Consider the following 72089-nt stretch of genomic DNA (forward strand, 5'->3'; position numbering starts at 1 on the left):
TGAAGTCCGCGAATGTGCTCTTTAATTTTTGGAAACAGCTGAATATCGGATGGGGCCAAGTTGTGACTCTCAGGAGGATGATGGACGATTGTCAACCCAAGGCGTAGGATTGTGGCAGACGTTGCTGCAGCGCTCGTGTGTGGTCTGGCGTTGTCTTCCTGAAGGAGGAACTGCTCCAGGCTTTGTCGAACTCTTCGAATTCGTACTTTCAGTTTCCTGACGGTCTCTCACTCACTGACATATTTACGTTACACACCGCCACGTTACATTCTACAATTCGGAGCCTTCTAATCTCAGACTGTTGTTACTTGCGTCATGGAGTGGGAAAGTCCACTGAGTTATACTCATGACGTGTAATACCTCAACCGATATAAAGCAGAAGAAACAATTTGGAGGGATTATTGTTCGGCACGGCCTCGTACACTGCTGTATTTCTGTCTTTTTCTAATCTTTCCTTCTTTCGTAGTCACTCGAAATGTTCTTTCCGTTAATTGAGTTTTATTCGCTGTTACCTTCTTTGTACCTGTATTAGACCTGATAATCAAGGGAAGGCAGGATTCGGATACGATTGTTGACGTGGCCGTAATCAGTTACTATTGGTTGCCATTTACAGTTACACACAATTTATTTTAAACTAGTAATTCCATACTTAACAATAAATGAAATACCACACGTTATTAATGAAGGAATAAACAACTGTGCAAATAATAGTGTTTTCAGTGAACTGCAATTTAGCAAATCACCATTAAATACCGATACAACAGATAATGTTTTAAAAACAAGCCACTGTGATCTGGGCAGAAGGCCGTACAAGCCAGGAATGACAATAAATTAAGAATTGTTAAGAACTCACTGCAATTTACAGCTTACAGGTAAGTCACCACAAACACAGCGAAACTTATCAGACGCCAGGAATGGCAGTAAATAAGGTTTTTAAAGCTTACTGCCGAAATATAAATACCAAATTAGAATTTTAAGGCAAATGAACACAATCACGGCAGGAACGGCAATAATAAAAAAAATTTAGGAACCTGATGTAAAACAGCTAATACAATAGCAAAGGTTAATTAAAAAACATGCAACCGATCACCGTACAGGTGAAATAAGATGATGGTAAGCTTTGTAACACAAGGGTCCACAGATGGTGCTCGAGCAATCGACCTCTGAGAAGGTCCAGCAACCAACTTTTTTGCAAGCGATGAGATAGGCAGCCAAGAGTTGCATTCACTTCTCAAGATGGTAAATCAGACTAGTGGCAGTCTAATGAATGACTATTGATAATCTTGCTGAAGCTACCTGACGTCCGATAAACCAAATCCAACGATGGAACAATACGCCAAAGCCGGGAACTGGCGGTCTGCACTACGTCCCCAGAATACTGTGTTTAGAACGCGCGGAACCAGAAAGGAACCACTACGACCAGAGTGGAAAGCACTCCACTCGCTGTTCTTCGCCTCGGCCACATTACGAACAGCAACACAAATCCAAGTCACAGGAGAATCGCTAGATATCACAATGGTGGAGGTTTCTATTCCTAGATTGAAATGCACTCACCTTAAGGCTTGCTGGATCCGGTTTACGGCGAGGTCGTGCACCCTCGTGACAACAGTCCTTCCACCTGGCAGTCCATGCACGCCACCAGCGGTCCTGGCGTGTTCCCGCACTGCGCGAACCTGGCTGCTCCTGAGTCCGCAACCGAACTGGCACACTCACACGATTCTGAAAAACAACGACGTCGCCCAAAATAGGGCAACAGTTACGACATAACGATAACCGCCACTGCTGCCACTAGCGGACAGGCAACGCTTGCGAAACCGAGTAGCATCAGTCACGACGAGAAGAACCCACAAACCGCAACCATGCCAACTAAACATTGCTGTCTGGCCTCCAACAGAGGGCGGAAACCTACAAACAGCACCAACGCTAGCCGCAGCACGGCTCACTATACTTGTTCACTTAATGTCAGTAATTGCTCTTTTTAAATACTCCCTTTTCTCTTCCAGTGACACTCATGCAGTTGTACTCATTAACACAGTATCTGCAGCCTGAGAGAACTCTAAACACATATCCTTATTCTTCAGTAGTTCAACGTCTTCTTGCTTTTCACACTGGTTCTTCGGACTATTCTCTTGAACTTCAGACGACATCTCATCATCAGTAAATTGTGAACTGAGACTATATCTTCCACCATCTCTGACGCAATCATTACCTGTTGAAGCTGGTACATTCCCGTGTCTCCAGGCCGTCTACTCCACTTGCGATTTTTGCTCTGTGTATTCACTACAACCGTCTGAAATTTACGGCAGACTTCAACTACTTTTTTTCCTTCTCTTATTCCTATTAGTGAGCCTGTATTGTTTCGTAAGTCCGCATTCTGTTCTCTCGTCTACTAAAACATTCCTTTTCTCCATGATTATTAGATTCACATCTCCCTTTACATACCGAATTGCCAGTCCAGTATTCTTACATACTTTGTCTCTCTCTTCATCTTCTAATTTTGACGTCAGGGTGTATATTGGAAATATAGATGGTGTAGTTGGTTTTCTGTCACTTATGATGAAAATAATCCGAAAACTATTAAGACGACCTCTCTCTCTCCCCTACTTTCTCACTGACAGCGAATCCTACTCCGCTGCTTTTGATGTTCCCCTAAGCCATCTGTCAGAATCTTTGTCTTTTTTCCACTTCACTTCAATAACACCACTATATATAGATTGAACTTTTGCGTGCGTTTTCCCGTTTTTCATCTGCCCTACAGCATTCAGTCTTGTGACACTTGACACTCCGATTTGTAGAATATTTTCCTTTCGTTCGTTATTCAACCTTTTCTCATCGTCACCTCCCGCTCGGCAATCCTCGTCATCTCCGGAGACTTGGATGGGTTTAATGCGTATTCTTTTGTTGTTATCATCATGCCCTGTGGATGCACACTGTCTGAATTTAATGCTATGTTTTCAATTGCCTTCAGCATCCTCAAGCCATTGATCATTGTTTCTTATTTTGCTTTTTTAGGCCTACGCGACTTTGCGTTTCTAAAATCATTCGGGAATTCAATATTCCGACATCCGCAGTGTCAAGTGTGTGCCGAGACGACCAAATTTCAGCATCCTCAAGCCATTGATCATTGCTACTTATTTAGCTTTTTAGGAATAGTTTTCCGCTCAAAGGGCAAGACGGTGACCGAAGTCACTGTCTCGTCCTCCAGCTTCTTTCTATAAGGTCGTTGCCAGAACGAGCGTGACTCTTTACATGGAAGGCTTCGGCCACTACTGTTGACTTCATTTATTCCAAATTTAAGAAGTGGCTATGATCGAATCCTGGACACAGAACGTTTTCATTTCCAGTCAAAGACGATACCCCTAATCAAATGTAGCCAAGAGTGTTACAAATTACCTTGAGTAACTATACACTGAGGTGACACAAGTCATGAGGTAGCGTTATACATACGTGTATATATATATATATATATATATATATATATATATATATATATATATATAGATGGCAGCAGTATCGCCTACACAAGGTATAAAAGAGCAGTGCATGGACGGAGCTGTCATTCGCACCCAGTTGATTCATGTGAAATGGTTTCGGACATGATTGTGGCCAACGCGGGAATGGTAGTACGAGCTAGGCCTACGCGATTTTGCGTTTCTAAAATCGTTTGGGAATTCAATATTCCGACATCCGCAGTGTCAAGTGTGTGCCGAGACTACCAGATTTCAGTTATTACCTCTCACCACGGACAAAGCAGTTGGGCGACGGCCTTAGCTTAACGAACGGGAGCAGCGGCGTTTGCATATAGTTGTCAGTGCTACCAGACAAGCGACAGCGCTGGAAATAAAAGCCGAAATCAGTGTGGGACGTATGATGGACATTTCCATTACGACAATGCGGCGAAATTTGGCTTTAATGGTCTCTGGCGGCAGACGACAGACTCGCTTGCCTTTACTGGCATGGCCAGCAGCACCTCTATTGGGCTTGTGACCGTATTGTTTGGTCCCTATGTGGTGTCAACGCCAGACACCACACTTACTAGGTGGTAGCCTTTAAATCGGCCGTGGTCCGTAAGTATACGTCGGACCCGTGTGTCGCCACTATCAGTGATTGCAGACCGAGCGCCGCCACACGGCAGGTCTACTCTAGAGAGACTCCCTAGCACTCACCCCATTTGTACAGCCGACTTCGCTAGCGATGGTTCACTGTCTTCATACGCTCTCATTTGCAGAGACTACAGTTTAGCATAGCCTTCAGCTACGTCATTTACTACGACCTAGCAAGGTGCCATATTCAGTTACTATAACTACTTCAAGAATGTATTCTGAACAGATAATATTGTGAATCATGTACCGTCAAGAGCGACGTTCATCATTAATGGATTAAAGTTAAGTATCAAACTAATTAGTCCCTTTCTGAATTCTCATGCCTTGTCATGTTCCAGACTTCACGTCAGTATAGTTGTTCCCTCCTCACGCCAGCCTGCGGGAGCCAAAATGCGTGCATTTCAGCCTCCACTCGTAACACGGTGTTGGCTCTTCTGCTAACACAAAACCCTAGACGACTGTTATATCGTATTCTGGTCAAATGAGTCCCGGTTTCACTTGGTAAGAGCTAATGGTAGGGTTCGAAAGTGGTGCAGACCCCACGAAGCTGTGGACCCAAGTTGTCAACCAAGGTACTCTGCATGCTGGTGGTGGCCTCATAACGATTAGGGCCGTGATTACACGGAATGGTCTCGATCGTCTGGTCCAACCAAACCGGTCATTGATGGACTTCATATTCCCAAACAACGATGGAAGTTGTACGGCTGACAATCCGCAATGACACCGGGCCACAATTGTCTGGGATTGGTGTGAGGAACATTCAGAGCAGTTCCAGTGAATGATTCGGCCACATAGATCACCCGACACGAATCCCAACGAACATTAATGGGACATAATCAAGAGTTCAGTTCGTGTACAATATTCGGAAACACTTCTGGAATTATGGACTGCTATAGAGGCTGCAGGGATCAATATATCTGCAGGTTACTTCCAACGACTTGTTGAGTCCATCCACGTTGAGTTGCTACACTTACCAGGGCAAAAGGAGGTCACACACTATTGGGAGGTATCCAATGACTTTTGTTACCTCAGTACGTAATAGCGATTTGTTCCATGAACAAGTAGCTAGCCTTATAGTAAGAACCCTTCCCATTGTGTTGCGGGATATACTTTGTCCTCCTTTGAGGTTTCGATCGTTACAATTTTTCAACAATGTTACATACTCTGGAAAATCACGAAAGCTGTGTCCATGGTTTAATCCCATTTTCCGACCTGATACGTGTCCTTTTTATTTGAGCAGTATCCAATTGTTGAACGTTAGTTGTGTCTGGTATATATTCTCCGCCTCCACATATTGTTGCTTCCAAATGCTGTTATGCCGTTACTGGCTGTAATTGTGACACACTAATTCTGCAGTCATTGGACATCATTCTTTGTTTCGTAAAGTACCCAAATGAGAATATCTCTACATGAAATGATAGATTCCAGTGTTTACATTAAGTTGATATTTAGTCGAGCTCCAACAAGACATTTTTGTAATTTTTACTGAATTTCCGTATAAATAACTGCATTGGGAGCGCAAACAGTGATGCTGCAACTAATACTATTCGCTACAACATGAATTTATAACATAAATATCGCCTGTCTGTAAATGAGAAGATATACATAATTTTGAATGACAGCTTGCACTGGTGGGGATGTTTTGTTGACTCGTGTAAAACATGACAAGCGGTGCGCTGTATTGTCAGCAGCATTAGGGCACCTACATATCTGCTGGTAAAATACCTACGGAAATAGTAGGCCCTCATGTGGGCAAATGTCCTCTTCACATCCACAATTCTTAGGGTTTTGTAAAAGGCTTCGACAGCTTCAGGAGAAAAACTCAGATATGCTGGTGAGTTTTGACGTCGTTTCGTTATTCACCAGGTTGCCTCTGCGAGAGTGACTAGAGCTTCTTGGTCAGAGATTTTACGAGAAGACCAGCGACCTTTTCAGGCATATCCTGACCTCCACGTATTTTCTGTTTAATGGAGAATACTATGAACAAGCGGAAGGAGTCGCAATGAACAGCCCACTCCCGCCTGTGGCCGCAAATTTGTACCTAGAGTACTTTGAGGAGGAATACCTGGAGTCATCCATATGGTACCCAAGTGTTTTTCCGTTATGTCGGTGTCACGTTCGTCATGTGGTCCCACGTAAAGGACAAACTACTTGACTTCCTTCCACATTTGAACTACATACATCTCAACATCAAATTCAATACGGAGATCGAAACTGAACGATGATTACCATGGCAGGACTTTACTGCCAAGAGAGGAGCTGATGGTATAGGCCACGGTATGTATCGGAAGAAAACGCACACTGACCTGTATTTGCAATTAGACAGCTGCTACCACCCTTCGCGGATAAATGGGGTACTGAAAACACTAGTACACAGGGAGCGCACCATCTAGGACGCAGAGAGTCGGCCCCACGAGCTGGAACACCTCAGAACTGTATTCCGAAAAAACAGGTACCCAGAATGGTAGAACAGGCACGCTCTTTGCCCCACTACAGCAGTATAGCCTGCGAAGACGGAAAAAGTTCAAATGGTTCAAATGGCTCTGAGCACTAAGGGACTCAACATCTTAGGTCATAAGTCCCCTAGAACTTAGAACTACTTAAACCTAACTAACCTAAGGACATCACACACACCCATGCCCAAGGCAGGACTCGAACCTGCGACCGTAGCAGTCCCGCGGTTCCGGACTGCAGCGCCAGTACCACTAGACCACCGCGGCCGGCACGGAAAAAGTCACGGGGGAAGAAGCAGCCACTGCCCTTATACCGTACAAGGCGACTGATGACCTCAGAAGTAAAAGCTGTCTATTGCCAGCCAACAAACCACGAGCATTATTGGTTTGCTGAAGGCAGGCTTATACCAGATTCCGTGTTAATGTGGAAAGCGGTCGCAGAGCACTATTTGTCGTAGAATCTAGCGGTGAAATACGAACGTACCAGGATCTTGCCACAGACCACCAAATCTTGTTAGACAGTGTCGATAGAGAGGTCACAGAAATTCGCAACAGGGACGATCTCATCAACCGGGATTGCGGTTATAATCTGTGTAAGGCTTTCGAACCAGCAGTGAATTTAGCAGTTAACAAGATTCTCAACAAATAAAATGATCTGGCGACCAGGGTGGACAGATCACCTACATCAACGTTACCACAGATGACGACTCCGGGACCGCCGACGCACGGTCAAAGCGCGAACCGCGTTTGAAATGGCTGGCGGTGAAGGAGATACAAACTGATGAGCCAAAGCACTATGACCATTGCCAATGGTGAGACTGAATGCCTCTTGGTGGTGTTGCGTGCACATGACGCAGTAAGAAAAGAATGTAAGCGAAACAGAGAGGAATGGGCAGTCATTACAGCTAAGATACGGATCGCAAATGCGGAAATCCACTGATATAAGATGTATAGACAAAGGGCTGATCGATGAGGCTTGTGGTTGGAAGCGAGAATCTCTGAAACGGTGAAGCTGGTTATCTGTTGGCGTGTTACTGTCACGATTACCTATGGATAGTGTTTGCAGGATGGTTAAACCTCGAGTAGGCCTATTTGTATTGGACGACCACGTCTCTTGACGAAACGTAGAGGTCAAAGGATCCCCCAACTTGTATACAGGGATAGAGTGAGATCTCTAGCAGATATGACGATCTGTACAATGCTGGTGTTCACACTGTTCAAAGGCCGTTATTGAACATGGAGCTCCACATCACAGGAGCCCTACGTGTTCCTGTGCTGACTCAACGACATCTTTAGTTGAGATTTCAGTGGGCACAGCAACACTGAGTTTTCCCGGCGGGGTCAGGGATTTTCTCTGCCTCGTGATGACTGAGTGTTGTGTGATGCCCTTAGGTTAGTTAGGTTTAAGTAGTTCTAAGTTCTAGGGGACTGATGACCATAGATGTTAAGTCCCATAGTGCTCAGAGCCAACACTGAGTTTTCACCGCGGAGCAATAGAAGCATGTCGCCTTTCGAATGAATCGCATTTCTTGTTACAGTAGGTCGATGGTTGGGTACCTACATGTCATCATGCAGGCGAATGGCTGCACGAAACATGCACTGCGCCACAGACGCAAACCCCGAGGGCAGAATTAAGCTAAGGAGTATACTGAGTTGGGGTTTCACGGGATCTTTGGTACCAGTCGAAGGCGTCATGACAGAAGCGAAGTCTGTGAACATTATTGTGGACCACGTGAATCGCTTCATTTTTTAAGTCTCCCTCTATGACCTTTATATCGTCCAGCTAGATAACTGCCCGTGTTGCAATGTGATAATCGCGCTACAGTGGTGTGAGGGGCATTATAGTGAACTCACGTTGATGTCTTGGCCAGAAAATGTGCCTAATCAGTGCCCATTGGAACACACATATGGAGCCAGTTGCGTGCCCGTAAACCACCTTTGTGTCATTTTCGTGGAGCAACACGCTATTAAACAAGTGGTCATAATTTTTTGGTTCATCGCCCTCAGGCGCTGAATTCATCAGCGCACCTGACGATGGCGGGGAGTCTGATCGTCGAAATATTGGGCCCGTTGGATACGATGAACTGCCAGCAGAACTGTGGACTCTTCTATCAACAAATACGGAGGTAGAAACTGGAGAATCACTTCATATATTTCGAACAACTGTTGGTGACAATGAATGCAAGTCTGTCTCAACCTACTTACAAGCAAACATTGCTAAGGCAAGTACATACAATGCACACTTACCCAGTAATCTTGAAGAATTCCATAGCTCATATCGGCACGTAACGTTGGCGTCTTAAATGGCCCTAGAGCGTAGAGACTGGACAAAAGTTGCCTGTAGGCATGAACTGTAGTCTGGCGAATCGCCATTCTCTTTATGCAAAGGATCGAGTGCACAGATGGCCCAGTGAGCCGTTTAACGCTTAAGGTTTGGAAGGTGTAGTTGTGGCTGGAGTTGGGTCCTTAATGTTTTGGAAATGTTTCTCATGCCATAATTTTGGCCAACTCATTCATAGCCATTTCAACATTTTCGGTGATCAAATGCTGCTATTTGTTCTAAAAATTCATGACGTAATCTATTGGCACTGCTTTCTTCCAAAATGTCAACAGCCATGTTCAGAGGGTTGAACGCATATGTCCCTGGTTTGACAAACAAGTAAGCATCTATCGCAGCGTGAATGGTCTTCTACAATCTTAAGTATGCTAATATCTAAAAACAACTACCAATGAGGCATAGCAATAATTTATGAGTTGCTTTAGCTGAACTGGCATACGTGAAGACAAATGCTATGTCTGAGGTGTTGGTTGACCAAATTAGCACACACCTGAGATGTTACTGAATCTGTCCTCGATGACGTACAGAATTAGACAACTCACCCTAATGACATACGAATTAATAGAAAACAAGGTCACTCAACAGAAAATGGCTAGCTTAATTAAATTACCAGGTTGACCGATTAAACATAATAATAAAGGTAAAGCACCTGACATGGATATATTGGTAACGGGATCCATCAAACCTTGAAAAGAAACTGGCTCAGGTCCTGGAAAAGCATATAGAAACTCCGGAAGTACCACCTAAGTGCATGGTGGGTGCAGCTTAATCGCTCTTAAAACCGCAGATCAGCAAAACAATGATGCAACATAAGTGACTTCACAGTCGCCTTGTCTCAGTAAATGCAAACATGCCCCACGTTTACAACTCTAATGATGTATGAAAACAGAAAATGGATTCTTCACTGATTGTGTACTCTAAATTCAGCTCTGAAATCTGAGTTGGAGACATTTCACTCAGCAGCTCTAAGATATGCTGCCCTGAGGTGAAGAAATGCTCACTATAATACCCTACGGTGAAATGTTCTCCTAGGTTCCCCACTGTAAACTTCACAAGAACTGTCAGAATTTGAATCTTTCCTGTTAGTCTCAAGTGACTTTGTGAGTTCTGACCACTCATAATGTAATAAAAATACTAACAAATTCTCTGCTCTTACAGATTCAGCCACGGTTAATCAATGAAGTCAATTTCTACCTTTGTGTGTGGTACAAGGCAGAAAATCTTTCCCCAAAAGCAATAATTCTCTACTTATGGCCAATTAGAAGTCATCCATATGCAAATGTGTGGGGATTCTCCCCCGGTACCATATTAATTTCTATGAGCTCGGCGCTCGTAGGTAGCCCACCGCGCCTTGAGCACGTTAACCGCAGCGCTCGGGGGTCACAGCACCAATTTACGACACCTGAAGATGGGCGTATAAGAGCCCGAATCCGGACGTGCTATAATAAAAGAACTTTACAACTGTAGCAGTATTTTCATCCTCTGGTTCTACGAGCCAATCTGAGATATCATTACTAATTATTGATAAAGAATTAGGGCCCTAACAGTGGGTCCCACAATAGCAGCATTGTGTTTTCTCCTGTCTTTCAGATCTTATTCTTCTGTCTTTCAGATCTTATCCTAGTTTAATGGAATTGTTTTTCTTCGTACACGGTGAAGCCGTAAAACAGTCTGGAACTTCCTTGCTAGTCGCTCTTCCAGCGTTTAGCTGGCACAGTGATCTTCCCTTCATTTACCCGGTCGAGACTTTGACTTTCATCAGATACATTTCTACCACCTGTGTGGTTCCCATGGTGACTCTTGCCTTTCGCCAGCCAGTTATAAACTCCAAAGCCCAACAGTGCAGTACATTAAAAGACTCCTTTGCCATGCGAAAAGCAAATGAGATAGAGCTAATCATAATTGCAGTCATAAGCATTTGTCATCATGTTCATGCACAATTTGTGATTTGATTTACTAGTTGGCTGTGCATATTGAATTATTAAGTAGATTATGTGACAGCTTTGGACAAAAGTCCCACCTGACACACATTATAAATAATTAACATGATTTATCCTTCTTGGGGACAAATATATTTAGTTCCTTATATTTATTACATAAGTATGTGTAGACGGACTGTGGGAACTGCAAACAAGAAGAGAATGGCTTTGAGATATGGTGCTATAGAATGATGTTGCAAACTTGGTAGATTGATAAGAAAGGATGAGGAGAGGAACATCTGGAAAACATTGTCAGTGAGATGGGATGAGCTGATAAGGAATGTATTAAGACATTTAAGATACGTGAGAGACGTTATTACCTGAAGGAGCTGCAACTGTCCGGTCATAACTGTGGTTTTCGTGATTGCTGTGGAAGATGGCCGATCAGAACTACAACATATGAAACGTTAGTTCAGATTGTTACAAGAATGATCAAAAGCCCTATGAAATTTTAGACAAAACCATTACCACAGAAGTGTGTCCAGTATTTACAACTGTCTTTAAACAGTATAGCATCATTTGGAGTACACAATTACAAAACTCTTCTCTTGAAACACAGCTTCAGCATCTACAAGACTGTTGTTCTAGACTTGAATATCACTGATGTCGTAGCTAGACAATGATGACTGTTTTGTTCGAACTCAGGAAGTGGGGCAGACCAAGTCCATGCGCGGCACTGTATCGAACTTTGTGTGATGGCCCTGCGATGCTGAGAGAGAGAGGGTGTGCCTCCAGGAGCGATCCGATTCGTCGTGGTGGACTGCAGCAAGACATCGCTAAAGTATGTAGTATGTATGCACACTGCCGACATTTTTGTGGCACTGTGGTAACTAGACGATACCACAGGAGAGCTGTAGAGGGAAAATACAGTATGATGAGACAGAGATTGGAAAAATGCGAGAAATAAATGGGGATATCGGGTGCAATTCACACACTACTGGCCATTAAAATTGCTACACCAAGAAGAAATGTAGATGATAAACGGGTATTCATTGGACAAATATATTATACTAGAACTGACATGCAATTACATTTTCACGCAATTTGGGTGCATACATCCTGAGAAATCAGTACCCAGAACAACGACCTGTGGCCGTAATAGCGGCCTTGATACGCCTGGGCATTGAGTCAAACAGAGCTTGGATGGTGTGTACAGGTACAGCTGCCCATGCAGCTTCAACACGATACCACAGCTCATCAAGAGTAGTGCCTGGCGTATTGTGACGAGCCAGTTGCTCGGCCACCATTGATCAGACGTTTTCAATTGGTGAAAGATCTGGAGAATGTGCTGGCCAGGGCAGCAGTCAAACATTATCTGTATCCAGAAAGGACCGTATAGGACCTGCAACATGCGGTCGTGCATTATCCTGCTGAGATGTAGGGTTTCGCAGGGATCGAATGAAGGGTAGAGCCACTGGTCGTAACACATGTGAAATGTGACGTCCACTGTTCAAAGTGCCGTCAATGCGAACACGAGGTAACCGAAATGTGCAAACAATGGCACCCCACACCATCACGCCCGGTGATACGCCGGTATGGCGATGACGAATACATGCTTCCAATGTGCGTTCACCACGATGTCACCAAAAACGGATGCGACCATCATGATGCTGTACAGAGAACCTGGATTCATCCGAAAACATGACGTTTTTCCATTCGTGCGCGCAGGTTCGTCGTTGAGTACACCATCATCGGCGCTCCTGTCTGTGAAGCAGCGTCAAGGGTAACCGCAGTCATGGTCTCCGAGCTGATAGTCCATGCTGCTGCAAACGTCGTCGAACTATTCGTGCAGATGGTTGTTGTCTTGCAAACGTCCGCATCTGTTGACTCAGGGATCGAGACGTGGCTGCACGATCCGTTACAGCCATGCGGATAAGATGCCTGTCATCGCGACTGTTAGTGATACGAGGCCGTTGGGATCCATCACGTCATTCCGTAATACCCTCCTGAACCCACCGATTCCGTATTCTGCTAACAGTCATTAGATCTGGACCAACGAGAGCAGCAACGTCGCGGTACAATAAACCGCAATCGCGATAGGCTACAATCCGACCTTTATCAATGTCTGAAACGTCATGGTACGTGTTTCTCGTCCTTACACGAGGCATCACAACAACGTTTTAACAGGCAACGCCGGTCAACTGCTGTTTGTGTATGAGAAATCGGTTGGAAACTTTCCTGGTGTCAGCACGTGTAGGTATCGCCACCGGCGCCAACCTTGTGTGAATGCTCCGAAAAGCTAATTATTTGCATATCACAGCATCTACTTCCTGTCGGTCAAATTTCGAATCTGTAGCACGTCATCTTCGAGGTGTAGCAATTTTAGTGGCCAGTAGTGTACTATGGGATGAAGAGACTGGCACATGAGATGAATTCTCGGCAGGTCACATGAAGCCAGTCAGAAGACTGATGACAAAAATAAATTAAAGAATAAAATTGTGGATCTGTGGAGGACTCTTCACCAACATGCTACATCCTGCCTATTTTGAAATTAACGATCCAGTCGCTACCTTGATGTTGAATCAAAAGCATTACAGAGGTCTTGGAAATATCGAAATCATCTCGTTTCCTGCACCATTAAATTGAAATTGTGAAATATGACGAGCGCAAGTAGAGTTTCAGTACGTCACAAGAAATAAGACAATTTCCAGACGTACCTTTGCGGCATGGTGCCAAGTTTATTAGATTAGTGTGCTCGCTCCTGTATTGTTACTACTGGCTTATGTTAGAGCCACCTTATTTACCTTCTCTGGTGCGCAGTAAACGTATGTGTCAGCAGCAGGCTAACTGCGCCAACTTGCCGCTACAGGGTTGTTTTTTTTTCCCTCACTCGCTCGCAGTTTCCATAACGTGCAGCTGCGGAGAATTTTCTGCCGGAGGGCGGGGAGGTGGACCACGGTCGCAGTAAGGTGAGCTGTGGGCGGCCATCGCAGCAATTACGGCGGCGGCACTTTGCCGCGAGGTAACGGCGCGGAACTTAAGTCCGCCCGCCCCCCCCCCCCCCCCTCCCCCAGCACGACGCGGCGCGACGCGAAGCGACGCCGCGCGGGCAGCCAGAGCTATGCCGGCCGGCCGGCAGGCGCTGCAAACAGTAGCAGCGCCGCAGTTCGTTTAAATTACGCCGCGGCGCCACCGCTTGCCGGTAATTAAGTTGTATCTGTGCTAATGAGCGCTGCGGCATGCTGCCCGCCTGACTAACGCCGTCTACAGACGATAGTTTCGTAATTGCCCTGAGGGACGGCCGCGGCCTTCCTCGACGTGCGCCCCCCCTCCCCCACACTCCCACACCTTGCTGGAACACGGTACCGTGATTTGTGCTGCGTCGTAATTACCTTCCGGTCGAGGCTTGCAATCGCACCGCTCCCATCTCGGAACCCGGCCGCACCGCCGTGGCCGTCCTTCGAGAGTCGCCCATCCCCATGCTCTGCTTACCATCTGCTTCCATTATCCGCCCCGCATTCATCACGAGCGTTCTAGGACACGCCCCGCTGTTTGACCCAGCTGCGGACTGTTTGCCGGCGTTCTACGGCCGCAGAATAGCTTCAGCAATGATGGAAAGCAGCAGGGAGGAATTGAACTGCGCATAGGACTGGTGTTAGAGAAAAAAATCCAAGAATTCTTGTGTTCATAATCACGGAGTCTTGTACTGTCACCTGGAAATGGAAAAAAGTGCTAATTATATATTTTCATGAGTGTGAAAAGACACGAAGTGACAAAAGCAGAAAATCGATTATACTAAGATAATTGTCGTTTCTGTGACGCAACAAAATCAAAGCAAATACAAACTTCACTTTTAACGCTGTGTAATGACTGTGACACTAGTTAAAGTTACTTCTGGCCGAGTCCTTGGAAGAATAAGACGGGAATTTTTACATTAATATTTTATTACAAGGACGGAAAGATGTATGATGTGATAATTTCTGTTTGTTGCCTCAGACTATAATTATTGTTCGTTAACATAAAATAACTTAAATGAAATATTCACTCTACAACGGAGTGTGCGCTGAAATGAAACTTCCTGGAAGATTAAAACTGCGTGCTGGACCGAGACTCGAACTCAGGACATTTGCCTTTCAAAGGCAAGTGCTCTACCAACTTTTTTTTTTTTTGTTGCCTTTCGTGGGCAAGTGCTCTACCAATTTTTTTTGCATCCTACACTGTTATTTTAATTTTTTTATAGCGAGCGGGGCAGGCAGATGGCGGCAAGGAGGGCAGGGGTCAATTAGTTCGAGGCCTGGCCACGGTGCCGCCCTCATACTCGTCACCACTCACATTGATTGTAAAGGAACATAGATTTATTTATTTTTTTTTTTTTTGTTGTTGGGAAAGCATCAATATGGGATTGGAGCCAGATCATTCGGTTGATACATAAACGGATGAAGGTTTTAGAGCTCGAACAGCTATCCAATACCAGTTCTCTTGAATGCAATATGGAGCATATTACCGTACTTGCGACGGTGATACGCGTAGTGTCTAATTTTAATATACTCCGCTGCCATGTGTAATTGAAACTCGCTGCAATCGTCGCCCGTCAGCCGATTGAAGACATGACTTGTATATTGGCCCAACAGCCACATGACGGCATTATTTTTAGTTGGTGGAAAATATCTGACGTCTGGTCTGTACAGTAAGTTCGTGTCTATGTTATTTTCAGAAGTCCTAGTTATAAGAGCGACTTTTTGACGAACCCATTGCCAATTGCGCATGCGGTGACTGCAAGTATATCTGTGGGGAACAGTATCCACATGGTGACAATCTGGACAATGGGCTGTGTCGCTTAGTCCAATCGCATGCAGGCGCTCATTTGTGCTGATAATGTTGTTAACCGTTTTGTACCATGTCGACCTGACCAAGGACGGAAGTAAACTGCTGCTGATGTTCGCCCACAGGACTTCCCAATTGATTCTAGTGTGGTTTTCTTCGATTTTGTTCTTGCCCTCATATGGTTTCCTGTGCTCCAGAATGTCTTTGGCAGTTAAGGGTCGATGTTGGAGAAGGACCTCGCTCAAGTAGCTCTTTTCCAGGTAATATTTGCGGATGTGGGAGAGCTGGTAGTCGATCGTCTGCACGTTGATCGGCGGTTCTACGCTTTTCGGCACGACTGCCTCAAACAGCTTTGCCGTGAGGGTGTCAGAGTTGTTTTGGATTAAGGATGTCATCCGTTTAATGTACAAAGCCATTGCTTCGGCGTTCAGATCGGTCAGACCCATAACGCCATGCTGAGGGTCGAGGGTCACAGTCTTCACGTCAACTCGAAATATTTCCCCCTGCCACAGAAAATTGGTCAACTTGCTCATTATCTGTTTGGCTATGACAGTGGGGATTGGAAAGACCTGTGCCACATAATATGCTCGCGACAGGATACATGTATTTATAAATTTAACCCTCTGAATTTGGTCCATGCTGCGATAAACATTATCTATTAAAGCACCCTTGACTTTGAGCGAGACATCCCGCCAATTCGCCGTTATCATCCTTTGTGGGGGGACCGTCAGTATCGTCCCAAGCGATTTGTGTTCCGTAACATGATTAGTCCAGTCTAGGCCGGCATCGTCAAGTCCCCTTATACGAAGAAATTTGCTTTTAGTTTCATTCATTTTTGCGCCACAAGCGGAACAATAGCTTCTGAGGTCTGCCTCCAGTTGAATCACATCTTCCCTGTTCCTCACAACGATGCGGACATCATCAGCATATGCCCCAACTGCAGTTTTCTTCCCAGCGATCGTTATGCCCGTCATGTGCTCTTGTACTAACCGCAGCAATGGTTCTAGTGAGATGACAAAGAGCAACATGGAAAGGGGGCTTCCTTGGGGGACACCCCTTGCGATGGTAATTGGTCTTGTGAGCTGGCAGTTGACGGAGATCATGGTGGCCAGACCAGTGATCATATTGCGCATGATAGCGATGTAGTCCTGCCGGAAACCCATCATCCGCATCCTTTCGAAGAGGTATTTATGGCTGACACGATCAAATGCTTTATAAAAGTCGACAAAAAGGAGGCCACAATTAATGGTGCTGGCAGACGACAGAGCGACGATATCTCTATATTGTTCTGTAGTCTGAAATATTGATCGCCTATAAGCACAAGTTTGCTGTTGCCCAATTATGTTTGCGGTCAACGGCATCATTCGTTTGTTTAAAGCTCTCGCAATAATCTTATAATCTGAATTAAGAAGAGAAGTTGTTAATCTTTCTACATCCCTTATTTTTAGGAATCAATACGATTTTACATTCTTTAAGTTCAGATGGCACAAACTTTCCCCGCAGGACGTCGTTAACGGCTTGTGTCAACTTATCACCTATGATACTCCAATATCGTTGATAGAATCCGACCGGAAGGCCATCAAGGCCCGGCGATTTCCTTTTAGGGGAGCCGCGAATTATTTCAAGGACATCATCTGGACTAAAAGCCGAAAATAAGCTGGCGTTGTCGTCGGCCGTAATTGTGGAGGTTGTAAACGCAAATAACTCATCCGAATCGTCCTCTTGCGTTGCTTCTGCCTCATACAGGACACTGTAATACCTGTGAATTTCTCTGATTATCTCGTTTTGCACAGTGAGGACAGTACCGTTTTCTAATCTAAGTTCGTCCATGAATATCCGTCGTCGGTTCTTGGGATGTTTAATCAGATGATATAACGCAGCCGTTTCGTCCGCGCTAACAAAAATGGTTCAAATGGCTCTGAGCACTATGGGACTTAACATCAATGGTCATCAGTCCCCTAGAACTTAGAACTACTTAAACCTAACTAACCTAAGGACAGCACACAACACCCAGTCATCACGAGGCAGAGAAAATCCCTGACCCCGCCGGGAATCGAAGCCGGGAACCCGGGCGTGGGAAGCGAGAACGCTACCGCACGACCACGAGCTGCGGACGGTCCGCGCTAACAGATCTGGCTTTTGACTTAATTTTAAGAACTTCCAGTTGTTTTCTCTTTAAGCTTAATAATGTCGCTTTAATTTTCTTGATGTCGGACAAGCGCCTGTCTGAGCCATCTGCCTGATCATACAAATCCCTTAAGACCATGTAGTAAAATCCCATTGTACGGTGAACTGCCAGAGATCTCTCTCTACTATAAGATATAATTACTTTCCGTAATTTGGGCTTAGCCTTGCGGGTCCACCACTCTAAAACACTCGGAAAGTTGTGTACAGAGCGCATGCAAAATTCCCAAGCTGTCTTTAATTCGGCCTCGAGCTCGTCGTCTGTTAAAAGGCCGACATTCATACTCCACTGATTCCTAAACCAGTGAGTTGGTTGCCGGTCTAAGTTTATGCAGGCACTCACGCTACAGTGATCAGACACCAACTGAGCTACCGAAGCATAGCTCGGTCCACATCCTCACAGCTTTAATTCCGCCAGGTGCCGGTAATGTGACAGGAAGTTTCATATCAGCGCACATTCCGCTGTAGAGTGAAAATTTCATTCTAGAAACAACCCCCAGGCTGTGGCTAAGCCATGTCTCCGCAGTTCCTATCTTCCAGGAGTGCTAGTTCTGCAAGGTTCGCAGGAGAGCTTCTGTGAAGTTTGGAATGTAGGAGACGAGGTACTGCGGAATTACGTCTGTAGGGACGCGGCCTGAGCCGTGGTGCTTAGGTAGCTCAGTTGGAAGGGTACTTGCCCGTCAAAAGCAAAGGTCCCGACTTAGAGTCTCGGTCCGGCACACAGTTTTAATCTGCCAGGAAGTTTAACTTATTTCATTTAATGTTTATACGTGTGCAAAACAACTTTATTCCTAGCTATTGTCATTTTCAGTGTAGCAGAGGCACATTAACTGTTGGCCGCCGTTGTTGCAATATTCTCTATATTCACGTAAAGCTGGGCGCGGCACCCACATATTCGCTAACAACTGGCTTCATTAATCAAGAGCAGTAAAATGTGCAAGCAGTATAAGCAAATATGGTCAGAATTTCATGTACACCAGGACGCAGTCAACCCCGTATGTTACTATTTTCAGCTGCTTATAAATAATTCCTAGGGTATCAGCAGCCGTACGTGCAGAAATCATATTTACACTGAAAATAAGACAGTTCATGTTCTGCTATTTAATATGCTGTTTAAGAAAATAGTCGTCGTCACACTCTTATAGAGCTAGCCACTTCTTTAAGCAAACAGTAACTATCGTGACACGTTCAACTTTGACTATGTGTACTATTACGTGAAATGGACATCATTCTCTTAACTGTGTTGTATAAGCGAAGTTACATGAACCTCGCACGAAACATAAAGAACTTCCAAAGAAAAGCTTGAAAGAATAACATTATCGATTCTCCTTTTATATTTTAGTTCAAAAATGTTCAGATGTGTGTGAAATCTTATGGGACTTAACTGTTAAGGTCATCAGTCCCTAATCTTGCACACTACGTAACCTAAATCATCCTAAGGACGAACACACACACCCATGCCCGAGGGAGGGCTCGAACCTCCGCCGGTTTTATATTTTTCAGCAAGTTTCCTTTATTCATCGCATACATTTTTAACAATGTAGTAGATATTAAAGCCTCTCGACGTGTAGTAGCTTCTGAAAACGAAACGTAAAGATATCTAAGCTATTTATTACAGGGTGTTTCACAATGTTTTGACGATTTCAAATCTGAATAACACACTATCTAATCAGGACAAAAATTAAACACTTTACACAAGCTAAACTAAACTACATCCGAACAGGCCTTGGAAGGCCCAACGATACCGACTGGCCGCCGTGTCTTCCTCAGCGCACAGGCGTCACTGCATGCAGATATGGAGGGGTATATTGTCAGCACACTGCTCTTCCGGCCGTATGTGAGTTTACAAGACCGCAGTCAATACTTCTCAATCAAGTAAGTAGATCCTCAGTTGGCCTCACAAGGGCTGAGTTCACCTCGCTGGTCAACAGCGCTCGGCAGACCGGATGTTCACCCATCGAAGTGCTAGCCAAGCCCGACAGCGCTTAACTTAGGTGATCTGTGTTACCACTGCGGCAAGGCCCTTGGCTTAGACGGGCTACAACGTTTATTCAAGTTCGCGTATGAAATACTACATCGGACACATGACGACCGTTCGCTCCTACACAACACTCGCGGCATCTCACTCACATTTGGAATGCATCTTTCTTAACTGCTGGAGGAATTCTGCAATTTATGTCCTCTTTGTCTGTATTGTTATTACATCTCCACATGGCCCGTAATGACTGGGGCGGACTGTCAGTGGTATAGGCAACCCTGCCTTCGGCCAATGAACACTAAAAACGCGAATGAGATGAAAAAACAAGAAACAAATATCGGACATATACACAGTGAATTCAAAACTTTTTAAAGATCAAAAATAAAATGGAAGTTTTGAGATACGCGATACATGACTTTTTGCACTGGTCCTAAAAACAGTAATATTAAGAGGTAAAGTGAAACACAATAAGCGCACATTTAAAACATGTTATTGAAACATTGATATTTGAAAGAAGCGATTTCCTGTCATTAGAAATTGTAACGATCTGCCATGGGACATGGAGTCGGTTGGTGGAGGGAAAATGGTTTGCCACTGATGAGGGTAAGAATGAGGTACAAACATGGAGGACTGGAGCATTGCAGCGACGGGGTGGGAGTGGCTATTGCGACAGAGGAGGGGTTGGAGTGGAGGGGAGAATTGGTGACACTAATAGTTCTTGCGAAAAGTTGGGGATAGAGAAAGAAATGCAGATCGGGATAAAGAGGATAAGGAAACGTGGGGAGGGGATGGAGAGGAAGCCCTGATTTGAGTGGGTGGTGTGGACCTATAGCTGGTAGGATGGGTAAATGTCGGGATGGAGTTCGTTATCTCGCAGGGGGATATGTTCGAAGTTTAGTTGGGAGATCATGAGCCGGGTGTGTAAGTGGAGAGTTGGTGGAATATGTTGTCAAAGGCTCGGCTGAATATGACGGTTGGAGAGTAGAAGGGAACGTAATAGGTTTATTCGAGTCGAGTTTGCGGTTGGTGTAGTAATTTTATTGAGAATTCGATCTTTTAACTGTTCATCTACATCTACATCTACATACATACTCCGCAATCCGCCATACGGTGCGTGGCGGAGTGTACCCCGTACCACAACTAACATCTTCTCTCCCTGTTCCACTCCCAAACAGAACGAGGGAAAAATGACTGCCCATATGCCTCTGTATGAGCCCTAATTTCTCTTATCATATCTTTGTGGTCTTTCCGCGAAATATAAGTTGGCGGCAGTAAAATTGTACTGCAGGCAGCCTCAAATGCTGGTTCTCTAAATTTCCTCAGTAGCGATTCACGAAAAGAACGCCTCCTTTCCTCCAGAGACTCCCACCCGAGTTCCTGAAGCATTTCCGTAACACTCGCGTGATGATCAAACCTACCAGTAACAAATCTAGCAGCCCGCCTCTGAACTGCCTCCATGTCCTCCCTCAATCCAACCTGATAGGGATCCCAAGCGCTCGAGCAGTACTCAAGAATAGGTCGTATTAGTGTTTTATAAGCGGTATCCTTTACAGATGAACCACATCTTCCCAAAATTCTACCAATGAACCGAAGACGACTGTCCGCCTTCTCCACAACTGCCATTACATGCTTGTCCCACGTCATACCGCTCTGCAATGTTACGCCCAAGTATTTAATCGACGTGACTGTGTCAAGCGCTACACTACTAATGGAGTATTCAAACACTACGGGATTCTTCATTCTATTCATCTGCATTAATTTACATTTACCTATATTTAGAGTTAGCTGCCATTCTTTACATCAATCACAAATACTGTCCAAGTCTTCTTGTATACTCCTACAGTCACTCAACGACGACATCTTCCCGTACAACGCAGCATTATCAGCAAACAGCCGCACATTGCTATCCACCCTATCCAAAACATCATTTATGTACATAGAAAACAACAGCGGACCTACCGCACTTTGCTGGGGCACTCCAGATGATACCCTCACCTCCGATGAACACTCACCATCGAGGACAACGTACTGGGTTCTATTACTTAAGAAGTGTTCGAGCCACTCACATATTTGGGAACCAATCCCATAAGCTCGTAGTGTTGCAGTCTTCTCTGACGGACGGAGTACACTCTAACCTTCAAATAACCCCGAAGATAAAAGTCTTGTACTGTTAAATCATGCGAGCATGGTGGCCATTCGACATAGTGTGCATGATAATGCAGATGAAGCCGAATTATGCGACGAGTGGAATGTGACGAAATGTTCAGCGTTTGAGGATGTTTTCGTAACGAATGATGGACTGTAAACAGTCGTCCGATGTTTAACGGCGTTCGGATGATTTACCGAGGGCAGGTTGACATTAGATTCAACGCAATGGCAGCTGTAGGGAAATTTCGTTATGTGTTCAGTATTGTTCCACAAACAGGAATTGTGTATCGCGTCTAAATCTGTAAGTGCTAACGAAAGGCACGTTATACGCCCACGACAGATACGCCGTAGTGAAAATAGCACGATGCTGCTTCGACCAGTAAGACGTGATTTTAGTGGCGTATGTATCGAATGAAGCTTCACACTCCGAACTACGAACATACGGCGCCAGCCACCGTCGCTGTAGTGTTTGGCGAGCGTTATTAACATTTTAAATCGTCAAAACAGTGTGAAACACACTGTAATACGTCCCTTTAAGAACTGTGTAGTTATAGGAGTAGAAGTAATTAAGAGTTGTGTGGGTTTAAATATTTCTCAATGAAGACAAAATTTTCTTAACACCTCGTCTACTGGACAAAACCAATTATATTAAGTAAAAGTAGTCAAATGCTGAATGGAAATTATCACACTAATTATAATGCTTTAACTGGTCCCCATTAAATAAATTTCCACCACATACCCATAACCGAGTTTTGGCTCAAAATTCTCTGAATCCACGAAAGTAGAATAAACAGGAAATGGATGTACTGCCATCATGACTTAATATGCACAGCATTACACTGACATTTAAGATTTGAATTGAACACTATAAATTAAGTCACCATTACAAGAGCATGCAGAAGATATCAAAGCTGAACCCGTTGATTTTCCAGGTGACAGATCAGCTAAACTTACTAAACAGATCACGTGGAATCTAAGCTATACATTCCCGTAATACGGAGTATAATTTTTAATTACATTATGACCGAAAAATCTTGCACTGTGCGGCTCTTAATTTCGTGAAACGACCTTACGCCATAAACGCAACACGAAATCGCATTTCGGTCAACATGGTATTAGCACCATGAAAATTTCACCTCTTGGGACGTGACATAGTTCCATGATCGCACACGCCTTTAATCTGTCTTTGACTCCCCACATGTCTACGATCGCTCGCCGGCACGGCACTCCGAGGTCATCCAGACTAGAGGATGTAAAACCCATAGGGGAATATTTTACAATTTTTATAAATTTTATACTCAGTTTCAGCTTCTACGTTACAACAGACGCACAAAATTCTCTGGGGATAGCAACACTTTTCACTGCATACACAAGTGTCAATTAACGTTTTGAAGTATCATGCAGGAAGCGCGTAAGACCAAAATACGGGGTGCGTCCATTTAGTAAGTTTCCCTATTTTACAAAAAAAGTAATAAAAATAAAGTAAAACACTATACAATAAGAAATGTATATCTAGAAAAACAAAAGTGAAACACTACACCACGGTGTTACGTCGAGAATGTTTATATGGATCTGAATGTCTAACGATTAACTATAAGATGGACAAACTGGAGTTACTGGAAAGAAGGATCAGTAGAAAAATAAAGGATGCAATAAAAACCGCACAGAATTGGAAAATAAGAAGTAATGAGGAGATGTACAAAAATATAGAGAAAATCTCTGAATTAATGGCCAAACTATGAATAACCTTTTTCGGACACCTCTATCGAATGGATATAAATAGACTAACAAAACAAATACTCCTATATTTCTGGAAGAAGAAATCGACAATAGCATGGATTACAGAAGTAAGGAAAGATCTAGAAAAAAAAACAACATCAAAGAATCAGAAATAGCCGAAAGAAACTGTTTTAAAAACAAAATACTAAATTTGGAAGGCTTTAAAAGCAAAAGAAATAAAAAGTCGGGCACAGCATTGCCAGAAGAAAGGAAGAGATTTCATGGAGAGAAAATGAGGGAATACTGGAAAAACAAGAAACAAGAACAAAGGAAGAAGAGGAACTGAAGCTGTTAACGTGATCCTGTTTGGTCAATACGATTGTAAAGAAAAACTACATATAATTTATCATGTTGAAATAATATTACTGACACTTTACAATGCTTCTGCTACTTTTCTTCGAAGTCACCACATGTTTCAGTCATTTTTTAGAAACGTGACACAGTGTTTTCCAAACCAGTACCAGGTCCGGTCTTGTGCGTGTCTTGGGGAATCTGAGGGTTGCCATCAAAAGACACCGTCCTGGACTTTGTCAAGCGAAGTTCTCTTCCTTCATGACATAGCTCGCCCTCATACAACTCGACTTAACCAGGCGGAGCTCGGAAGATTCGAAAAGGTGTTCCCACATCATCCTCATTTACCACAACTTGCCCCCAAGTGATTTTCACATGTCCAGCCAACTCAAAGATCGTATTGGAGGTAGGCACTTCAACACTCATACTGAAGTCGCATCAACAGCGAACAGCTGGTTACGAGCACAAGACCAGACATAGTACAACACTAATCCAGAAGAACTTGTGTCACGTTGCCAAAAATGCTTGAAACAACAAGGCGACTATGTAGAAAAGTAAAAGATGCATTGTAGTACTAATAATACTGTTTCAGCACGATAACTTACAGGGTAGCCGAAAGCGCTAAGGCGCTGCTTCCTGGACTCTGGTAGGCGCCGTTCGGTGTGCCGGCCAGCCTGGATGTGGCTTTTTTTTCCTATCCCCTAGGTAATACCGGGCTGGTCCCTACATTGCGCCTCAATTACACGACTCGCAGACATTTGAAACACTTTCGCACTCTTTCATGATTTACACAAGATGCCGACAGCTGGGTACTCTGATTCCGTCCAAGGGGTACAGGGGGCGGCAGTAAGGGCATCCGGCGAAATACGTTGTAACCACGCCGACCCTGGGATCGTTGCGGGACTTAGGCGTAAGCGAAAGAAGAAGAAGAAGAAGAAGAAGAAGCTAATCATCGAGTAAGGAGAGGTAGCGCAATGCTGTAAGAACTGGGCAATTTTTGTTAGTAATATTTTAGCAGCGCCGAAGTTTCCCAAAACACAAGTTGGGACAAGTGTCTCAAAATTGCGACTTGGACAGACTTAAACTAAATGACAGTGAGGCTGCAAAGGTACGTGTAACTATCATAAAAGGGCTGTTGTTGCACGCTGAGAGTGTCCATGGGCACTGCTGTTCACTGAGCGCACAGCAGTAAGCACAGTCACGTCCGTGCACTTCCTGGGCAGCAGGACAACACCAATCGGGTCGTCATCCACTCACAGGGCTCCACAATTGGCTTACTGTCAGCTGCCGGCTGGCTACGTGACTAGGCGATTCCGCTGCTCCCTGCAGGACCAGCGTACTGACGTTACTGGATCTGTCAGCGGTGTAATCCGTTAACACTTCGACAGAGAGCTACAAGTTCTGTAGCCGTTGCGTCATCTGCTGAGGGGAGTGGTACTTCAACTGTGCCAGGGAATCACGGCAAACTGCATAAAAGTCACGCCTGTTTACTGTCCATAACGCTTCAACGCAGCAGTCAATGTAGTCCAGAGTTTCCAGGACGCCGATCTCCACCTACAAGGTCTGGTGAAGCAGATCATTCAGCTGCGTACTAGGGAAATGAGGTTTCAGGGAAACGAATTAGCAGATGTAGCAACCAAGAATGGTTCAGCATGCCGTCGCCCTGCATGCTTTCACCTCGCTCGTGAGGTACAGAGGCAATTATAGGAGGGAAGACAAGTGTTTGGAAGTAAGGGACATAAGCTACGGCAAATCATAAACAAGACAACCCAGGCTTACCTCCTTCCAGCCACATAGACGAGACGGCCTTCTCTCGCGACTTTACAGTGGACACAGCCCTATGACACATGAAATCATCTGCCAGAGAGAAAACACTCCACTCCTTTTGACATACAGATCGTAGTAGAAAAAGTTTCAGATGATTATGTTTGATTTTCAGACAAGACGACGGAGACTAATAATTTACCTGCAGTTCTGCCTTGTGTTTTAGCTGACGATGAGGCGGATGTGGTACGACTTAAGATTCTATGAAATATCCCACTTGCTCGCTGCAATATTACGGGTGAGATTTTGACGTTTCAGTATAATAGTACTGTTTATTTAATTAAAAATATTCTTTGTTTTCATATTGTAAATAATTCTTCTTTATGTGTGCTTTTATTTTAATTATAGGTTTAGTTGTTGATTTCAGTTGGTTTAGCTTAGTTACGTATTTCCTTTTATCTTTACTCTCCTAAACCTGAAAAACAAATATTTCGTTTTAAATATTACAGAAGAGCAAGAGATGTATTCCGCAGCGGAGATCTCGCGGAAATTCCTCGCCATTATCTGCTCCACCTGAAAACTCTAAAACCTTTACACGCTACACCAGATCGTTCGGCACAACTGTGTGCTACGTTGTTTGATGAATCTGGATGATAGGTCCAAAAATTCAACAAGTTTAGTAATCGGAATTGACGAATTCTGACCGTGGAAAATGCAGATTCGCACTGTCGTTCCAAACTTCACCTCCGAGATCGTAAAATCTATATCGTGATAATTAAATAATGTTGATATGGAGATATACACACCTTGAATACTTGATGTTAGTTATTGGATTTTATTTTGTACAAAAACGTATTTGAACATTTACTATATACTGTAATGGCGTCTCACAACAATACAATCTCTCTCCTCTTACACGTCCGATCTCTCCATTTACTTCACAAAGAGTCCCTAAATCAAAATCTTAGGTTCACCAAGAGACAGAGATGCGTTCGTAGCACGGAACTTTCGATTCTCGCAGTCAGTATATGCCGTTCACCACAATATCAATTCATAGCACCGTAAATGCCCACCGTCACACCTCCAAAGTGCGTCAGTGCTCTGTGATGTTTACCGCCCCACCAACACAGTTAGACCGCCATAGACCGGTGATGCTGTATTGCAACATATCACAGAAGATAAAGAAAAGATGCTTTGCTGATGTAGAATTCAAATACTATACCTCGATTTCCTGTAACATAGAAATTAATGAATTTCAACTTATGGTGGATTGTGTGACTGTATTTGTGAACAAGAGTGACGTTCGCAGAGAGTAACTCATACCGTCACTCCTTAAATATTATTCAGATTTTATCGAAACTCGTTTTGTTGTGTTTTAGTCCCAACCTCGACATCATTGTCGTTGAGCGCCTATAAACCATAGATATAAAGGTTGTTTTGTTGTGTTTTAGTCCCAACCTCGACATCATTGTCGTTGAGCGCCTATAAACCATAGATATAAAGGTTTTGGACCATAATTTCGGAGAAGGCAGTAAAACCAAACGGGCCCTAACCTTGGGAGTTAACAGAAGTGATAATATAAGTGAGTGAAATAAATGAACAGTCGACAGCTTAGTTAGGCACATTAATTGGGAAATTGAAATTTTAACATATTCTTTTTTCATGTATACTTTACAAAACTAATTTTCTTGCCATATATCAAGGAGTTCAAGCAACACAGATTTCACACTTCACAAATTGCTGATACACAGTTACTTAAAATAAACCTACTCCTAATCTACGTAAGGGTTACATGTGGATATGCTGCTATACGCTCCCCTCCCCCCCCCCCCCCCCCCCCCAACATCCCATACTAACACACCAGTAAATAATGGCGAGCAAAACTGTACGGAGCTCATACTAATGACAGCCACAGTCAACAGCATTACTTAATCAAAATACTGAAACATCACTTCGTGAAGTGCAGAACTAATTTTGGTCATGAAGGGCTTCTATCTTGACTGACACGAATAACGCAAATATAGACGAATAACATCTCAAATACACTGTGTAAGCTACTCTACATATACCCGCTTTCCTTATTAACAGTAATAGTTCATTTTTGTCTTAATAGGAGGACAAGATGATGGGGATCCATAAACTGGTGTAGTTTCACAAGCCAAGATTCTTTGATTATTCAAAAGTAAAAACTATCCCTAAAAGCTAATCATTCACTTAAATTACTTTTAAAGGTAATAAAATGCCACACTGGGCTTAATGAACTTCTATGATGGGTAACTAATGTACACTACCTCTGAAAATGTGCATAACCTCATTTCTAATAGTACTACCGCAAATCGGTTAATGAAAGATTCATGTGTACTTACACTTTAATCACCTGTGAACCAGATATTTTTGGCAATAATATTTACACATTCTTGCACTGTAATCCTACAAAACTATATTTTATAATAAACTAAGGATACCGTAACGAAGGCGTATCCAACTTTATTTTTATGGTTTTAGCTTTTAAATAGTTAAGGTTTTCACTTTCCTATTGATTGGTCTTTAAATTTTATTAGTAAAACTTCCTACTCTAACAATGAACATTCTGTTGTTCCGTGAATATCCATTAATAGCCACATCTACATCCGAGTCACATCCATTCGAATGCAGCTTCCAATTGCCTCTCTTAGCACCGTCGAGATGTACCGTGATAAGGCTGGCCACACACTGCGTGCTGTTCACAAAAAGGAGCCGCTAAGTTCGGCTGCCAAACCCTCCTTTTACATCGCGCCATGCCACTGTCGTTGCGGAGGGTCTTCCATACAGCGTTTACATGTTGCAAATACAAGTGCCCTAATCATGAATCAGCTTTTAAATAACATACTTCTTTCATAAACATATTCATTTTAAAATAATTTAAAATTCCAACATATTCTTTTTTCATGTATACTTTACAAAACTAATTTTCTTGCCATGTATCAGTGAGTTCAAACAACACAGAATTCACACTTTATAAACTGCTGATACACAGTTACTTAAAATAAACCTACTCCTAATCTATGTAAGTGTTACATGTGGATACGCTGCAGTACGCCCCCCCCCCCCCCCCCCAACACATACCACATGTGCTTGGTGGGTACTATGTTGGGGAAACAGGCAAGTCAGTCGATTCGCTGAATATGCTCTTCGCTCTAAGAGCTCTTCCTCCTGTTCTTTTCGAAGCGGTAGCGCATTGACCATCACAGAAGTGAAGTCAGGCTGAATGCATCACTGAGTAGACGAACATGAGGAACGCGTACAGTGTCACAATAACATGGACCAAATGAGTGAACCGAGTTCAAAGACGTGAAGATCAGTACATGCATAGAACATTATGAATTCGAATACTGTAGCACCACCATAGCGATTATGTTAGACAATGCTCTTCAGTGCTTTAGGTGATCTCATCTCTTACCATTTGAGGGAGCATCCAGCGCAGTCGAAAATGATTGTTCTGTTTGTGTAGGTCTTATGGTGCGTACTGAGATGTTGATCAGAAACCCACTTTACCCTTGACTACAGTGATGCAGGATGAATTACTTAATTTTATTTTGACTAACGCCACAGTAAGATTGATAACATATAGGCTGCTTTAATAATTTTATGTAGTTTTACAAACATGGTTTTGATCTAAATACTTAGCCAGGAAAGCGTTATTGTATCGGTATAAAAATGGCTATTTAAATATTTACGAGCTGAAAAATATATAAACTGTACTCCTTATGGAAGAAATTTGGAGTGCTGTGATTTCAGAGAGACTGTGAAGTAACGCAGTGAGTCTTCGGACAGGTTACAGTTTTAGTTGCAAAACAGTACTGTAGAAAGAGAGAAATCATACAATTTAGTACATCAGATAACTGAAATAAATATGCAGTGAGACGAACAGAATGGCACTTCTATTGAATCATAGTAATCACACAATTCATGACGGTTCCCTGAACTTTAAAATAGGTGAGATATGATCGTTAACAGTGTGTGCAATTGTCATGGACGCTAACTTTCACTCTCTGCAACGTGCACCAACGTGAGCCATGTATGGTTCGCGTTCATGCCGTTGGTTCTTTGGCATTTCTACATCGAGTGGTGTCTTGTTCCTTCCTAACCGACTTGCGTAATCAAGTTGCTGGCTCGCCTCCTTGAGTGGCAGCAGCAGCGCTTATCGATACTAGTACTGTCGTACTATCTTCGGTGTGACTCCTAGTATTTCTGGATGGTGGTGTGTATGCTAGTGCGTCAGTTGAGATGGAGCAGCAAGCAAGTATCCACGGCGCTAGGCCAGGATGGGACCGCTGGCGGTGTGCACCCACTGTCAGATCGTGAGGCGCTAGCTGCGAGAGCGACAAAGTTCATTGCCCACCGAACCTGGACGCTGAAATCGACTGATCTGTTAATCTGTTATGAAACCTCAACTACTGTGTCATCTCTTCATTCGTTTGCGCACTGTTGCCCCTTTGCCATTCAGGCTAGCAGCATCATATGATGTGTTGGTGTCGGCGAAATCTTGCAGCCGTCTTCCTATGTTGTGATTAATTAATATGACTGTTACTTATCAGTGAAGTGCACCAGCGGTATTTTATGCCCTGTGGCCATTAATGCTCCAGTTACCTGTCCTGGTTGTTAGCATAGTTTCTATGCAGTGTGCCTTTTCCTCGTCGTGTTGTTGCTGACCAGCAAGGCGTGTAGTTCGACGGCCTTTTAAGTTGTTTGGTTCATATTTGCTTAGAGTGGTTATTGTTCCCCTGGCTGTTTTTATACGCCAATTTTTGAAGGCATAGTGCTGTTTGTATTCTCGTCCTTGGCCGGTGTTCTCCATCGATGTGCCATTGGTCAGATGGAAAGGAATTGGTTACATTGTTGGTCAGTCCTTCGTTGTCCCTAGTTTTGGTTGCCATCCGATTACCTAACTTCACCTCTTGGCTGCCTGTGTCACCTCACCTTACGTTTGAGCTACCTTCCCAGGAAGAGCCTTGGAACACTTCTGAGCACCACTTGTTCTGTTTGTTTCAAAATGTGATTTTCATTTCAGTTAAAGTATTGTGGGAGGCCTTTAGCCGTGTATTAATTCAGTTTCTTTTTCATTTTACATAAAAGCCATCAGCCATGTTACATTATAATTATGAGCATTAATTTTTTTTTTAAATATCCTTAGAAATTGTTCTATCTGAAATTGTTTGTAGTCCAGGCCCTAAGCCGTTAGTTGTTCCGTATATTACGTGTGGCCTTCAGGCAAGGATTTGTGTCAACCCCTTAATAAGGTCTTCAGCCGTGTGTATTCTCTAAAGGAAAATTTTTTAATAAGAAGCAAGGGGCTTATTCTAAATTATTTATCTGACTTGTTCAGCCGTCAGCCATTTTTTAAAATTCGCTTGTGGGCTTCAGCCGTGCAATAAGTAAATCAGGTTCGAACTGTTCTGTTGTAAGTTTAAAAAGAAATTTTCTTGCTTCAAAAATTGTTTATTAATGTACCTTAATTATAGTTTTCCTTCAGACGTGTAGTGTAGTGTAGGCCCTCAGCCGTTAATTGTTTTTATTGCATGTTTTTTAAATTAGTTTTTACCTTCTATTTTTAATTGCTTTTGACTTCTAAGCCAGGCCTTCAGCCAATCTTGTGTTTGCTGTGTGGTTTACATCTCTAGTTTTCTTTAACTAGGCCTTCAGCTGTATTGTTTAATTGTTATCTTTTAACCCAATGTGTAAATAAGTGATTCTTAGAAAAATAAAGTTGTGTGTTTGATTGTGCTACTCACAGTAACTGTTTATGGCCCCATCCACTACCTTAACCTTATCCTGTGCTCACTCTGACTTCCCACCAATGAGGTTACACAATGCTCGCCAAAAGAACCATATCCCGTCTTTGTAGTACCCTGGAAACCATCTTCAATAGTGGTGACTAGAGTGTAATTACTGATTTTCAATAGAAGTGTCATTTCTGTTCATCTAATTTTGTATTTCATTCACTTACCTTCTGTAGTATACTGCAGAAATTATTTCTGCAGATTGTTCTAGTTTCTTCGAGCTACGTTAAACATTTCAGGGGAAAGTTACTTTTGTCTTTACGTTTTGCACACCTCTGTATTCATAAGTAATAATGTAATACATTCAAAAGCCAGTACATCTTAAGTAAGTACCTCAGCAATGTCTCGTACGATCTCCCCAAATCATCTTCCTCACTCCTGCGAGTAAAGTAGTGGAAAATTCAAATTTGTTGGGGAAATTAAAACAATGGCAAGGAATTCAAGAAATAGACCAGTAGTGCTATTGTGTTTCCCATGGAAGCAGGATTTCTTTACTAACTGTAAATTGGTGGAAAATCAAAGATGACACATTGTCATGCTGGTTGATCTGGAATACTGGACCTGGCTCAATGATGTCACAATGCAGTTGAGACCTGTTGCTTGTTCATAACAGTATGTAATTCTGATGTAGTGCCCGAGAGCTGGAGTACTGGCCTTTTCTCGGTGATGTCACAATCCAGTATACAACATTGTATACTGCCCCAGAGCTGGAATACTGCCTGTGGATCTATGAATTCATAGTTCAGCTCACACATGCTGGATTGTTTATAACAGAATGATTTTCTGGCATATTGACCCAGCCTTGAGGTAAAATGACAGACTCTATGACATCAGAATACTGCGCTATGACATCCGAAATCAAATATGTTGGTGAAGATCCGGGCCTGTCTGCTGGCATAGTTGATATACTGTTCCCTCCAAGTTACTACTCACTCAGAAGTGTATAGCCACAGCATACTCCAAGTCTGGACGCCTCTTGCATCACAAAGTCAACGCCCTCATTTGCGGGTGTCCGCGCCATTCCGTGACAAATGGAGCCAAATACACCCTTCTCCCCAAATTGCTTAAACAATCTCTAGACCGTCTTTGACATTAATGTTTAAGAAATTCAATCCTCGACATCAGATACTGTAAGTTCAAAATGTCCACTAACTTCAGGTTTAAAATGATAGGAATTCTCTCTCAAAACTATAGAGCACTTGTCCTAACTTTAAAAACATGATTAACCCACTAATGCAGCCTCTATGGTTGTCACTATCATGTTAGTGGGAGAAGTATCGTCTTGTGACTTTATTAAAATAAGCACCACACAGTGGATGGTATAGGTAAGGCACGAGAATCACTATACTTTCTGCTACCTAGTTTCAACTCCTTTTCAAGACCCTCCCGTCCCTAACCCAACCTACATCCAAAGACACACACACATTAGTCATTGTAAATAGGAGACTCTTTTACAGCAGCTGTATAGAGATACCAAATCAGATATCCTTGCACAAAATATTTGCATTTAAATTTACACTCAGGAAAGAATTCATTCATTACTTTCTTTGGTGCACTTTTAATGACATCTAGCTTACATTTTAACTTGTAAGTCAACATCTGAATCACATTTCTTTCTCCAGCCTGTAATTTGACAAGTACAAAGAACGTATGTTCTTGAACTCTAATACATACCCTACTTTATCCTGTATACTTTAACAATTGGTTCTGCTCCATCTTGCAATTCTTCTACCAGAGTGCATTCAGAAATTTTTATTTTCTCTCTTATTACCTGTGTAATGCTGTTTGTAAAACACTCACTGTCCTGGGCGAATATTGACAAATCATCAGCATCACATTGCTGCAGAATCTTCGTATGCAACTTTCGCTTTACAATTTTTGGAAATGAATTACCATTAAATGCAACTACCCCATCAGTTTTAAACTCTGCAGACAGTTGTTCTGTTGCTAGGTGCGCAACACTGAGTCTGAATGGAAGGATGCAGCTAGGGAAACAGCAATGTGATAGTAGATAATTTCAGGACAGTTGCGATAGACTGACTAGGATCAACTCTAATTGTAGAATAAGATAGGTAACGAATTCATTTATCAAACCACAAGCTGAGGCGTGAACAAAGTTATCCGTTATAGATTTTATAAAATGACCAAACGTGCTTGTATGTGAAACGTTTATATGTCCTCGAGGCTGCAGTATACAGCTACTCAATGGGATGTGTTTGACCATACACAAAATTGTTTATGTGTTTTAAATTACAAAAAACAGTATTTACAATTTGCAGTACCAATGACATCCATGTGGTGTCAGCTAATGAATAACTTACAGAAGAGCTCTTACGAGGTGTTTAATAGCGTTCTGCAGTGTGTCTACTTCGGAAATAGGAATACCCGAAAACTGACTGGCGTACAAGTAAACCTTTCAGACTCTAGAGACTAAGAAAAGCTTATAAGTTATCTTCTGTCTGCATACAGTTTTAATTCTCTACCTGTAAACTACATGGAGATTCTTAATACAAGCTCCAACAAAGAAAATATATCTATTACATGTAAGTGCTATATTATAGCAGGAGACACGTATTTCAAGCAATTCAGAACGTTGTTTTCCACAGTACCATCACAAGAAGGTATTCCGAATAGAGATGGTTCCCATAAATCATGTTATGTCGCAACTCTTAAGAACCAGGACCAATGTATCGAACAGGCTTAAACCAGTTCCCAGTAAAGAAATGACACCTTTATGTGACATCAGTGTTTTGTGTGTTTTCAAAAGAAAACTGCAAGTAGAAGGGGTCAAAGTCAAAAAACCAAAATTGGAGTATATGCCTAAAACAATTGTCACAGTGGCTTACAAACTGGTACTTGAAAAAGAGGAAGCCATTGCAGATGTACAGGCAAGGCTAATAGAGTAGTTTAAACACAGATTATGGAGAAGTGCAGATACAAGTGGAGAATATAACTTATCAGCAGCTGCAGTAAACGTAAGTGATAAGTGGTTGTAGGTTAGAGTATTGGCTAAAAACGCCAGAAAGAATAACTTTTACTAGTAGGTAATGGAGTTAGGGAGGTATCTGAAATAAGGCAGTTGGAAGTATAGTGACCCTTATTTCTTACCTACGTGAATAGTACCTTGGAGGAAAAAATCATGTGAAGTAGGATAGCAGTGAGGCCTGGACCTGCACAACTGTCCTTTGTCTCTGACATCATAGAGCAATTATTCCAGAACTTGATAGGCGGCTACACTGAGTCACAACGCCAGAGATTGCGCCAAAGATTGTTATTCTGCCGCCTCCACTGGAGAGTGGTAGTTCAGAGCAGGTCGAGGACAGTTGTTGTTCTGTTGGTCAAGAGAGTAGATGCTGTACGGTTGGTCTAATGTATAGATGGAAGAAGTAGCAGTTGTCAGAATATATTTGAGAAAGGAGATGGACTTTTGATTTATGATGCTGATGTAAAGGAATATTTTCGTCAGTATATCATGAGGTACAAAGGTTTTACAGTTTTCTTTAATGACAATCTCTCTTGCTCACAGGTACAGTCAACAAAGCATCTGGCTCATGTTCATTTATTAGACTTGTAATTCTGGTTTCCATGTGCAGTTATAGTATTTCTGGTTTTTCAGTTAGTTCATTGTAAATGGTGTTTCAAATATTTTATCTTATTGAGAAAGAAACGAGCCAGCTGCATGTACATTGGGTCACACTACCACACACAGAACAGTTACACTTGTGCTTTGTTGTTTTGTAGCTTTTATAGTTGCAGGGGACTTAATTAATCAATTGTGTTAATGGAAATTTCTTGTCATTCTTTATTTTTATTTCTTGCACTCAGATTGCGTGTTAATACTAGTCAGGGCCAACCAGTTACGAGACTTCATAACCGGTCACACAGCTACCAAAATTATTGCATTTACTCATTAATACTAGTCCCTTTTCTATTTAATTAAGCCCCCAAGCACGTGGCGACCCTGCCAGGATCGTCCCTCGGAATTCTTTTGATAGTAAAAATAGTAGACAGTAGTATTGTTGAAGTAATTTGTAGGTTAGTAACTGTAGTCTATATTGCACATGTAGACTTTGTAATTGAACATTTGTAGATGTCTTGTCATTCTTCTGATGGTATTTTTGTAGAATTTAATTTTTGATGTGCTGTGTATGGGTTTGACAATTTTGTGCAATTGTGAAGATTTTATTTGAATCTTTATGGCAGATTAAAACTGTGTGCCAGACCGTGACTTGAACTCACGAGAGCTTCTGTGAAGTTTGGCAGGTAGGAGATGAGGTACTCCCGAGTTTGAGTCTCCATCCGGCACATAGTTTTAATATGCCAGGAAGTTTCATATCAGTGCACACTCCGCTGCAGAGTGAAAGTTTCATTCTGAGGTTGTAACGGTTCGTTAATCGTGTTTGTCAGGAAGCATTTAATGTGAATGGTATTGTGTGTAATTTTCATATATTGACAAGTTTTGTATGTTTTGTAAAGGATTACACAATCGATGAATAAGGCATGAATGATGGATAGTCAGAATAAAGAAATTGTTAACATGGCGAACTCGCCAACACAGGAGAACAGTATGGTGAATAATGAAATAGAAAACAATTTAATAAGCCGTGAAAATAGTCCAGAACCAGTTCAAAATTTTTCACAATCGAAATATTTTCAGAATACGAGATTAACGATAGAAGATTCTGGAATAGTATCGAACATAGATAGCTTTACGGCTATGACGAAGGTAGTTAGTTTTACGGGAAATGTTAGGGGCTAAAAGAATTTCGAACCAGTTAATATGGAGCAGTTGATGTGTGCAACATTAAATTTGGGATCACAAATAGGAACAACTAAAACTGATATGGGAACAATGCAAACACTGTTAGAGTTACGAATAGGGACATGTTTTAAAAACATGAAAGATGAATTAAAGAAAGAAATTAGAGTAGAAGTACAACTGATTTTGAGTGCACACAATAATAGATAAACTTCAATAGGAATTAGACAAAAGGAACAAGATAATGAATAGGAAGAAAGAAATCGCGTGATAGTACAAAAGTTTTCAGAGTTAAATTTACAAAGTGCACACGATAAGGAAGAAATATTTGAAAGAATCGAGGAATCCGTACCAAATGACAGAATAAATAACCTAACACAACAATATGAACTGTTAACTACTAAATGTGTCAATACTGAAACCCGAGTCGCTACACTTATGGAAGACGTAAATAAACAGAAAGAACAAATAGGTGACTTATTGGAAAAAGTTGAAGAAATTTCAGATAAATTGACAAGTCTTAGTTTAAATGGGGACAGAGATTCAGATGATACAGCTACATTGCCACTTGCAGAAACAGAAGAGGACCAGAATATAAACAAAGATGTTGAAAATGGGGGAAAATTTGATGAACGCGTTAAAAGGGGATTTGAGGCTTTACGCAATCAAGTTAAACAACATGAAAGCGAAATCGTAGGAAAAGACAGTAGAACAAATTTAGAATCACCGATAGGGGGGGGTTTTGAAGAAATTAATTTATTTCATTTACGAGATGCAACAAGAGAGCGCCAGGCGCGCGGACTTGACAATAATCGACATTTGGACTGGGACAGACGCGGTAGGTCTTTGTCGCCACGAGGTGAAAACTTTGACTATAAACACTTTTTAACTGTTCGGAAATTTAAGATTTTTCGCAATTCTAATAATGACATACATCCATGTTCATGGTTAGATCAATTTATGTACGCACTTCCACCAAATTGACCACTAAGTCACAAACTGGAATTTATGTGTGGATATTTAGAAAACGAACCGACGACGTGCATGAGCGCACTTATTAGAGATTTTAAAAATTTTAATGATTTTTATCATGCATTTCTATCGCCATATTGTTCCGAAAACACGCAAGACAGAGTCAAACATAATCTCATTATGCAGCTAATTTTAAACAGTCTGAGTTCCACACGCCGGCAGAGTACTTTGAGTACATGACTCGAAAGAATCAATTCATTTCCAACCCCTATAGCCCGACTGAATTAATTCGCATTTGTTTAACTAACCTGCCACAATCGATAATATACATTGCTTAAGCCGGGAGATGTAAAGACGATATTGAGACTTTTAAGACTTTGCTACAAGAACTTGAGTATGACAACGACGACGGGACTTCTTGTAATTTTTTCAGTAACGGTAATCACAGTAGATTTTCAGAGAGAAGGTATAATGATCGGAACGGACGTTATATGGGTAATTTTGAGAATGACAGACGAAACAGACAGGACAATAGATACCAGCCTTATGACAATAACAGACGTTCTAACAGAAATTACACAGACAGTTATAATAACGGAAACTCCTACCGGAATGATCAATCATACGGAAACAGTAATCGGTATCATCAAGACAGAAATTATTCATACAATAATAGAAATTCTTACTACAGAAATAACCAGGGTAGTAGACCTATTAATAATTTCAGAAGCGACAGTCGAAAGTACACAAGAAGTAGTCATGGAGATAGACAGGAAAATACAAATTTTAATAACAGACACAACCAAGAATTTGCATCTGACAGACAGGAGGGACCTAATTGGCAACCTCCACGTGACAGACATTCAGAGAGACAAATGCAAATCGTAGTAATTGATCCACGAAGTGACGCGAATAATCAAAGACGTGACGCAGGCAATCGACAATGACTTGTAGCTTCGGCTTCTGGCAGCAATATAGACTGTTCAGAAAATTATTACACTACTACCTTACACTTCGTACGCTTGGAAGATATGACAGATATTTTGCTAGACGAAAAGGAAAATAATGTAGACGCACTTTTACATCCTGTTATTGAAGTATGTGTGAGTAAGAATAAGTACACTGCGGTTTAAGAATCTGGGAGCCCATTGAATGTTAATAGTGAACCAGTTTTTCATATATGTGTAAGAACTATTGCTTGTCCTGTGTTACCCATTTCTAAAATCACAATTCGAGGAGCTATTTCTGGAATAAGTGTGGAAGTCAAACAACAGACCTACATAAATTTCATATGTCAATGATATGAATTTTCTGCTAATTTTATTGTTGCTCCATTATTCAGTACACAGATTATATTAGGTATGGAGTTTCTTAACACGTATAAAGCAATTTTAAACTTTAAGGAATGAAGTGTGAACTTGACTGTTGCCGGAATGCCGAGATGTTTGAAATTTTTCGAGTGCGTAGCGAAATCTGACTCAGACACAAATTGTTTAAAGTTTCTTACTTCTGAGGTTGGCGCTGAGTATTATGACGACAATGTGTTCATTGATGATAACGACAACAGATACAGAGATACGATGGATGATATGATTAATAGTGAAGAATTAATTAATGAAAAGGTTAACAAAGCTGAAGTGACAGATGGCGCAGCAAGAGAAGAATTACACCAAGTTTTGACTTCACATGCTACAGTATTTAGTCATCACACAGGAACTATACAAGGCTTAGAATATTTATTTAAAGTAAAAGAACACACACCATTTCGGGGAAAAACGTACGCTATTCCTCTGGTTTATAGAGACAAGGTTAAGAATGACCTTCAATACATGTTAGATCAAGGCATTATTAAGCCAGCAGTCAGTCCTTATACCAGCCCATTTCATGTCGTTCTTAAAAAGGATGGGTCAAATCGTTTGGCTTTGGATTCCAGACAGATAAATAATATCATTATTCTTGAAACTGACTGTCCACAAAATTTAGATGAACTTCTTCAACATTTCCATTGAATTAAAGTTTTGTCCACAATTGATTTTGGCGCAAGTTTTTGGTAAATTGAACTCCAACCTGACTGTAGAAATTAGACTGCTTTTTTAGCCTTTGTTATCAATTTCGGAAATTACCATTCTTATTGCTAAACTTTCTTGGAGTGAGAATAACATAATTTAGGATTCATTATTACGTATTTTTGCAAGAGTTGGCTTTACAGTGAACTTGGATAAATCTGAATTTGGTCGTCCTAAGGCGGAATTTCTTGGACATATTATTTCTACAGAAGGTATTCTTCCTGATTCAGAGGAACTAGACGCTATTCGTAATTATGCTGTACACACTACTAAACGTGATGTTCGTAGCTTCCTTGGTGTCTTTAATTTTCTTAGACACTTTGTTAGAGTGGATAATTTGGCCACACCTGGTTTGTGTGAACTTTCTGGAAAGAATTCTAATTGGTGTTGGGATGAGGAAGCTCAATTAAAATTTGAACAACTTCGTGATGCTTTAGTTGCTGCTCCACTTCTTTCACACCCGAATTTATCTAAAGATTTTTGTTTGGCGACGGACTCATTATACAAAGGCCTAGGTGCACATTTATTTCAGGAGATAGAAGAAAACGGCGTTGTAGTACAGAAAACTATTGCATTTGGAAGTCGTGTTCTCTCTAAATTAGAAAAGAATTATTCTATCACGGAACTTGAAGCTTTGGCTTTTGTTTGGGCTTGCACTAAATTTCACATCTTGTTGTATGGCAGACATACTAAGGTTTACACCGATCATCAAGCTCTGGAATTTCTTATGTCAACAAAATTAACACATGGAAGACTATCACGATGGGCACTGTATCTACAGGAATTTGATTTTAGTATTGTTTACATCCAGGGTTCTTCTAATATTATTGCTCATGCTTTATCACGTGCACCTATGGGTTTGAAACAAAGTGCTGAGGAAGACCGCAAAGAAAACAATTACTGTTTGATGTATATTCAAGGTGCTGCGTTTGAAAATTTCATTTCGTCTTCACTCCAGGACATCGCTAAGGACCAAAACAAGGATCCTATCTGGAAGGACATTAACGAGAAGTGGGGGAGAAAGGAAAGCGTAGCGATTAGGCAGTATTATTTAGTTCGTAATGGTATTCTTTTTAAACGAAAATCGGTTGACAACTCTGTTTGGTTAGTTTGCATTTCTGATGAGTGGGTTAGTAAATTGATTTGGTATACACATTTCAGCAATGTACACTTTGGTCCCAGAAAATTCTTTCATAACATGCTACTTCAGTAGTATGGATAAACGTATTCTATTTGTTCTTGCCAAATGCATATTATGTCAAAAGGCTAGGCCGCCAACTGTTTCTCACAGAGCACCGTTGTTTCCTATCGTTCCAGCGAGATTAAAGGAGATGGCTGCAGTCGATTTGTTCGGGCCAGTGGTTCGTTCTACTAATGGTTTTGCGTACATTGTAGTAGTAGTGGAATTGACATCAAAATATGTGTTTTACACCTTTACGCAAAGCAACAGCTCGTTCAGTATCTAATGCTTTCATCAAACATTTTCTTAAAGTAGTGGTTCATGTTGATAAAGTTATGTCAGATAACGGATCACAGTTTCGCTCTAAAATTTGGCTTCGTACTCTACGGCGTCGTAAGATTAAACCTATTTTCATTTCACTTTTTCACCCTCAATCTAACGCGTCAGAGAGATAAATTGTGCCGTCTTTATTGTCATCATAATTACGGAACGTGGGATCAGTATCTTCATATTTTTCAAAACATTCTGAACGAACTCCCGAATGATTCAACTACTTTACCTCCTATATTGATATTTAAAAATAAAGCACCGACAATTCGTATTTCTGAAATCGTTCCTTTTCCACCTACACGGAAACTGCGGCATTCTGAAGTTGTCAACCTGGCTCTACAAAATGTTGCATCTGCGGTTGCTAGAAGAGAGAAATCAGCTAAAGGTCCTGGTCGTTTAAAAACTTTGTCAGTTGGTCAAAAGGTGTTAATTAAGTCTCACTGTTTGTCTCACAAAGGAAAAGGCTTGTGTCGCAATTTTTTTCTGCTTTATGACGGTCCATATAGAGTTCAACAAATTATTCATGATAACACTGTTGAAGTAGCAACTCTTAAATCACGGCGCTCTAAGGGAATACATCATATATCGAACGTAAAAATTTTTGTGGAATGACATACTTTTGAGAAATTAACAGTTACACGTAGACACGCAGAGAATACAGGGATACCGCGCCGTGTTCTAACGGCAGCACATACCACAAAGCGCCAGTCAGTCCGCGCGACGCACAAAGTACCCTTGACCGCAAACAATTACTTCCTACGTCACGCTTACCTACAGCTGATCGAGCGCTCAGTGCAAATGCACTGACAGCCGTAGACAAATACACAGTCTAATTTCTCCGGTTAAATTCAGTATCAAGCTATAGTGACTGTTGTGTCGGTAGCTGGGCCGACACCGTGAAGTTGAGATGGCTGAAAAGACAAGCTAGACTAACGCAGACGGGCGTGATGTACTGGAACAGGATACGTAATTAACGTTAGGAAGAAAAGTACGGAGCAGGATTAATACTTATCTTTAATATCATTGTGGTACATCGATCTTGACGATACACAGGAGACTTTAAGTTCAATCACTGTATGGCTAATGGCGCCTTGCTAGTTCGTAGCCATTAACTTAGCTGATGGCTATTCTGTCTCTCGGCTAAGGAGAGAGAAAGGCTTCGTACATCTGGTCGGTAGCTAGGTTCTCGTACAACTGGGACGAGTGCTCTCTCGTATCACGAGACCTGCCTTGGTGGTGGCGCTAGGTCTGCGATTACACAGTGGCGACACGCGGGTCCGACATGTACTAAATGGACCGCGGCCGATTTAAGCTACCACCTAGCAAGTGTGGTGTCTGGCGGTGACACCACAGTGACTTGATAACTTATGTTATTAACGTTCAGTTTTTCCAGGATACACTTGTATAAAACCTTCAAGAACTACAGGTAAATTCTCTGTGTATCCGACATTAAGAAGACTTGCTATCGAGAAAATTTCGGGAAGAATGTAATTTCGAGGAAGAAAGTAATAAACTAAAAAGGTAACTATTAATTGAGGTTTTTTTCAGGTAACATATTTCTACTTAGGTAAGTACTTTATATGTAATATGTAATTTGCTGCTCGCGAGTATGTGATTTGTACTTTGTGTTAAATTTTATGCTTTACTTGTGAAGCGATATGCTTGCGTACATTTGCTGATTTTTACGATGTTTTATTAACGATCAGGGTTGTTACTTGTGTATATTATGCATCGCTTGGCTGCTATGCTTTTTCACTGATGTCATATTTTTCATTATGTGCCTGCTGTAACTATTTATTTAAATTTTATTTGTCACCTGATTACTTGTGCTGATATGACTATGTATGTAAGTTATACTTTGTGATTTATCTGCTTGTACCTTCATATTTACTTATTAAGATTACATATGAACATTTATTTGCTTATGCTGATATGATGCTGATGACTTATTTATTATGTAAGATATATACTTGCTGCTCTGCGTATGAATTGCATAATCACACATTTCTCTTTTGTTGTCATAACTACTCTTTAATTTCGTATATAAAATGGTTATATACTATGTACGAACATAGAATTTAGATTACATTATTGTATTAATTATAGATTGTTCGCTTGGCAGAGCCTCGTTGTAAGGATTGTGCTGCAGCCACTTGTTGACATCCTGTTCTCTACTGGTATATTTACTCGCTATTGCATGTTTAGCTTACACTCAGTGCTTCACATTTTAAGATAAGAAAATGAACTGCTATAATTCTACCAACTGCATGGGTACAAGAAACTTCATTGAAGTCACATGAACTGGAGGTTATATGGAAGCTGTATAAATTCATTATTATAGAAAGGAAGCTGACGACATGAAATACCAACACTAGCATTAGACCATTGACATTTATTACACTGCATTCTTCGTGAGCAATTGAAATAACAAATGACACTTGACACAAAGAAATACTCCACATGTTTCCTTCTGTTTTGCCATGACTCTTGAAGTGGTGTACACACTGTGAAATATTACAGTTTATTCATTCAAATTCTTATGTGAACATTAACACTGTATACTCGCACCTACTTACTGAAAGTTATTCAAACTGAAGGCTGTTAGAGGTCATGTACGCATTTCTTTTATTTATGTTGGACAAGGTAACCAAAATGTATTTATAATTCATAATGAGTAGAAGATTAGACTGAGGTGGATTACACAGAGGTTCTGTGTGGACATTGTGTCTTCAGATTGTTGCACTAGGATTTTATCTGTATTTGTTCGAGGAGACTGACTAGAGGAAATAGTTGTTATGGAAGTGAAATGGTATTGGTGATAAGGTTTATATGTATCGACGCATTGAAGAGGTATTATTGAAGTATTGAGATTATGTGATGCTGATGATTATTGGAGTTTTGGTGGATAAGAGGTACGGTAAGTGAGGAGCATATTTTTTTTTTTGTTTCTTTGTATAGAATAAGAAGGATGAATATGGCAGGCTAGAACACTCCAGTGGAAGGAAAATTATCTACACACACAAATTGTTAAATTAATAAGCAGTATATACTTTTTTTTGGGGGGGGGGGGGGAAAGTAGTATTTGCGTATATTGGCAAACTGACAGCTGTTCAGCAACCGTATATTATGATGTGGCTTGGCAAACATTGGTCTTGATATGATGACTATGACGTTGACTAACTACTATTGACTAATATACACTGCTATCACTACTAATTGATACACATGTTAAACATCAAATTTTGACTGAATTGCATTTTCACACTTAACACAATTCAATTACACTGTAGTACTTAGTATGTGGATGAAAGATGAGTGAGTGTGTTTTGTGTGTTTTCCTTTCCTAATCCCAAATAATTGGTACGACCTACCTCCTAAATATTATTTTTACTATTTGTTGTGGCTTGCACTGACACCCATAAATATTACAGGTTTATTGATATATGTGTGTTTGTAAAAGTTAATATGATAATTATCTGATATCATTTGTGTGTATATTATAATTTGTATGTTTAGCGTAAGAGCATTGAAAATAATTTTGTAAAAGCAATTGTGTGTGCATTCAAACTGTTGTTCGTGCTTACACCTATTATCATTTAATTTCTGCTGATGAGATGTGATGAACTGTTTAATTATTGCAGGTGAATAATATGGATTGTTACCTGCACTTGTTCAACATTGCTGGGTGCCACTGTTGGAACTGCTACTATTGATATGATGTCACTCATTCCTGCCCGCACCTGTTCAACGTTGCTGGGTGCCACTGTTGAAACTGCTCAACCACTGATGACACGTCACTTGTTGCTGTCTGCACCTGCTCGCCATTGCTGGGTGCCAGTGGCACTGTTGGAACTGCAATTATTGATATGATGTCACTCATTCCTGCCTGCACCTGCACGCCACTGCTGGGTGCCACTGTTGGAACTGCTACTGCCGGTTGAAGTGGCCGAGCGGTTCTAGGCGCTTCAGTCTGCAACAGCGCGACCGCTACGGTCGCAGAATCGAATCCTGCTTCGGTCATTAATGTTTGTGATGTCCTTAGGTTAGTTAGGTTTAAGTAGTTCTAAGTTCTAGGGAACTGATGACCTGAGATGTTAAGTCCCATAGTGCTCAGAGCCATTTGAACCATTTTTAAATTGCTACTATTGATGTGATGTCACTCATTCCTGTTTGCACCTGCTCGCCATTGCTTGGCGCCACTGTTGCAGCTGTTCAAATACTGCTGAAGAAATGTTATGGGACTGCTATTTGCACCGGTTGACCATTGCTGGGTGCTACTGTAGGAAATGTCAACTACTCTGAGAAGTGCTAATTGTTTGTTGAACTATTGAAAAGATTTTATCTGAATATTTGTGTAAACTGATTTATTGTGTATTTACTGTTTATGAAATGTTATGAGACTCTCATCTGCACCTATTCGTCATTGCTGGGCCATTGATTGAACTGTTTAACTACTCTGAGAAGTGATACTTGTGTAAAATATTATGTAAAATCACATATATGCAAGCATTTGTATTCCTTACCGTATTTTTATATATTAGGTAATTGAAGTGTCAGTGCAAAGCCAAAATTTATTTAGTTATTTAATATTTACTTATTAATATCATCTTTTATTTTTGGATGTGTTTTTTGGACGAATTTGGTGGTATTTTCATCACCAATGCTGGTAAAAATACCACCAAATTCTAGCCCGTGGAGGAGGGGTGTATAAAAGGTGGCTACACTAAGTCACAGCGCCAGAGATTGCGCCAAAGATTATTATCCCGCCGCCTCCACTGGACAGTGGTAGTTCAGAGGAGGTCGAGGGCAGTTGTTGTTCTGTTGGGCAAGACATTAGACGCTGTTCGGTTGATGTAATGTATGGATGGAAGAAGTTGCAATTGTCAGAATATATTTGAGGAATGAGATAGGCTTTTGATTTATGATCCTGTTGTAATGGAATATTTTCGTCAATATATAATGAGGTACAAAGGTATTACAGTTTTCTTTAATGATAATCCCTCTTGCTCACAGGTACAGTTAACAAAGAATCTGGCTCGTGTTCATTTGTTAGACTTGTAATTCTGGTTTCTATGTGCAATTATAGTATTTATCGTTTTTCAATTAGTTCATTGTAAATGATATTTCAAATATTTGGTCGTATTGAGAAAGAAACGAGCCAGATGCATGTACGTTGAGTCACATTACCACACATAGAACAGTTATACTTGTGCTTTGTTGTTTCGTAGCTTTTATAGTTGCAGCGGACTTAATTACTCAATTGTGTTACTGGACATTCCTTGTCATTCTTTATTTTTATTTTGTGCAGTCAGATTGCGTGGTAATACTAGTCAGAGCCAACTGGTTACGAGACTTCGTAACCGGTCACACAGCTACTAAAATTATTGCATTTATTCATTAATATTAGTCCCTTTTCTATTTAATAAAGCCCCCATGCACACTGACGGCATGCTGGCTGCCTCAGTATCTCAAGACTGTGCCAGAATGTAGAATTCCACACCATTATAAATAGCATAACCGGTCTCACCTAAACTGTAATTTCCTATACTGCTATTATTAGTCCCCCAGGTCTGAACTGGATTGTCATAGAGCCAGAGACATTTCAAGACATGGCAGTGCACCGGAGCTGTATAGTGCTATATACAGCTCTACAGGTGTGAGCTGGCCTGTGACGACAAGGAGACAGAGCCATCATTCCAGATCAGCCACATTGAGTCGTCTTCGATTTCCCTCTGATATAAACTTCGGACAACACCCCTGCTTCCATATGACACACACTAGCGCAGTTGCCTACTTTTGTAATATCCCGCGATTTCTGAACTTCCCACAAAAATGTGAATATCTCGCCGTTTTACACACATGGTATACAGAGGAAGGGTGGGGAAATCACATGACTCATCGATGATATTAGTGACACACTTTGGGCCAGAACCTGTCCAGCATTTCTACTTATGTTCTAACTATTATTGTGATATAAGCTTTTCGTTGTAACTGTACTGATAACTCTTAATTTAAATTATTAAACATAAAAGCTACCAACTTCTTGGTTGAATTATTAGTTTATCCTCACCTCACATTAGTGAACCTAAACATAATGAGCATCACTCACCAAGAAATTGAATACTGCTTGTCGGTGTTGCGTGGACGTGTCGCAGTAATGAAAGTAGGTGGAACCGAGACGAAGTAGACAAACACTCTAGCGACGACACTGTCTGAAAATGGAGAAAATAATTTTGAAATGTGAGACTTCGGCCAATAGCAGGTTTTTATGGCTCTCGCTTGGGAAAGAATCAGTCCGCTGTCCGCTTGCTACCATCGTGTACATGGTTCATGGTTAAACCATGGGTAGGCGACAAGGTGTCACACGTCCTTGCCTCATCGCAGACATTTGTGCCCGAAAAATTGCTCGCCCTGTAAAGGACGATATGTGGTGATCTGTGGCATATATGACGACAGAGTTCATTGCTAGTCACAGTATTTGGGGAACACACCATTCAATACACAATCATTAACATGGGTATCCACATTTAATGACTGCTACGACCCCCTTGTTGACCCCAGGACAGGTCAGTTTTATGGCTCTGGAGCGGGATCATCGGCGTTGGAACGTGCTTCAGTTGAAAACCATAATCTAATTGAATGTTTCATACGTTACATCAGGTCGATAGTCAAGTGCGCAGTCATCCAGGCCCACTGCTACTCAAAACTCGCACAGCGCGATCATCGTACAATAGTCACTTGAGGAGCAATATACTGCACCCAACTTCATGTCTCGTCCACAAGGTTTGCCTAATCACTAGCCGATGGAACACACCAGGGACCCCATCAGACACCAGCGTGACGCCATTCGTTCGTAATTTACGTTAATTGCCTACGTGTGCATAGACATCTAGAGCCAAATACATTCGGAAACCTATCAAAGGCTTTCCGAATCTGTGACACGGATAATTACTGGTGTATTGCGTTCTAAAGGTCGAGGTCATCTTAATGTTTTCGCTCATCAGTGCATGTGTCATGCATAAAGCGTTTTTTCCATGCTACCGAGGTCCCTGCCGTTGATTCATGCTTAACGGTTATAATAGCACTTGCCATGTGCAATTACAAAGTTTCGTATACCACGGGAGTAGCGAAACCTGTGCTTTGTGGGTGGTGGTATGTTCCATTGGGACCGAACTGCTAAAGTCATCGGTTCCTAGGTTTACGCACTACTTAATCCAACTGAAACTAACTTACGCTAAGGACAACACACACACCCATGCCCAACGGAGGACTCGAACCTCGGACGGGGGGAGACGCGCGAACCGTGGCAAGGCGCACTTGACCATGTTGCTACCCCGCACGGCCCTGTGCTTTGTTTCCGGTTGATTGTATTCAGTACGACGATAATACTCGTCTAATCTGGTGGCAGTTGACATTGGAAAAGAATTCCAATTATTGTAGATTTTAATATTTGTCACGTATAGCAGTTTCCTGTACAATAAAAATAAAATTGGTCTGGACAGAGACTACAGAAATTCTTTCACGTACGATCACGAAATTGCACATGAAATTTAGATTTCTCAACTTTTTCCAGATTATCGCTTTCCTGTCTTAATTACTTCTGTGATGTGAACAACTAAATAATTCACACAGGTCTTGAATAGCATTTATCTATAATTTTGTTCACAGTAAAACTTACGTTAGCTTAGGAAGCGTTCTGCACAGCTAAATACCAAAGATAAATTAAGCTCTTTTCTTGAAATAAATATCAGGTTACTTACTATGTAATCAATTAAGTAAGCTTGATACTCAAATACTCAAGAATGGCCTATGCAAAATCCATCCCAAAAGTTGGGTTCTTAAAATGGCGGCTGTGCTTTCTACGTTTCGTAATTTTCAGCGAGTAGATCGAAAATATCTCTGGAATCTAGCTCGACCAATAGTCAAAGATGTGGCGAACACTTAAAATTACTCTAACTAAATTGATGTATTACATGTAGCACGCCCTATCTCGTCTAGCATGTGAAACTTTGCGTCTGGTAACGTTATCTATATAATTAGTATGTTAGACAACGCCATATGGATCCCTTTCTTCATATGAAACTGCCTACCATCCATGCGAGTTTTCCCTCCAAGAAACAGGAAATGCTCAACTCAGCGATAACATGTTTCGAGACCACTGGGAGAAGATCATTATCATTCGCAGGAGCATGCAGGAACAACTAAGCCGCTGCACTGAACAACGTAAGAAAACGAAAGGTTCGAAAATCGATCGACACGTGGATTTCTGATGCTTCACGCACAGCTGAGATCTTAATGAATGACCACTGACATCAGATGAACTGTCTGTCCTTCAAAATGAAGGGAATTTCACTATCATTTTTATAGTTGTAGCTAGTGCGGACATGCTTCCAAATAGACAAGTGGCAATCCAGACCCTTCCTACAAGCTAACAAGAGCATCCTGGTATTTTCTGACGACAACTGAAACGTGAACACAGCAGATATGTGACCCAGCAGATCGACGGCGTACGGTATGCTGAGCGCGGATACAACTCAGCGTATCACACGGAACACGAATCGTTTAGTCGTCTTCTCTCTCGGAGTACTTAGAAATTTGAATGACACAGGAGGCCTACTACCTCAGCTGTCTAGATTACCGTAGATGTTGTCCCATCATGACCTACCGCCAACAATACCAATGTTTAAATTGGCGAACTGGTCTTCAAGACAAGGCTGGAAGCATTTCTGAAAGGGTTAAGTCAGTGAACTGTTCCTGTGCCACTTTGGTTCAAGTATACCTTCTTCTTCGTGTGGATTATCTATGGTCCCCTCCTCCCCCCTCCTTGCACCCTGTTTTACCCCATCTACTCTCACTTTCACTCCCTTCAGTCCCCCAAAGTCCGTCTGCATTCCCCTCCTCTGCCTTCCCCACTTCCTCTCGCTCCCGCCTTGACCCCCTCCCTTTTATGTATCCTCTCCCTCCATTGGCTCCTGCCATCCCTATGCTTTATCCTCTCTTCTCAACCTTTTTTCCCCTCATCTGTCCAGGTCCCTCCCCCCCCCCCCCCCCCTCGTGCCTTAAGCTGTGGTGAGTCATCTTCGTGTCGTGTCCACTCTTTAGTACGTGTTATGCATATTTCTTTTTTCTGCTTCAGCAACTCTTTGCGAAGACTGACGCATGTATGGTCCAGTCACATTAACGTGATCACGGACTATAATCGACGTCCACTTGCTACAACCACTCACAGACACTGGTTGGCAGCGTTAGTAGTCAAGGGTATATGAAACGTGTCGGGGTCACGTAAAACAGTGCAGTAGTTATTGTAATACGAAGACAGAGCGGTTAATAGGTCATGATCACTGGTCTTCAAGACAAGGCTGGAAGCATTTCCGAAAAGGTTAAGTCAGTAAACTGTTCCTGTGCCACTTTGGTTCAAGTATACCTTCTTCTTCGTGTGGATTATCTGTGGTCCCCTCCACCCCCCTCCTTGCACCCTGTTTTACCCCATCTACCCTCTCTTTGACTCCCTTCTGCCCCCCAAAGTCCATCTGCATTCCCCTCCTCTGCCTTCTCCACTTCCTCTCGCTCTCGCCTAGCCCCCCTCCCTTTTATGTATCCTCTCCCTCCATTGGCTCCTGCCATCCCTATGCTTTATCCTCTCTTCTCAACCTTTTTTCCCCTCATCTGTCCAGGTCCCTACCCACCCCCCCCCCCCCTCGTGCCTTAAGCTGTGGTGAGTCATCTTCGTGTCTACTCTTTAGTACAGTGTGTAAGTGAGTGTTACGTGTTATGCATATTTCTTTTTTTTTTTTAAGTGCTGTGAACAGAAACCATACTGTCGCTAGGTGTGATTTTTTTATCTCCTGCGAACAAAAACCAGACTTTCTCCATGCTTTTTTATTGTCTGTCTACTATTGTATCTGTCTACTTACTATGTGTCTTAATTAGCATCACTAACCCTTTGTTTTTCTACTTTAACTACCACAACTTTTCACCATTTTACAGTATTGAAAAAGCGACAGTTTCTATCGCCTGTTTTTATTGTTTATTATTTAATTATTATGTTTTTAAATATTCTGTAGACTGGAGAGCGTCGTACTAAGCTGCTGCCAGCCCGCCCACCTCTGGGGGCAATCGAATCTCAATAAAAGAAAAAAATCTAAGGTTCGCGCTGTTTCTCCACCATCATTTTCCATCTTCTTCTGTCTGGGCTTTCCTCAACGTTCATATTCCATGCTACCATTACCTCCCCCACTTCATTTTGCCATTTGCGTCGTGGGCGACTCCTTTTCTTTTGCTGCGATAGTATCCATCGAGGGTGTCCTATTTGATATCCTGTCTTCATTCATCATATTCACATGGCCAAACCACTTGAGTTGTTTTTCTTGTATATCTTCACAGATATCTCTATTCATCTTCATCCTCTGTCCTATAGCGCCATTTCTCATCCTAGCTATACCAGTACAACCAGAGCTTGGACTCAAGTAATACATCTCAGTGACAAGAAGTTTATTCTCACTTCTTTTACTAACGTCCCAGGCTTTTGCTCTGTACAAAACTACACCCTGGACAATAGTTTCATACATTCTCCTTGTAGCAGTTCTTCTCTTTTTGTTCCACGATGGAGTTATTACAGGTCGTCCTTTATTAATCTTACTTGTTATTTAATGCCTGCTTGTGCCCTTTTTATTAAATAATACCACAAAAAATAATTTTCCTTTTTCCACACCTAGAACTACTTCTCCATCCACCTTCAAAATAATCTCTTGTTCCATTCCAGCAGTCAAGTACTCACACTTCATGTTCGCCTTCGTGTCAACCTTGTTGTATTCCTTTTTCACTTTTCTTATCGTACAGCTCAGATCATCTTATCTTGTCCAGGTACAGCCTCGACATCTGTAAAATACAGGTTAAATATCTTTCTGCCCTCTACTGTCACTCCCACGTCCGTAGGATAGCTCCTAGATACGGCTTAAAGAGGGTCGATGACAGCCCAAATCTCTGTCGCAGACCCTTATTCACCTCGAAATCTTTTGTCCTATCGTTCCCAATCCTGTGTTATTTGCATGCAATTTCATAACAGACCTTAGTAATTTTTCATCCATCTCTATCTCTTTCATCTTTCCCCACAGTTTGATGGGGGGTACATAATCATATGCTTTCTCTAGGTCAATCAATGCGGCATGCGTCTCCAGTCCAACCTTTCTGCGTTTCTCAAACACTAGTTTCACTACGAAGAAGTCCATTAACGATCTTCCTGCTCCTCCTACTTGCTCTTCCTGCTACTTGTGAGTTGTTTCTTTCTCTACCAGATCTTTCGGTACCTTCGAGTACAGTCTTTGAACGAAAGGGATCACTGCCAACTCCCTATAATTATTTGAGTCATGCGAGACCCTTTACTATGCACCGATGTTATGTAACATGTTTCCCACTCCAATGGAAAACCATCTCCATTCAATACGGTTTCAAACAGCCTCCTTAACAATTTCCGTGGACCATATTTCACCAGCTCTGGATACACTGATCCATATCCTGGTGCCTTCTTTATCTTACAGCTCCTCACAGTTTTGTATCCAAACGCCGTAACTCCTCCTCCTGATTTCGCACCCCACAAATATGTGACAATTCAGGCCAATTTTCCTGGTATAAATCGTTAAAATACGTTGTACATTGACTATTACTAATATTGCTAAATCAGAGATTGAAAATACCGCTTGAGTCGTGACTTGCTTTATTTTTACACGACCGGTTTCGTACTGTTATAAGCCAATCCTCAGGTGACGTAGCTGTGCTGTGGTCGCCAAGATCCGCGTGTACCAGGCGCAGTGTGCTGCCTGCGAGTGCTCATAATATTTTTAACATCTGCTATAATGCTCAGTTGCTGATGTTCTTCCAACAGGATTGTTTGTAAGCACGAGCCCATTCAACAACCCACTCTACATATTCACAACTTTCTTTCCACGCCTTGTTTTTCCTTTCAGCACTTCCCTTTTTAATATGTATTAAGTATCCTATATATGTCTCAACTCTGACTGCCATTTACATTGAAGAACGTCAAATAGGCTTATTTTTTGCTTTGAGTCATCTCCGAATTTTAGCATCCCACCAAACTGGTTTCATCTTCTTCTCATACTGTAAGATAACTTCTTTCGCTGCTTCACTTCTTTATACGCTAATATTCTTCTTCTACTGTTCTCTCTGCATTCTCCAGCAGTTCTGCCAGTCATAAGTACTTTTTATGGTCTGCTTTTAACTGTTCAAGTTATACTTTATGATCTCAGGCTGGTCAGCAAGCCACTATTCCAGAAACTTAGGGCAATATAGATTTTTTCATTCCACTAAATAACGATCACTTCCACAATTTGCCCCTGTTGTAGCTTTCACATCCTTAATTTTTAAATTAGCCTTTTTCCTCAGTATTAAATGATCAGTAATTGATTTAGACCTCTTGCATGGCTATAACATATAAATTTATGCCTGTCCTCGTGATCAAATAATATATTTCTAATCTCAATTCAAATTGCTTCAATAAATCCGCCAACCTTTCCCCATTCTCATTCGTAACATCCTCCCATACATCCCAGTAGCCTCACTATTTCTCTCTTTTCCTACTATGCCGTTAAAATCTCCTGCCATTATCGATTCATGGCCCATTGGAACGACTTCTACATCTCTGTCAGCATTTGTTCAAAATCATCTTTTATTTTCAAGGCAAGTCTTCTGTAGGGGCATAGACTTCCACTATCATTAAATTCATTGCTCTAGCTGTCAGATTGAGCTTCATCAACCTTCCATTAGCTGCTTCCCACGAGGCTACATATTTTGACCATCTTATTTTTAGAATGACGGAAATTCCTACTCTCGCCCTACTGATTTGGTCCACTCCACTAAAATAATGGGCGAACTCTAGCAGATATTCGGAACCACTAACTTTCTTTTTCCGGAAAGTACAGCTACATCAATGTTGTGCTTTGTTTTATCCGTTAGTACCTCCTGTGTATTAAGAATGCCCTGAACATTCCATATATCCAAATTTCAAAGTCCATTTTCATTTTCGTTGTCAGACGTCATTACAACCGAAAACTGAGGCATAATACTTGGTATTTTAGCTGGCTTATTTTTTTCTGTGAATGGGTAGCTGGCCCATCGGACTACCCCTAATCTGGAGCTTTCTCCCCTATAAAGATTGACTTTACTCTTTGATGAAGAAGGTGGGAAGGGAATACATAGGGTAGGCAAGGACTCTTGACTATTTATTTCACCCATCAGCTTTTGCGGATAACGAAAATAAAGCAAAAGAAAGGAAAGTGAATGACAGGTCGTCGCTAGACACACTTCGCTGGCTCCTCAGCCAGTATACCGTGCATGGCCAAACGCTGTTATCCAAAATGAGGGCCGAACCAACTGCGGTGCATCAAGGTGCATAGATGACAGGGGTGGACGATGGCTGCGGTGATGTGAGTGGGCGAATAGACATGCCACTGTTGGGTACCTGTCCACTCAGATGAATCAAAGGGCTTCCATCACTGTCCCCTCAACGACCTTTCTGCTAATGGTGCTGCATACGTGACCACAGGCGTTTGAATCATGCACTTATGCTGACTGCTGTTCATAGGCGATGGAGACGAGTATTGTCACGCCATTACTGCAGCTTCACCGAGTGGCGGTAAGTTGGGTTTTCAGAAGGATCACGTTTTATGCTTCATCGGACTGATGGCTGTTGGATCATAGGAAGGGTCCACGCAGGAAGAGTGAGCATCATGGCCTGCGGAATGTTTCCGTAGAATTCCCATGGTGATCACGTCATTCACGAAAGCACAATGGCTCAATACAGCTATCCATCTATCCTTGGAAATCATGCAGTTTGTTTTTCATCAACAGCATGACATCTACCAGCAGGCCAATGCAACAAGTCACACAGCTCACAACGTATCTCTGTGGATGAGTTTATCGCACTCCCATGGCCACCAAACCAACCCTAATTTAAATTCTTTCGAGATTCTGTGGGACCGCCTTCATATGGCTGTTCGGTATATGGATCTTCCATCGAGAAGCCAAGCGCGACTGGCCATGGCACTGTAGGCGGCATGGCTCCACAGACTTGTCGGTACGTTTCAGAAAGTTATTGATTCTCTTCCTGCATGCCTTGCAGTGGCCTGCGCTGCAGTAGGTGTCATTCAGTCTCTCGACAGGTGGTCGCATTAGTGTGATGTGACTGAGACGGAACGAAATCCTGACCGGCTTTAGTGCTTTTCCTTGTTTGCTAAATGGGCACTCCGTGATGGGAGCGTATGTGTGCGCCACTTTTTCACGTGAAATAGCCAAGTGATTTCATGCATACCTTACCAGAAGTTACATTATGAGGAGTAGCTATTTCTGTGAAGACCTGGAAGACCTTGGCATAAGTAGTTCACTAATTCCGGCATTTGCCAGTTTCTTCATGGTGCATTACTAGACACAGGCACCGTATGTCTCACTTTGTAAACCTAAGATGTGGTAGAGGTACGTCGACGACCACTTCATTATGTGAAGCCAAGGTGGGGAACAATTCCATGACTTTCTAAATTATCTGAAGTCTGCACGCCAAAATTAAATTTACAGTGGAAGTAGAAACGGATCAACCGCGCTCTTTCTTGATGTGCTGTATACAAGGAGTGGCGGGAAGCTGGACCACAGCATGTTGGAGAAACAGACACGCACGGGCAGTTACCATCTGAGCGAGAAAACAGAAATGATTAACATGCTCCTAACGCGCACGAGAGCCGCGCGGGATTAGCCGAGCGGTCTGAGGCGCTGCAGTCATGGACTGCGCGGCTGATCCCGGCGGAGGTTCGAGTCCTCCTTCGGGCATGGGGGTGTGTGTTCGTCCTTAGGATAATTTAGGTTAAGTAATGTGCAAGCTTAGGGACTGATGACTTAAGCAGTTAAGTCCCATAAGAATTCACACACAGACGCGAATGAGATACATGAGTGAGCCACAGAACATCGGACCCGAGCTGAAATACCTGGGATGCGTTCTACGTATTCATGGGTACCGCGAAACGTAACACCCAACAAGGTAGAAATGGAAATGAGCGTGTGGCATCGTTGGCCGGGAGGCCCCATTCGGGGAAGTTCAGCCGCTAAGTGCAAATCTTTTATCATTCATTGGGTGAATTGCCCGCCGGTGATAAGGATGAAATGATGATGAGGACAACACAACATCCAGTCCACGGGCGGAGAAAATCTCCAACCTGGCCTGGAGTAGAACCAGAGCCCGCTTGCATTGGAGGGAAGCACCTTACTGCCCAGGGAAGCAGGCGGACACCCAAGAAGGGAATCAGTCAGAATACAAAACGGAAGAAACGAAGATTGAGTTCAACGACCCGTCGACATGGAGATCACTGAAGACGAAGCACGAGAGCTCGGATTGTGTAAAGTACGGGGAAGGAAATTGACCGCACGCTTTCAAAGGAATCATCCCGGAATCGGTTTGCTTTTCTGCCGATATCCCTGGGCTGACACATGGAATCGGTCGTTGAGCAAGACAATATATAAACTAGATCAGGAATTCAGAGAGAAACTTAGAACGGCAAAGAACAAAGGGCACCCACTCGTAAAGTGAGGTGTACGCCACAAATCGTGGACATATGGAAAACAGTATGTTGGAAAGACAGAACAATGCGTTAATTCCAGGATCATCGAATATAAACGATATTGCAGACTCGGACAGGTGATGAAAACGGCCGCAGTGTGGCACGCGCTGTGTTTGACGTACAATGGAACATCATTCGCCATCTCCCACCTTTTTTTATTGAAGCCATTGAAATTCAGAAGCGTCACAACAACTATAAAGAGAAAGAAGGACGCCTCAAGATAAGCGGATCCTTGATTGCCGTGCTGCAGTGAACAACAGGTGTAGGTAGCATGTTAGAAGCACAGGAGTAATGACCAGGGTAATCTCTTCTTTTTTTTTTCTCTCAGCTTGGTGATGTACTACACATGTAAACATTACATGAAGACACACAGGCACACAACAAGGAGCAGAAGTAGGATTTAATGTTCCGTCAATGTCGATGTCATTAAAGACCGAGCACTTGTTCGGGCTATTGAAAGATAGGGAATAACTGAGGTAACTGAATATTTAAAGCATTGTATGTCATCCCGCGTCAATGCTCGGAGACAAGTACCAGCCGGACTAGGAATTAACGCTCAATGCGTAGGCTGCCCTTAACGCTCAACACAAATGGCTGCGTATGGAGTGGTTCCGTGACTAGAAAGCATGTACTACTGATTACTGGCGTCGAATTCTGTTAGGAGATCAATCTCGGTTTTGTTCTACCCCAAATAATCGTCGTCGGCAAGTATGGCGGTGAACTATAGAGAGGTCCCATTATTCCAGTGTTTTGAAGAGCCGCAATGGCGTTACCCGTGGGGCAATAGTGCAGAGAGCCGCCGGGTGTGACTACAGGTCACAGTTAACTAGTTAATGCAACCTGACGCCACGTCGGTAGTTAGGGGCATACTACGGCGTATGTGTTACCCCTCATGCGACAACATCGAGGTGTTGTTTTTAAGGACGACTGTTCTCGTCCATGTACGGCACGTGTCTCTGTGAATTGTCTGTACGATGAGATACTCACGTGACCAACAACATCCCTGGAAAGAGCATATGTGGGGCCAGTTCGGAGATCAAATCTGTCCCAGGGCCAGCATCCTGGACATCACGGACCAGTTGAGAAAGTTAATGCTCCAACTTGGCTCAGTAGGGGAGACAACGGCTTGATGACACCCGTCCCTACGGAATAATTCTACAAACAGACCTGAGAATGTCCGACGTCATAACTGGGGTCGTACTGCCAAGTTCCTTATAAGTTTGAATCAATTTTTCAATCATGTAAATAACATCACAAATAAGAGCATGTGTAGAGCAAAAAAATTTTTACATTTTGGGATTTTTATTGTGATAAGTAGTCCTCAACCGTATTTTGAAATAACAACGAGAAGAAAGATGCAAATACCAGTGTGTTAACGTCTTGAACAATCAGTTGTAAGAAAAGCTTTATGTACGAGCAAGTGCTGTTAGTGGTTATGCATGTCAGAGGCTAAATGTTAGGCTATGTCCAAAACATTTCAGAAATTCATTTGTGGTTATAGGTGTCCCTTCAGAAATAAAAACTGACTCATAGGAAATCACTTCAGTTGCTGCTTTGTGCAGTAAATGGCTCTGAGCACTATGGGACTTAAAATCTATGGTCATCAGTCCCCTAGAACTTAGAACTACTTAAACGTAACTAACCTAAGGACATCACACAACACCCAGTCAGCACGAGGCAGAGAAAATCCCTGACCCCGCCGGGAATCGAACCCGGGAACCCGGCGTGGGAAGCGAGACCGCTACCGCACGACCGCGAGCTGCCGTTGTGTAGTGATTTATGGCCATTAATGGAAAAATTCATAGAAAACTATAAAGTGGCGTGTGTCTCATATTTCACTGCAGAGTGTTTTAAAAGTATCTGGAAGTTATTGAACAATTTATCACAAGGCAGCAGAACTGCCTTTCAGGCGAAATTTAAAGCATTCCCGACATACTGATTGTTCCAGAAGATACAGGGCGAAGTCTCCGATGTTTGTAACTTCCTGCTGCAGTATCCCGGTGCAAAATCTTGTGACCAAGTTAAAATGTATATTACATAGTGTGTACTCTGTGTACACCGGAAGATGGCCAGAATACTATGCACGAAATTTCATGGCAGAAAATTATATACTGCTCTTCGCACGAACATTCATGGTACACCCGTTGTGGTGCTTATCTAGTAGATTTTCTTCATCTTCTCCGCAGCTTTGGTAGCAGATTGATGCTGAAGGTACATAACATTTTTCCATCTTTTTTTTTGCCTCCATTAGAGAATTTTCGGCCTGTTACAGGCGTTCTCATTATTTTCAATCTCTTACATTTCCTTTTGTCACTTGAATGAATCGTTCTCCGTATCTGCTATCTATGTCATTTGCAATTTCCACAACAAGATACGCAACTTCGAATTTTAAAGACAGTGAGTCAAGAACGTCCCAGACAATATTATAACAACAGAGAAGAACAATGTTTCCTTGCTCCGATAAGGTGCTGCAGTAATGTGTGCGTTGTATTTTCAAGGATTCACAGAAGACGCTCGTTTCCTGCTGTGACCCATACCGTTACCCGGCACTCTTTTTAATGCAGCAGAGCCATCCTTAGTCGATACAAGAAGGAAGTACTCTCGAGGGAGAAATGAATCTCGCAAATTCTCTGGTCTATTTAAGGACTGAAGAGCAACGAGGAGAATATTTTAAGGCGCTAAACCACTTTCCTGGAAATATTTATTCTCTGATAGCCTGTTAGGAAAATGTAACCGGTATATTGCTCCGAACTCGTCTACAAACGATGTACGTCTGAACAAGTATACTTACGTAACTTAGCTAATTATTGCCTTTTCTCCTAAGTCCTTCAAATCATGAAAAAATTACTTCTGTGTCACTCGTTTCTATCTGGCGCACCGATCATCTTTAAACCTAAGGATGTTGTGTCCACCGAGTCAAAACAGAGTGGGTGACCCTTAGAGTTTTCTACTTTATACCGACAGTGGTCAGAACTGACCTAAGACATCGTGTGTTCAGATATGATGCACTGAAGCTTTCCATTTTGAAACTTCTTTGGAGCTGCTGAGAAGATTTGATGGAATGAAATCAAATGTTTTAATCCTCCTTGAAATAGAGTATATCCCTCTACATTGGTGAATTTTAACGTAATCTGTAACACTGTTATATACATACTTCACCCTTCTACCAGAAGATGGAGAACTGTCTCGTTTATCATGAATTGAAAGTATAATTAAAGCTGAAACGAAAGGTCCCTAAAACTCTATTAGTTACAGGCAATGTGGTTTTTCTTACGTAGTGATCTATAATTCCGAATGATTCCTTGTACTCTTCCTAATTATAAAACAAGTCTGAACCTGTTGCCTCAGTGAAATTCAGTTTTTAAGAGACTGTGTTGATTTTAGTGATATATAGAAAAATCATAAAAGTACCAATCACCTTGCGGTAATGTAGAGATCTTGACTGCCTAGAGAAAAGAAAAAGGGAAAACATAAATATGCATCGGACGACGATAATAATGTGTCCACTGTGTTATCTAAAAGCCCAAAGAAAACCTGAAGCATTTGTATATTGTTGGCAGCTCCCACAGACCTTAACTGAATTCCGTTACTAACTCTTACAAAAGTCTGTGCTTGCTGAACTTATCTTACAGAAGCTGAAAATTAAAGAAGAAGAAAAATTGCTCTGCTCATGCAGGAAGTCGTAACTGAGAGGTTTGAATAATAATTTTTTTAGAATACTGAAGGCCTGGTGTGTGTTGAAAATGGTCTCTCATATTGTACAGTGAGAAGAAGTTATCGTAAATCCTGGCAAGTCACACGGGAGGGTAAAAGTAATTCAGAAATATCTATTTACTTAAACAAATTGTTGCATGTACAGGCACTACACGTTGTCTTGCTAGCGAGGAGAGGAAATGACATGAACTGTTCACAACTCCATTCTTCTGAATCCACAATATAATCAAAATTTATCTTCTGACAGACAAATGAAGATAAAAACCCCATTAAAAATTTATCTCAGCTGTATGTTCTAAACAAATACGTGGTGTGGAGTGCAAAGAGAACATACGTTTTATTCATGTGGCCTCAACTCACAATAACATTGTAATCTCAAAGAACACCCTGAAAAAATTATATTTACACAATATTCTCGCAAAATATTGTGTGCAAACGATAGTTTACTGCTTCCATTAGATAGGGGCTAGTTAGACTAGGTACAGACGCGGTTGGGCAGACATCATATGGATACACTTCTTCATGTGGACGCCTGGTGCTACACGATTCAGAGATACTGGAAGCAGAGAAAACTGGAAGTCTCTATTTCATACAAAATGGTACGTCTTATGGAAAAAACAACTCGCACGAACTATTCAGAAGCAAAAAGCCAGCAGCAACGCATTTCACACGCAAATCTTGGCTAGGTGTCTCCAAAGGAATGTATGTATAGAGTCGTCAAGTCTGTGTCCATCCTCTGCAGACACCAGAACATATCTATCTTATGCCGCCGTCATATGAGACGAGGCAGCTAACGTTCAGGCGCACGCAGATAGGACACCCAGCGTCACAATTTTCAGCATCATCGGCACAAAGGACGCTACCTAGTTATCAGTAGCGGATTTCACTTTTCAGGGCGTGAGCGAGTAGTATTAACTATGTTGCTCTATTGTTAGACCAGCGAAAGAGCAGGATTTCAAACTTAACTGAAGTAGAAACTTCCGCCTTTGTTCATAAGGTCACTCGATAACTTAATCGGAATTGCTTCCTTAATAACAGCTGGAACTGCACTCCATAATGTCTGTGTTCTTATATTCCATGCATATATGTATGACAGTATCAAGTTAGGGGCAGAAGTACGACGTCAGTCAAGATCGCTATTGTAGAGCATATACTGTGTTGACCAGTTTCAGAAAACTACGTTGCCATCATCAGACCTCCTGAAGTACAATTCACTGAATCTTTTATGCACATGATGCAGGAGATCTGATGATGGTAACGTAGTTTGCTGAAAACAGTCATCACAATAAATGGTGTACAGCGGCAGTCTTGGCTGTTTGTACTTCTGTTTCTAAATTCCATACGATAAGCGGTGGCAAGGCTATAGTAGATTTGCTCTGCTCACTGAACCGTGTGGGGACAACTTTCAATTTGAAGATACTTACCGGTGTGCGTTGGGTGTGAGTTTTGTGCCCAACATTCAATAAGTAACGCCACAAATTTTTTCCTCGGCCAGTTTCTGTTCTACACATACATCTGCATCTGTATGGATTCTCTGAAAATCACATTTAAGTGCTTGGCACAGGGTTCATCGAATCATCTCCACAATTCTGTATTATTCCAATCTCGTACAGCACGTGGAAAGAATAAAGAATGATGAATGAACACCTATATCTTTCCGTACGAGCTCTGATATTCCTTACTTTATGGTGGTGATCGTTCCTCCCTATGTAGGTCGGTATGAAAAAAATATTTTCGCATTCGGAGGAGAAAGTTGGTGATGGAATTCGTGAGAAGATTCCGTCGCAACGAAAATCGCCTTTCTTTTAATGAAGTTCAGCGCAAATCCTGTATCATTTCTGTGGCACCCTCTCCAATATTTCGCGATAATACGAAACGTCCTGCCATTCTTTGAGCTTTTTCGATGTGCTCCGTCAGTCCTATGTGGTAAGGATCCCACACCGAGCAGCAGTAATCTAAAAGAGGACGGACAAACGTAGAGTAGGCAGTCTCCTTAGTAGGTCTGTTACATTTTCTAAGTGTTCTACTAATAAAACGCTGTCTTTGGTTAGCCTTTCACACAACATTTCCTATGTGTTCCTTCTCATTTAAGTTGTTCGTAATTGTAATACCCAGGTATTTAGTTGAATTTACGGCTTTTAGATTACACTGATTTACTGTGTAACTGAAATTTAACGAGTTCCATTTAGCACTCCTGTGGATGACCTCCCACTTTTCTTTATTTAGGGTCAGCTGCCACTTTTCGCACCATTCCGATATTTCTTCTAAATCGTTTTGCAGTTTGTCTTGATCGTCTTACGACTTTATTAGTCGATAGACGACCGCGTCATCTGCAAACAACCGAGGACGGCTGCTCAGATTCTCCCCCAAATCACTTATATAAATAAGGAAGAGCAAAGGGCCTATAACACTACCTTGGGGAACGCCAGAAATCACTTCTATTTTACTCGATGACTTTCCGTCAATTACTACGAACTGTGACGTCTCTGACAGGAAATCGCAAATCCAGTCACTTAACTGAGACGATATTCCATAAGCGCGCAATTTCACTGAACGTTGAAATGTGTGTGAATTCCTAAGGGACTAAACTGCTGAGGTCATCGGTCCCTAGACTTACGCACTACTTAAACTAACTTATGCTAAGAACAACACACACACACCCATGCCAGAGGGAGGACTCGAACCTCCGGCGGGAGGGGCCGCGCGAAATTTCACTACGAGCCGCTTCTGTGGTACCGAGTCAAAAGCGTTCCGGCAGTCCATAAATACAGAATCGACCTGAAATTTCTTGTCAATAGCACTCAACACTTCGCGCAAATAAAGAGTTAGTTGTGTTGAAAAATTGCGGAATTTAGTGTGGGACATAGTGAAATATTCTCGATTCAGCCCCTATAGTTTCATAAGGTTCCGATATATGGTGGGACTATACGTAGATTTCAAAAAGGCATCTGTAACGCAGGTGCGTTCCAATGGGAGAGCTGCCTTTGATTACTTTTGGTGGAACACCGGTTTTTCACAGATGCTTCCAGAATGTCTGTTGGGTTCCTCTCCGCCTAACACAACACCACAAAGAGCAACGCAGGACAATTTTTGCGGAATTACTTGCGCGTTGCGAGGCTGATAGTGACAATTGTTTGTCGAACATCGTCGCAGGAGGTGAAACATGGGTTCATTAACCGAACCGCAAACAAAACGGGAGTCCATGGAGTGACGCAACACCACCTCTGCTCCGAGTAAAGTCCAAAGCCGCACCATCAGGCGGTAACGTCATGGCGATGGTCTTCTGGGAGTCTGAAGGAATTACTCTGTTTGATGTCTTCCATCATGATGCAACGATCAGCTCTGAAGTGGATTCTGCTGTCCTCAGGAAACTGAAGAACCGATTTCAGTGTACTCGCCGCCTGAAAGGAAAGCAAACGCACTTCTCCATGACAAAGCAAGGCCTCAACCAAGTCTGTGCACCACGAGGAGCTCAGAAATATCTTTCTCGTCCACCCTGAAGCCCGAATTTCGCATTATCCGGCTTCCATTTGTTTGGCCCAATGAAAGATGAGCTCCTTTGGAAGCAGTAGGTGGACGATGGGGAAGCTGTTGATGCAACAAGACGCTGGCTCAAATGTCTACCGGTAGAATGCTACCATGTGGCCATATAGGACCTCCCAGTAAGGTGGCGTACGGCCGCCGCATTGAATGGAGATCATGTTGAAAAATACGGTTTTGTAGCCAAAAGAGTCGTGATAGGGAGATGTATTGGAACCCTGAGTAAAAATAACTTGCTTTTGAGAAAAAAATGTGTTGCGTTAGTAGCCGGCCGAAGTGGCCGTGCGGTTAAAGGCGCTGCAGTCTGGAACCGCAAGACCGCTACGGTCGCAGGTTCGAATCCTGCCTCGGGCATGGATGTTTGTGATGTCCTTAGGTTAGTTAGGTTTAACTAGTTCTAAGTTCTAGGGGACTAATGACCTCAGCAGTTGAGTCCCATAGTGCTCCGAGCCATTTGAACCATTTGTTGCGTTAGTTATTGAACCCCCCTCTTGGATGTAGAGAACCGGCAGTACCGGTATGTAGCTTAAATCTTGCTCTCTGTGTTGCAATGCTTTCTGTATGTTGATACTAAGATTATTTGCCACCAGTTGTCAGAAACGTGTGATCTATTTACCACAACATGTTTCTGGACTGCATTATACCCGTATCAAGTTATTAGAGCTAATTTTCCATCAGGCATCGTTAAAAGTAAGAAACTGATAGCAGCGTAGTGGCATATTAGCTCTATGAACTTCATAATGGAATGATGTGCTCACGAAACATGTTGTGCGAAATAAATAACACAGTGTTCAAAACTGGTGCAGAATACTTTCGGTACTGATTCGGATTCATTTGTATCATCATACAAGTAACTGCTGACATTCAGCATTTGTCGTAGTGTGCACGAAAACAGATGGGAGGCAACTGATTAGGTATAACATAGATTACGCTGGCCAGTAATGAAAATGTTTCGGGCTAAAAAATAGTTAAAACCCATGTATTTCCATCTGCTGAATTGAAATATCACCATAAAAAGGACAGATGAGCTCTTGCTTTGGAGATAAAACGGCATTTCATTTTTATAGTCAACATTTTCAGTTTTGGGGAAGTTTTGTTTTGGGAGTTGGCACACATGTCCAATAACAAAACACAAACGGTCTTAAGTTGTTTGTAAGTCATAAAATGTAGAGACTAGTTCTGTGACTGTGGGTTTCATATAGTTTTTCCCGTAATTAATTCAGAATTTCCGGTTTGAGAGTGTTTTAGTAGCGTATAATTCGTAAAAATGCCAGGAAAGTGTGTGAATAAGGTGAATAATATTTTTTACATTTGTGGTAAATTAACAGTTTCCTCACAGAAATGGAATATGACGCCTCTTGTGAAGACTGCCTATCAGCATTATTTCGGTGTGAAAGTAGAGAACCTGGCGAAGTCTTCGGCTCCACATATATGTTGCAACGCATATTTGGTTACACTGTGAGAATCGCTGAAAAATAAGAAACGATCTATGGCTTTTGCTATGGTTATGGTTTGGCGCGAGCCTACAAACCGTACAGATGACTGCTATCTCTGCCTGGCTCCTCCTATAAAGGCAGGATTGTCTATGATGAAAACCAGAACTGTTCAGTACCCGAATATTCGATCTGCTGATAGACCCATTCCGCATTAAGATAGTTAATCTGTTCCTTCTCCTCCCGAAAATTCTGTGTTTGAAGTAGGAAATGAAGACAGCGTGGAAGAAGAAGAAGAAGAAGAAGAAGATGGAAACCCAAACTCACCTTCCACATCAAGTGGCCTTGATTTCGAGGGAAAAGATGATAAACAACACAGGATGAGTCAAACGGAATTAAGTGATCTCATTAGAGACCTTGACCTGTCAAAAGAGAAGGCACAAATTCTTGGACCTCGACTACAGTAATGGAATCGTCTCGAAAGTGATGTCACAGCCTCACAGTAGAGTAAACATCACATGGAACTGCTTCCATTTTTGGAGAAGAAAAACAATCATGTTGTTTTCTGCGACATTAATGGCTTGATGAAGTCCTTGAATCTGAAGCATGATCCCACTGAATGGAGTCTACTCATAGACTTCTCCAAGGTTAGTCTGAAAGCTGTGTTGCTTCACAGCCGTCTTCCCTCTATTCTTGTTGGTCACGCAGTTCACGTCAAGAAGACACATGCAGCTGTGACAGACCTTTTGGACTCAATCAAATATGATGAGCACAAACGGAAAATCTGTGGTGATCTAAAAGTCATTGCCATACGCTTAGGAATGCAACTGGGGTACAGAAAATATTGCTGCTTCTTATGTGTATCGGACAATAAGGGTGGGAAATCGCATTATTTCAAAGCAGACTGACCTGCAAGAAATCTTAACCCTAGGGAGAAAAATGTCGTTGCCGATCCTCTCGTGAACCCACAAGATGTTTTTCTTCCATCCTTGCATTTCAAGCTGGGTTTGATGACAAATTCTGTCACTGGTGTGAACCAATAAGGATTGACCTTTAAGAACATAAGAGAGAAAATTCCGAAATTAACTGATTCAAAAGTTAAGAAATGTATATTTATCGGGCCACAAATTCGAGAATTTGTGAAGGATTCTGCATCTGACGAAGTTTTGGAGGGGAAGGAAGCACCATAACCTCGGGTGGAACATGTCCCTTAAAATCCATTTTCTCCATTCCTACCTACAGTTTTTCCCTGCTAGTTGTGGAGCTGTCAGTGATGAACAAGGAGAAAGATGCCGTCAGGATATTTCTGTTATGCAAAAAGGATATCAGAGCCACTAGAATGCAGCAATGCTTGCGGATTGTTGTTGGTCTTTGCGTAAGGATGCTGCGGAGCTCCGTTACAAGAGGCAAGCAAAAGATGACGATTTCTTGCAGCAACCAAATGAATCTCTTCAGAACAAACCATCTGCGAGGTATTATGTCTGCAATTTAGAGCTCTTAAAATGTAACTACCATTTTAAAAAATTCAAATATACTTTCAATGTTGTTAGCATGTAGCTTTTCCTATTAATCCGTTAATATTGTGAGACAAAGCGCCGAGTAACAACGTTGTGTAGTGGTTATGATTCTAAACTGCTGCATGGGAGGTCGAGAGTTCAGAACCCCTCTGGACTGTACATTCTAGAAGTATCCACAAATGTCAACAATCATTGTACTGGAATGTTCTGTAGCTGTATATACACTGTATGTGTTCTAGCCGGAGACAGTTCGCTCCGCGCTCTTGTATGTGCAAGAACTGTATAAACCTTCGTAAATGAAGTTGATGTTCGTCATTCATCTAATTACGCCTTCTTCTACGTGACAATACGAAATACTTCTCGCTATTGCATATCACAGGAACTAGAGCTAACGAAATCTTTTCATTGTCATAATCGTTTTTCTCGATCCAGAATTAGTGGGAATTGACTCATGAAGTGCTGGAAACATTCAAAACTGTCTTTTTGTAGGCCAGTGTTATTTGGAAGGTGGGAATATTAGTGTTTATGCCATCTAGTACTAGGTTGTTAGTGAATAGACGCTATTTTGGCAACATCCTGACGCAGACGGGTATTTCTTATCATTTTCAGACCAATCGTAGCAACATTATTATTAAATAATGTACCGTGAAGACTGTGGAAAACGTAAATCAGATTTCTGCGGTTGCGATTTTGGCACCTCTGCTCCTGCATGCAACCTCACCGGTGGTGATCAATGTGCCATTTCAGCCGGTGGTTTACTAGGACAGGATTCCGTCCTTTCGCAGTGATGTGCAACATCATGAACCGAGCGTTTTTTAAATTGCCAGCGCTGTTAACGTGAAGACTCTATCAGAGACGTGTTAAATTACTGACGTAGTCGGTAACTGAATACACTACTGGCAATAAATTTGCTACACCAAGAAGAAATGCAGATGATAAACGGGTATTCATTGGACAAATATATTATACTAGAACTGACATGTGATTACATTTTCACACAATTTTGCGTACATAGATCCTGAGAAATCAGTACCCAGAACAACCACCTCTGGCCGTAATAACGGCCTTGATACGCCTGGGCATTGAGTCAAACAGAGCTTGGATGGAGTGTACAGGTACAGCTGTCCATGCAGCTTCAACACGATACCACAGTTCATCAAGAGTAGTGACTGGCGTATTGTGACGAGCCACATGCTCAGCCACCATTGACCAGACGTTTTCAATTAGTGAGACATCTGGAGAATGTGCTGGCCAGGGCAGCAGTCGAACATTTTCTGTATCCACAAAGGCCCGTACAGGACCTGCAACATGCGGTCGTGCATTATCCGGCTGAAATGTAGGGTTTCGCAGGGATCGATTGAAGGGTAGAGCTACGTTTTTCCATTCATGTACCCAGGTTCGTCGTTGAGTTCACCATCGAGGGCGCTCCTGTCTGTGATGCAGCGTCAAGGGTAACCGCAGCCATGGTCTTCGAGCTGATAGTCCATGCTGCTGCAAACGTCGTCGAACTGTTCGTGCAGATGGTTGTTGTCTTGCAAATGTCCCCATCTGTTGACTCAGGGATCGAGATGTGGCTGCACGATCCGTTATAGCCCTGCAGATAAGATGCCTGTCATCGCGACTGGTAGTGATACGAAGCCGTTGGGATCCAGCACGGCGTTCCGTATTGCTCTCCTGAACCCACCGATTCCATATTCTGCTAACAGTTGTTAGATCTCGATCAACGCGAGCAGCAATGTCACGATACGATAAACCGCAATCGCTATAGGCTACAATCCGACCTTTAACAAAGTCGGAAACGTGATGGTACGCATTTCTGCTCCTTACACGAGGTATCAGAACATCGTTTCACCAGGCAACGACGGTCAACTGATGTTTGCGTATGAGAAATCGGTTGGGAACTTTGCTCATGTCAGCACGCTGTAGGTCGCCACCGGCGCCAACCTTGTGTGAATGCTCTGAAAAGCTAATCATATGCATATCACAGTATCTTCTTCCTGTCGGTTAAATTTCGCGTCTGTAGAACGTCATCTTCGTGGTGTATCAGTTTTAATGGCCAGTAGTGTATGGTACAGAATGTTTAATTCGAAGTGCGCCTTTGTTCCGATTAACCGCCGAGCACGCTTGCTGCCACAACACTCGGCAAAGACACGCGTGTGGAGGGGAACTGCGACACGTGGGACATCGCCGTCAGTCCTGAAGTGTCACTGTGAGCAGCGGCGGGGTTATCGTAGGCGAACGGCCGCGAAGATCGGTCGCGCGCGCTGGAATGGCCCTTGTTTCACGCCCGCTCGGCGCTTCTGGCGCGAGAGACAGGCGGCGATAAGGCCGCCCGCCCGCCCCGCGAAATACGGCCGCGTGTTTCTTCTCGCGCCGCCCCACCGCACTAGTTTTACGTCGTGGAAATATGGAGCGCATCAAACCAGATGCCGCGCACTACGTTAAGGGGAGCGGCGCGCTACAATATCGCCACCAGCCTCGTATTTTCTGGGGAACCTCATTAAACGCGGCGCGTCGGCCGCGATAGCACCCCTCGCCACACACCAGCGGCGTGCGCATTCTCCACGCACGCCCGCCCCTCTACCCCGCCCACACTGCAGCTTCATCCGGCCGCTGCCGCCGTTCGCAGACAGCAGCTACGCGCGGCATTGCGCAGCTGCTGACCCCACCGGCTGGTAACTTTATTAGTCGCAGTTTGGACGTCGCTTCGACCGACGGCGCGCAGTCCTGTGGGCGCAACGCGCGCGGCGTTTACGGCGGATTATCGCCGCTAATTCCCGCCCACGCGTTTCACCCCCGTGAGCGTCGGAATCACGCGAGTCGTGTCGCGCTCGTGTGTGGAACGCGGTAGAGGCAGCGGTGCTAACGCCCAGTGGAATGCTGCTCCGCAGCTGGCAGCTTTTTGCTCTGCTCTCCGTCATCATGAACTTCACGCTAACCAATTACCAATTTTTCACCCTGTGACAGGTCAGCCGTATCGACATGACTTGCAAACAGTTCTCACAAAGCGACTGGCTGGGCACTGGAACAAAATGCGACAATACTGTATTCTGTACATACCGAAAGAGGTTGATGCATAGGGCGAGAGTTGCCTTTCAAGCTTTTACAAACATCCACTAGTTAGCAGTGACGTGAGGTGACATTAGTTGAAAACGATCTGCCCTCAAATCACCAACCCGTTATACTGTGCATTGAAGAAACACTGCAGCACATGGATCAACGCAGGATATTTGGATGTTAGACTACAGGCGCGCGAATTGGACGCAATTCAAGGAAACGCTTGACAGTCGCATCCCACCCACCCACGCGATTAACGAGACAGCTCAAATTGATGAGGCAGGTGAAACTCTCATCGGCGCCGTCCAAGACGCAATAACCGACTCCATTCCGATCCGCACACCACAACAACACAGGCTGCCCTACCCCAGGAGATCCTGGGCCTTTTCTCAATGAGGGACCACCTCAGGAGACATTGGCAGCGTACCAGGCGCCAGCACTTCAAACAGCACATGAACCGGCTCCAGGGTATAATCCTGGACAAAATGCAATTTAACACACAACAGTGGGACCAGAAACTCGAAGGGCTGGACACCACGCGACCTGGCGTGTGGCAGCTGGCCCGACACTTCACCAGGGAGAAACTGTACACCCCCACGCTACAAGGGCCCGACGGACCAGCATATTCTACGGAAGAAAAGGCGGAACTGATGACCCTCACACTCGCAGCGTCATTCACACCGAACCTGGATCCCTCAGACTCAGCGTTCACACATGCTACCGACCAGGAGGTCACACGCATCCTGGCCTAACCAGCGCGCAACATCATCCGACAAGCTAGTACAGCTAAGCCTAGTGGGCCATCATGGATACCACCGCTAGGAAGGATCCTGGTCACGATGGCATTCAAAACCGTGTCCTCCAGGAGTTCACGGACAAAGCTGTAGACTACCTAACATACATCATGAATGCCATACTCAAGCACCAACACTTCCCCGCCTTTTGGAAGACGGCCAAGGTCCTGATGTTCAGGAAGCCGGGGAAAGACCACTCTCTCCCACAAAATCACCGAACCGTCAGTCTGCTGAGCGCGCTCAGTAAGATCGTTGAGAAGGCACTGTATCACAAACGACACCCTGAGACCGGAGCAATTCGGTTTCAGGAATCACCACTCAACAACACAACAACTCCTCTGCGTCGTTGAATACATAACACACGGATTCAACACAAACAACGTAACTGGGGCGGTGTTCATGGACATCGAAAAGGCTTTCGATCGTCTATGGCACAACGGCCTAATACGCAAACTTAGCGACGCAGGGTTCCCCGACGGGCTCGTACGTCTCGTACACTCATATATCACGGACAGGAGTTTCAACACCGACGTGCAGGGCAAACAATCGACACGACACGGTATCCAGGTAGGAGTACCCCAAGGAAGCATCCTAGGGCCCTTACTGTTTAACCTCTACATTAACGACCTCCCAGGTACACACAACACGACGGTGGCAATCTACGCGGATGACACTGCCATCCTTGCGCAAGATTGGAAGCCGTCTAACATTAACTCACGACTACAGACTGCACTCAGAACGGCGGAGCCTTGGCTGGTGAAAGGGCGTGTTAGAGTAAACGTCGACAAGTGCGAAGCTGTTCTGTTCACTAGAAGACCGAAGCAACTGCGCAAACATCAGCACTGCAACCCAATAACACTACACACACGCCCAATACGTTTCCGCGAGAAGGTCAAATACCCCGGTGTCTGGCTGGACAGGAAACTACTCTGGGGGGACCACATTCAACACGTGACTAACAAAGTAAACGCGAGGCTCAAACAACTCTACCCTATGCATAACAGTCGTAGCACACTGAATAGGAGGGTGTCTAGGTCCATGTACATGACACTTATTCGACCCCTGATGACGTACGCAGCCTCTGTCTGGGGATACGCTGCGCCCACTCGCCTGCTCCGTCTGCAGCTCATACAGAACAAAGTACTCAAAATCATAAGCAACGCTCCGCGCTACACACGCATCGTGGACCTTCACCGGGAATACCGCCTAGATACCATCTTGCAGGTATTCCAAAAACTCTCCATACGACTGTAGAATAACGTGAGACACTCACGCAACCCATTTATCCTTTCTCTGGGTAACTACGACCACAACCACAGATGGAAGCATAAGAGACCAAAGACACTAATGGCTAGGAACTATACATCTATGGTCCATATCACGCTAACACCACAGTACTGGCGAGCCCCTGCAACACAGCTACTACTGGTAACCCCAGACGCTCGACCAGCCGAAAAACAGGCAACCGCAGGGAAACCGTACTGTACACAGCACGGAAACCAACCATACA

The sequence above is a fragment of the Schistocerca piceifrons genome, chromosome 7, assembly GCF_021461385.2.
Source record: "Schistocerca piceifrons isolate TAMUIC-IGC-003096 chromosome 7, iqSchPice1.1, whole genome shotgun sequence".
NCBI classification, from domain to species: Eukaryota; Metazoa; Arthropoda; class Insecta; order Orthoptera; family Acrididae; genus Schistocerca; species Schistocerca piceifrons.